Raw genomic sequence first — 72,089 nt, 5'->3', positions numbered from 1 at the left:
TGCCACAGCTCTGCGGCGGTGTGCTGTTTGTCACTTAAGCAAATAAGTTTCAGCACGGCCTGTTGTCGCTTCCCCACTGCAGTGCTACACTGCTTCCAGCTACTGACTGATGTCTGACTGGTGCTGTAAGATGACAATTTAAAGGTGGAAGTGGAGGAGGAGGTGAAGGAGGAGAAGGGGGGGTTGCAGCCACTAATGTAGGTGGTAGCGGAAATCCTGATGGAAGTAGGGCCCGCAATCCTTGGCGTCGGTATCACCTGCGCCATCCCAGGGTATGACTCGTTCCCGGCCTCCACGACGTTCACCCAGTGTGCTGTCAGGGAAATGTAGCATCCCTGGCCACAAGCAATTTTCCATGTGTTAGTCGTTAAGTGGACCTTCCCAATAACTGCGTTAGTCAGGACATGGGGTATGTTACCGGACACATTCTGGTGTAAGGCGGGCACTAGTGATGATAGTGATGATCGAGCATGCTCGGCCGAGTACCGGTTCGGCTCGAGCATCGCTATGCTCGGCAGATCCGAGCGCTCTGCCGAGTACCACATGTGCTCGAGCGCCATGCTCGAGTCTCCTCCCCGGACGTTTGACGCCTTCTAAGCAGCCAATAAACATGCTTGTAAGTATTGCCATCACTGTAATGCCATTAGACATGTTTTCTACTGGCATTATAGTGATTGGCTAGCCGGAACACGTCATCGGGTGCTATATAGCACCCGGTCACGCGGGTTCGTCTCATTGCGAGTCAGGGAGAGCTGCTGTTAGGAAGGGACAGAGCGAGTGTAGAGCGAATTTGATCTCAAACTCTGCTTGCTGTGACCAGTGAGAAGCAAATCTACACTTATTTCTAGACAGTGTGTGAGGCCTATATTTTATCCAAATAGCAATTATAGTCAGTTTCTGTATTGTTCCTTACAAATACTGGATGTCCAATCTGGACACGTGGCATGAACTGGCGCTCTACGCCTTGGAGGTTCTGGCCTGCCCTGTCACCAGCATTTTGTCTGAGCGGGTATCTAGTGCTGCTGGTGGCATTATAACAGATAAGCGTATCCGGCTTGTTAACTGAAAATGCTGACAGGTTGACCCTTATAAAAATTAACAAGGCCTGGATTGCCCCTGACTTCTCCACTCCACCAGAGGAAAGCCACGACTGAACATAAAGGCACTTTAAATGTGTTCTTTAGAATGCACTGTATTCCCATGCACCCCTTCCGCCACAAAAAGGGTATATGGTTGAATACCTTTTATCATCCTCCTCCTCGTCCATCACGTATATGCCTTCTCATATAATTTTTCGGATGGTCATAATGTTTTAGATGGTCAGCTCACCAGCAGATTCTCACCCATAATGTTTTAGTTGGTCAGCTCACCAGCAGGCCCTCACCCATAATGTTTTAGATGGTCAGCTCACCAGCAGGCCCTCACCCATAATGTTTTAGATGGTCAGCTCACCAGCAGGCCCTCACCCATAATGTTTTAGATGGTCAGCTCACCAGCAGGCCCTCACCCATAATGTTTTAGATGGTCAGCTCAGCTGAAGACCCTCACCCCTAATGTTTTAGTGGGTCACCAGCAGGCCATCAATCATACTTTACCTCTCCTGTATAACATTTCCTCATCCTAAATACCTATGACATTCCCTGTAATTTTTTTGTACTCGTTCCAATGACATGTTCTCTTAAGAGTCCTGTATTGTTATTTATCATCACTACCTCCCTGAGTCGGTAGCCGTGGCCATCCCTCAGGCTCCCTCTCCGGAAGCGAACCCTGATTCCTCATTACCCATGGTCACCATGGTAGGCGCAAAAAAGAACATCGAAAGTTGATAGAGCAGACATCCGAATAGATCGTCAACATCACGGGGACGTGCGATCTTTTTGGCAACTGTGTCTCATCTTCATCATCCACCTCATGAAACACTAATTGTCGTTCCCCACCGCCATCATCTTCTGACTGTGGATGCTCAAGAGTTTGGGAATCAGTGCACAAGATCTCCTCATGTCCCTCTTCAAGCGGGCTTGGCGAGAGGCCCAAATAAAAGAATGGCGATGAAAAGAGCTCCTCGGAATATCCGAGTGTGTGATCACTTGTTTGCAAAGACTCTCCATGGTGGGAGGAAGGATGATCAGGGTGAGGATTCTGTTGACCACACTCCTGGCTACTGAGACTGGACTTTGTGGAAGACAGGGTGGTGCTTAACCGACTGGAAGCATTATCTGCTGCAATCCAACCGACAAACTGCTCGCACAGGTGTGACTTCGAGAGTGGTGTCCTGTGCTGCCCTGCAAACTGGGACATGAAGCTAGGTATCGTGGATAAGTGTCTTTCTTGTGCTCTGCCAGCAGGCACAGTTTCACAGTGCCCAGGGCCACAGCCTCTGCGTGTGCTGCATCAGCAGCACGGCCACTTCCCCGTCCCTTACAGCTCGCCTTCATCATATTAAATAGTATGTATGCTTACAAGTATTTCACACGTACAGTAGTGACGTTTTTTTTTAAGTGTGAGCGCAAATAAATTACAGTCAATTTCTCAGATATCTGGGATGCGGAAACGTTATACAGGAGAGGTGCCACAGGTAATGGTGCTGCTGTCACCAGCGACAAAGAAAAAATTACAGTCAATGTCACTGATATTTGGAATGCGGAAATGTTATACAGGAGAGGTACCACAGGTAATGGCGCTGTTGTCAATAGCGGCTTAGAAAAAATTACAGTCAATGTCACAGATATTTGGGATGCGGAAACGTTATACAGGAGAGGTACCACAGGTAATGGAGCGGCTATCAACAGCGGCTAAGAAAAAATTATAGTCCATTTTTCAGATATTTGGGATGCAGAAATATTATACAGGAGAGGTACCACAGGTAATGTCACTGTCCTCAGCGTCTACGGAAAAAGTTCACTGGATGTCACAGATATTTTTAGGATGCGCAAACGTTATACAGGAGATGTAGCGCAGGTAATGTAACTGTCCGCAGTGGACACCGTCTACGGAAAAAGTACACTGGATGTCACTGATATTTTTAGGATGCGCACACGTTAAACAGGAGATGTAGCGCAGATAATGTTGCTGTCCACAGCGTCTATGGAAAAAGTACACTGGATGTCACAGATATTTTTAGTATGCGCACACTTTAAACAGGAGATGTAGCGCATATAATGTCGCTGTCCACAGCGTCTACGGAAAAAGTACACTGGATGTCATAGATATTTTTAGGATGCGCAAACGTTATACAGGAGATGTAGCGCAGGGAATGTCACTGTCTGCAGAGTCTATGGAAAAAGTACACTGGATGTCACAGATATTTTTAGGCTGCGCAAACGTTATACAGGAGATGCAGCGCAGGTAATGTAACTGTCCGCAGCGGATTCCGTCTAAGGAAAAAGTACACTGGATGTCAGATATTTTTAGGCTGCGCACACGTTACACAGGAGATGTAGTGCAGATAATGTCGCTGTCTGCAGCGGCCAAACAATTGCAAGCTATTTAGCGCAGGTTTCGCTAAAAATATATACTTCTGCCAGATACAACAATAGTTCTTAAAAATACTTTTGGTCTCTAACAATTGCACGCAATTTAGCGCAGGTTGCGCTAAAAATATATATTGCTGCTAGACACAACAATAGTCCTTAAAAGGACTTTTGGGTCTCTAACACCAACCCTGCCTAACAATTTTTTCTTATTCAATTCCCTACACTATCTGTCCCTTCTACAGCACAGCTCTCCCTGACTAAGACTGAGCCGAACCACGTGTCATCGAGTGCTTAATAGCACCCGATGGCGCGTTCTGGCCAGCCAATCACTAATGCCAGTAACCAACATGGCTACGGCATTACAGTGAGTGGCAGTACTTATCTGCACATTTATTGGCTGCGTAGCAGCCAACAAACATGCGGGAAGGAGACTGGTGTTCAGCCGGGCATGCTCGCTCAATACTGAGGCTTAGTATTACTCTCTAGTCTGTACAAAAATAAGTATCCTGAACATATTAATTCTAAATTCTCTTATATGGTATATGGAAATTGATTTTGTTTAAAGCAGAAAACGGCTTGACTTGGTTATCTCTAGCAGTCCAGTGGAAATGAATCAATCCGCTGTGTGCATGCTTGACCCTATGGTCCCAACCCACCGATCTAATTGTTATCAACTATCCTATTGATAGAGGGTAACTTTAAATAACTGGAATACCCCTTTAAAGAGTTTTAATTCACTTTGAAGATCAACGATATTCAGATTTTGTTACCCGTTTAAGTACAATCTTGTGCCCACAGTGCAGTATTATCGTACTTACTATAATGAAATAATGGACCTAAAAATGGTGTGCCAAAAAAAAGACTTAAACTGCGCTTTAAGAAAGTATATAAAATGTGTGTTCGCAATTTCATATTGTGTCTCTTCTTGAATGGGTTTGGCCAATAGAAATTATTGTACATGATAAATAAAAATATACTTCACAAAATTCCTTCGCTTTGCAGCCTTTTAGTATCAGAAGAATTACAGTGATCCAGCCATCTCTTTCTTTTCAGATCACTAACGTTCATCTTTTACTCTCTACTGATGCACATTGTGATTACACCTCGAAAGATGTAATGTCGGAGAAACATTAGGTATGTTCTCATGAAACACTTGAACCATTTCAGATTAGGAGAAATCCACTATTTTATGGATTTTAAACCAGTCCATTAACTTTACATTGCATAAAACTACCAGGCTGGGCATTTAATTGAATGGGTTTGCTCTTTGAAATCTTCTATAACACTTGCTTTCTCAAATAAGAACAATAGAAGTTAATTTTATCGTGTTCTACAAAATATAATCTTATAGTTTTTGAACATTCTCTTCTGATTAATAAGCAAGAGCGATTCTTTCATTTCTATAGCATATACTGTTACCCTGCATCTGACCATTAAACCAGCTATTGCTAATCTGGAAACAATGTCGTAAAGTTACCTTTCAGTGAGTTTTGTAATGTTTGTAATAAGCAGCAATGATGTCATTAGATTTTTCGTTTTACTCACTATTGTGTCAAAAAAAAAAAAAGCCACAAATGTACTGTATTTTAGAAGTACTGGATTATGAGTTTTATCCCTTTCCCATCAAGACCAGTTTTAATTTCATTAATTATTTTTCTACCCCCACCTTCCAAGAGCCACACATTTTTTGTAAAACTGTATTGGTGTATATATAATATGTTTTAAAAATGTTTAACTTTTTTTGTGGGGTGAATTTAGAAAAAAACACAATTTTCAATTGTTTATTGGATTTCATTTTTACAGCATTCACTCTGATGGCCAGTAGTCAATTATGATGACTTTTTTTATTAGTCAATTTTTGGGGAGGAGGCGGCAAGAAAAAACAGCAGTTCTGTCATTGTGCATTTTTATGGCATTCACAATGCGGGATAAATGAATTTTAAGCATTCTAATATATGGATGCAGCAATAAAAATTGTTAATTTTTTTATTTATTTTATTTTATCGCAAGTGGGAAAACATAGGGATGAACTTTAAATATTTGTGTTTTTTTTATATTTTATTAAACATTTTTATTAGTCCCGGTAGGGGGATAAAAGATCACTTGAATACTACACTGCCATAGTTCTGTGTTCTGTCAGCGCTCTCCTATTACACCCTGCCTTTGGAATACTAAGGTTGGGTTCACATCCCTGTTTTGTTTCGCATTCTTCTGATCTATCAGAAGACCAGAAAAATAAAAACATGGATAGTGTATTTTAAGCATCCGTTATGCTGTTATGCACATTTTGCATCCCTTTTAGCCATTTCCATCTGAGATACGCTACTTTACACAGGAAAAAAGTACTACACAAAGTATTTTTTTTTTCCATCTAAAATAACAGATCTCAGATGGAAATGGCTAAAACGGAGGCAAAATGTGCATAACTGAGCATAGTAGATGGTTAAAATACAGGACCCGTTTTTTTTTTTTTCTGTTCCTCTGACGGATTTAAACAAAACCTGAAAATAATACATTGTAGGAAAAAAGGGGGTCAGTGGCTCACCGTTTATTGCTGATATGGAATAGGCCTTAAAACTCATGACAACTGTTTAAGCCCTTAGTTAGGTGTGCCAGCTGTGTTACATTCTATTATATAACTCCTCAATGCAGTCTTAGGCCACAGTTTTGTTTTCTGTTCGTCTGATCCATCAGAAGAAACAAAAATCTAAGAAAAAGATTTAAAAAAAAACATTCTGTATGATGTAATAAATGAATATGCGGATGTGCATGGCTACATTTATAAAAGAACAATCACAGAAAATAATTCACTAACACAATAGATGCCAACATTATATATGGACTAAGCCCTCATTCTGATATTATAAAATCTGAGACTCTCAGCAAATATATTTTGATTAAAACATATATGTGCCCGCCTACCAGCGCCAAGGTGGTCTCAGTCAGACAGGACCTACTCTAAATCTAATCAATGTCACCTGTGGTAAATGCTACTTCCAAGATAAAATAGAAGAGCATTTACACTTGAAGGTGCCACACCTTCAAGTGTATACTACACAGGCAACCTTGATTAGGTGGTACGTATAGCTGTGCATGCTCCCCCTCTCATTGGTTGCTTGATGCACACAGAGATAACTAGGAGCAGCACACTATATGTGCAGGGTCTGCTCTCCTGAATGTAGATGCCCATCGGCATAGATAGTTTTAGAGAAGGTCCTGCCTGACTGAGACCACCTTGGCGCTGGTAGGTGTGCACAGATGTGTTTTGATTAAAATATATTGACTGAAAGTCTCAGATTTTATCAGAGTGTGGTCTTCGTCGATATATAATGTTTGCATATGTTAGTGTATTGCGTTATTTTCTGTAATTGTCCTTTTATAGAGTTGAGCAAACTACCGAACTTTATGATTTTTTGGCACCCGGACCCGAACATTTCCGTAAAAGTTTTGGTTCGGTGTTCGGCGATCTCTTGGCGCTTTTTGAAAGGCTTCAGGGCAGCCAATCAACAAGCGTTTAACTACTTTGCCCTAAGAGGCCATCACAGCCATGCCTACTAATGGCATGGCTGTGATTGGCCAAGTGCAGCATGTGACCCAGCCTCTATATAAGCTGGAGTCACATAGCGCCGTACATCACTCTGCTCTTGTCAGTGTAGGGAAAGCTGCTGCTGCTATGAGAGACAGATTAGGGCAGAATTCTGGTGTTGTACAATCTGCAAACTACAGCGATAATTGAGGGTGCTATGCTACAATATTCTACCCAGCCCTGAGCCCAGTGATACTCCAAAATAATTTTTTATCCATCTGTTAGTGAGGTCGGCGTCGGCGGCCATTTTGTTAAATGCAGTCACCTTGAAACTGCATGTTAACTGCCTGTGTGCCAGGGACATTAGTCTACTTCTGTTCTGGTAGCTCAGTGGAGGTGAAATTCCCTTTTTTGGCAGGTCAAGTACCCCTACAGCCGGCAGTGCATACCTGGCATTGAAAAGTATTCAATGACATTAGTCTGTCAGATTGTCACACATTTTTGTGACCCAAAGCGAGTTTTTTTATCTGTCTGCGACAGGCACTCTAATATCTGACAGTCCAATAAAACCATTAAATAGTGCCGTTACCTTGCTGCTGTAAAAAAGCTAAATTTTTGTGCTAGTTAGTACTTTGCATACAGCGCTTTATTACCTATTTTATAATTAAGCAGTGAAATACTGCATTTCTAGTGTTGTTTGCCCAAAAAACTGTTCTAGTGCCACAGTCCACATTTGCGTACAGCGCAGTATTACCAATTTCATAATTAATAAGTGAAATACTGCATTTATATAGTTGGTTGCCAAAAAAAGTGTTTTAGTGCCACAGTGCACTTTTGCGTACACCTCAGTATGAATACCGATTTTATAATTAAGCAGTGAAATACTGCATTTCTATAGTTGGTTGCCAAAAAAAGTGTTTTAGTGCCACAGTGAAGTTTTGCGTACACCTCAGTATTAATGCCTATTTTATAATTATGCAGTCAAATACTGCATTTCTAGAGTTGGTTGCCAAAAAAACTGTTCTAGTGCCACAGTGCACATTTGTGTACATCGCAGTATTACCTATTTCATAATTAAGCAGTGAAATACTGCATTTCTATAGTTGGTTGCCCAAAAAAGTGTTTTAGTGCCCCAGAGCACTTTTGCGTACCACGCAGTATTACCTATTTGATAATTAAGCAGTAAAAAACTGCATTTCTACAGTTGTTTGCAATAAACACTGGTTTTGGCCTATATAGCTGATCTGAGGCCTACCCTGTATTTCTTTCATGTGAAGTAACCAGTGGAACTCCGCATTTACACAGTTGGTAGGCAAAAAACACAGTACTATTGTCTCAGAGCACTTTTGCGTACAACGCAGTATTACCTATTTTATAATTAAGCAGTGAAATACTGCATTTCTATAGTTGTTTGCAATAAACACTGGTTTCGGCCTACAGAGCAGATCTGAGGCCTACCATGTATTCCTTTCATGTGAAGTAACCAGTGGAACTCTGCATTTACACGGTTGCCAAAAAAACCTGTACTATTGCCCCAGAGCACTTTTGCGTACAACGTAGCATTAGCTATTTTAGAATTTACCTGTGAAATACTGCATTTCTACAATTGTTTGCAATAAACACTGGTTTTGTGGTAGATTGCACATTTTCTGTGTACGCTGCGTTTCTGACAGTCAAATTAAATCGTTATCTTCTGCAGTTAAATTGTTGGTTTGAAAATTCTAACTTTTGGTGATAGTGAAGTAATTGTATTCAATTGTGTGACCTAAATAAATTTATTCTGTTTATGACACTGGCACTGCCTTACTGTTAAGGAAATTAATTGTTGACTATTGGCAGTTTAATTGACACCTGGTGGCTGAACGCAAATAATGAGGAGAACATCAAATAAGGGATGTGTACATGGTCGAGGTGGTGTTGGTGGAGCTCCTGTTGCAGGGAGAGGACGTGGCCATTCTGCGCCAGCTACACGTCCAAGTGAAACACCTTCCTCAGGTGAGAGAACCCCCAGAACCTGCAGTGTTTTTTGGTAGGCCCCAATGCTGCTCTACGGCTGGTGAGGCCAGAACAAGTACAGGCGCTAGTAGATTGGGTGGCTGACAGTGGATCAAGTTCCTTCTTGTTATCTCCCACCCAGTCCTTTGCAGAGAGCTCAGAGTTGGCACCTGCAGCCCATGTCCATCAGTCTTTCACCTAACCCCCTTGAAAATCAGCCAAGCAGTCTGAGCCCCAAGTCATGCAGCAGTCTCTTATGCATTTAGATGAATCTGCTGGCAGGGTTTCCCAGGGCCATCCACATAGCCCTACCCCATAAGTGGAAGACATTGAATGCACTGATGCCCAACCACTTATGTTTCAGGATGAGGACATGGAAATACCGCCGCAGCACGTCTCTGATGAGGATGAAACACAGGTGCCAACTGCTGCGGAATTCTGCAGTGTGCAGACCGACAAGGAGGGCAGGGGGGAAGACTGGGTGGAAGATGATGTGGAGGACGATGAGGTCCTAGACCCCACATGGACTGAAGGTCATGCCAGTGACTTTCATAGTTCGGAGGAAAAGGCAGTGGTAACACCAAGCCAACAGCAGAGCAAAAGAGGGAGCAGGGTGCAAAAGCACAGCGGCCGTCTCAAAGACAGTACGCCTGCTACTGCCCACCGTACCCAGGCACCGAGTACACCAAAGCCAGCTTCAAGGAGTTCCCTGGCATGGCAGTTCTTCACACAATGTGCTGACGACAAGACCCGAGTGGTTTGCACGCTGTGCCATCAGAGCCTGAAGCGAGGCATTAACATTCTGAACTTGAGCACAACCTGCATGACCAGGCATCTACATGCGAAACACAAGCTGCAGTGGAGTAAGCACCTTAAAAACAAAGAAACGGCTCAGGTCCCTCCTGCTCCCTCTTCTGCTGCTCTCTCAGCCTCTTCCTCCACCTCTGGAGTAACATTGTCACCTGCCTCCCAGCAAACAGAGGATGTGCCACCAACACCACCACCTCCGTCACCAAGCATCTCCACCATGTCACACGGAAGCGTTCAGCTCTCCGTCTCCCAAACCCTGGAGAGAAAGTACCCACATACCCACCCTAGATCCCTGGCCCTGAATGCCAGCATTTATAAACTACTGGCCTTTGAAATGCTGTCATTCAGGCTGGTGGAGACGGACAGCTTCAAACAGCTCATGGCGCTTGCTGTCCCACAGTACGTCGTTCCCAGCCGCCAGTACTTCTCCAGGCGAGCAGTCCCATCCCTGCACAACCAAGTGGCGGATAAAATCAAGTGTGCACTGTGCAACGCCATCTGTGGCAAGGTCCACCTAACCACAGATACGTGGAACAGTAAGGGACGCTATATCTCCCTAACTGCACACTGGGTAAATGTAGTGGCAGCTGGGCCCCAGGCGGATAGCGGTTTGGCGCATTTCCTTCCACCAACAAGGATCGCAGGGCATTATTCTTTGCCTCCTGTTGCCTCCTCCTCCTATTCAGATTCCTTCTCCTCTTCTACCACCTCCTCATTCGGTCAGCGAAAGACCTTCACCACTAGCGAAATCTCGTTGCAGCTCTGGGACTAGCCAGTTTGACGCACATCCCTTGCCTGGCACATGTGCTGAATTTGGTGGTGCAGAAATTAATTAACAACTACCCCGACATGTGAGAGCTGCTGCATAAAGTGCAGGCCATCTGTGCACGCTTTCGGCATTCTCATCCTGCTGCCGCTCGCCTGTTTGCGCTGCAGCGTAACTTTGGCCTTCCCGCTCACCGCCTCATATACGACGTGCCCACCAGGTGGAACTCCACCTTGCATATGCTAGAGAGACTGTGCGAGCAGAAGCAGGTGATAGTAAAGTTTCAGCTGCAGCACGCACGGGTCAGTTGCTCTGCGGAACAGCACCACTTCACCACCAATGAGTGGGCCTCCATGCGAGACCTGTGTGCCATGTTGCGCTGTTTCGAGTACTCCGCCAACATGGCCAGTGGCGATGACGCTGTTATCAGCGTTACAATACCACTTCTATGTCTCCTTGAGAAAACACTTAGGGCGATGATGGAAGAGGATGTGACACAGGAGGAGAAGGAGGAGGAAGAGGGGTCATTTCAAAGGGTCTCAGGCCAGTCATTTAGAAGTGGCTCAGAGGGTGGGTTCTTGCACCAGCAGAGCCCAGGTACACATTTGGCCAGCCAGGGCACAGTTCTGGAGGACGAGGAGGAGGATGTGAAGGAGGAGGAGGAACCATGTTCAGAGCAGGGTGACACCCAACGCAGCTCGTGGCCATCACTAGAGCGTGGCTGGTGGGATACGGAGGACAAAGACGATACACCTCCCACAAAGGACAGCTTGTCCTTACCTCTGGGCAGCCTGACACACATGAGCGACTACATGCTGCAGTGCCTGCGCAACGACCGCAACATTGCCCACATTTTAACGTGTGCAGACTACTGGGTGGCCAGCCTGCTTGATCCCCGTTACAAAGACAACGTGCCATCCTTTATTCCCTCACTGGAGCGTGATAGGAAGATGCACGACTACAGGCGCACGCTGGTAGACGCGCTCCTAAAAGCATTCACAACTTACACATGGGGACAAGTGAAAGCACAAGGCGAAGGCAGAGGAGGAGGAGGAAGAGGTCGCCAACGCAGCAGGGTCACCGCCAGCACCTCAGAAGGCAGGGTTAGCATGGCCGACATGTGGTAAAGCTTTGTCACCTCACCACAACAACCGGCACCACCAGCTGATATGGAACGTCTTAGCAGGAGGCAGCATTTGAACAACATGGTGGAACAGTACCTGTACACACACCTACACGTACTGACTGATGGTTCTGCCCTATTCAACTTCTGGGTCTCCAAATTGTCCACATGGCCTGAGCTTGCCCTGTATGCCTTGGAGGTGCTGGCCTGCCCTGCAGCCAGTGTATTGTCTGAACGTGTATTTAGCATGGCAGGGGGCGTCATTACAAACAAACGCAGCCGCCTGTCCACAGCCAACGTGGACAAGCTCATGTTGATTAAAATGAACCAGGCTTGTATCCCACAAGACTTGTCTGTACCTTGTGCAGAATAGACATTTATACAGCTATCAAACATACATTCTTGTACTCAAGTCAAGTGCAATGATTCTTTGTTTTATTTTTATTTTTATTTGTCCCAATATTTTGGTAGCTACCTACCCCATCGCTGCCTCCACCTACAACACTACGTTCACCGCCTCCTCAACCTCCGACTCCATATCCACCACCTCCTCTGAGTTGCAGGTTAATAATTTGTAATTTTTAGTTATTTTATTTTAAAATATTTCCCTATCCACTTTTGTTTGCAGAGCAGTTGCCATTCTCTTAAGCACATTTTACTGCCTTTTACATCCCTCTAGCCTTTTCAAGGACTATTTTAGAGCCATTTTAATGCAGAAAATGCCCATTTTAGTGCCCTAAATTAAAAAAAAATCTTCTTAATTGTCGGGTGACATGTTACCACTTTTGCTGGGTATAAAACCTTGCTCTGCATAGGTGACAGGGACCTAAATTTCAAAAATTCTTATTTTCAATTGTCGGGTGACATTTTACCATTTTTGGCGTATACAAACCCCTGCTGTGCCTGGGTGACAGGGGCCTAAATCTCTCAAAATCCTCTGTTCTATTGCTGGGTGACAAGAACCCCCTTTTGAAGTGAATGAACCCCTGCTGTGCCTGGGTGACAGGGACCTAAATCTCTCAAAATCCTCTGTTCTATTGCTGGGTGACAAGAACCCCCTTTTGCCGTGAATGAACCCCTGCTGTGCCTGGGTGACAGGGGCTTAAATCTCTCCAAATACTCTGTTCTATTGCTGGGTGACATGAACCCCATTTTGCCGTGAATGATCCCATGTAGAGTTGAGCGGACACCTGGATGTTCGGGTTCGACGGGTTCGGCCGAACTTCAGAAAAAAGTTCGGGCGAACCGCCATAGACTTCAATAGGCAGGTGAATTTGAAAACCCACAGGTACTCTTTGTGGCCACAATAGTGATGGAAAAAGGGACTAACACCTGGACTGTGGCATGCCGGAGGGGGATCCATGGCAAAACTCCCATGGAAAATTACGTAGTTGACGCAGAGGGTTTTAATCCATAAAGGGCATAAATCACCTAACATTCCTAAATTGTTTGGAATAACGTGCTTTAAATCAATGTCAGAATGGCCTGGATAAGTCAAAGCGTTTTAAAGTTATCAGCACTTAAAGTGACACTGGTCAGATTTGCAAAAAATGGCCAAGTCCTTAATGTGAAATAGGGCTGAGTCCTTAAGGGGTTAAATTGCACACTGACTAATCCAGATGTTGTAGATTGTCAAAAAAGTCTTTTTTTGCTAACAGAATATGAAAGCTGTATATATTATACTTGAATTTAACACTTGCAGATCTGGAAAATACTGTTTTTGGAAAAAAAAGTGTGTTTTTCAAAACCCAGAAAATGATGGGTGTATTTCTACCTTAAATTGCACACTGACTAATCCAGATGTTGTAGATTGCCCAAAAAATATTTTTTTGCTAACAGAATATGAAAGCTTACAATAAAGAGATGGACCTCCTTGCGCTCCTATTGTTTAGGTATTTAAAATCAGCCTGTACAGGGTGATTCCGCGGCTATGTGTCTTAAAAAGGAGCTGTTGTCCTCCTCAAGATAAAATATAAATTACTAGTATATCACCCGTGGGTGATGTAAGACATCAGCGCTGGAAAAAATAGACTAAACGACTACTTCCCTCTAAGATTGTTGGATGGATAGGTAGGTGACACTTAGAAAGAAGAGGGGGTGGTACAAGGAACTGTATGATGTTGCAGTATATGAACCAACTATCTGTGTTAAAAAGGTATATATATATATATGAAGTGATTGCAAGCATAAATGGTAAATGTTAGTGATAACAATGCAATCTGTACCTGATATTACTCCTAGTTTGCTTTCTTTATTGGTTCTGTGGCGTTCCGTTCTTTTCTTGTCACTTCTTTATTCTTCTTATTCTTTTTATTCCTCTATGTGTCTTTAAATAAGAGCGTCCTCCTGGCTCACCTACTAGCACGAACTCTGCCCCGGCCGGAACCTCGCGTGGTGCGAGGGAGCTTGTTGTTTCGGTTGCCCGGGAAACCGCTTCGGTGACGTCACCTCTGAAGATACCGTAGCCTCCGTGGGACAAAAAACTTCCTACGCGTTTCGGGGCCTGTCGGGCTCCTTCGTCAGGGATCTTATTTAAAGACACATAAAGGAATAAAAAGAAAAAGAAGAATACAGAAGTGACAAGAAAAGACAGAACCAATAAAGAAAGCAAAGTAGGAGTAATATCAGGTACAGATTGCATTGTTATCACTAACATTTACCATTTATGCTTGCAATCACTTCATATATACAGTACAGACCAAAAGTTTGGACACACCTTCTCATTCAAAGAGTTTTCTTTATTTTCATGACTATGAAAATTGTAGATTTACGCTGAAGGCATCAAAACTATGAATTAACAAATGTGGAATGATACATAACAAACAAGTGTGAAACAACTGAAAATATGTCATATTCTAGGTTCTTAAAAGTAGCCACCTTTTGCTTTGATTACTGCTTTGCACACTCTTGGCATTCTCTTGATGAGCTTCAAGAGGTAGTCCCCTGAAATGGTTTTCACTTCACAGGTGTGCCCTGTCAGGTTTAATAAGTGGGATTACTTGCCTTATAAATGGGGTTGGGACCATCAGTTGCGTTGAGGAGAAGTCAGGTGGATACACAGCTGATAGTCCTACTGAATAGACTGTTAGAATTTGTATTATGGGAAGAAAAAAGCAGCTAAGTAAAGAAAAACGAGTGGCCATCATTTCTTTAACCACCTCAGCTCCCCTAGCTTAAACACCCTTAATGACCAGGCCACTTTTTACACTTCTGACCTACACTACTTTAACCGTTTATTGCTCGGTCATGCAACTTACCACCCAAATGAATTTTACCTCCTTATCTTCTCACTAATAGAGCTTTCATTTGGTGGTATTTCATTGCTGCTGACATTTTTACTTTTTTTGTTATTAATCGAAATTTAAAGATTTTTTTGCAAAAAAATGACATTTTTCACTTTCAGTTGTAAAATTTTGCAAAAAAAACGGCATCCATATATAATTTTTTTTCTAAATTTATTGTTCTACATGTCTTTGATAAAAAAAAAATGTTTGGGTAAAAAAAAAATGGTTTGGGTAAAAGTTATAGCGTTTACAAACTATGGTACAAAAATGTGAATTTCCGCTTTTTGAAGCAGCTCTGACTTTCTGAGCACCTGTCATGTTTCCTGAGGTTCTACAATGCCCAGACAGTACAAACACCCCACAAATGACCCCATTTCGGAAATTAGACACCCTAAGGTATTCGCTGATGGGCATAGTGACTTCATAGAACTTTTTATTTTTTGTCACAAGTTAGTAGAAAAATACGATTTTTTTTTTCTTACAAAGTCTCATATTCCACTAACTTGTGACAAAAAATAAAAACTTCTATGAACTCACTATGCCCATCAGCGAATACCTTGGGGTGTCTTCTTTCCAAAATGGGGTCACTTGTGGGGTAGTTATACTGCCCTGGCATTCTAGGGGCCCAAATGTGTGGTAAGTAGTTTGAAATCAAAATCTGTAAAAAATGGCCGGTGAAATCCGAAAGGTGCTCTTTGGAATGTGGGCCCCTTTGCCCACCTAGGCTGCAAAAAAGTGTCACACATCTGGTATCTCCGTACTCAGGAGAAGTTGGGCAATGTGTTTTGGGGTGTCATTTTACATATACCCATGCTGGGTGAGATAAATATCTTGGTCAAATGCCAACTTTGTATAAAAAAAATGGGAAAAGTTGTCTTTTGCCAAGATATTTCTCTCACCCAGCATGGGTATATGTAAAATGACACCCCAAAACACATTGCCCAACTTCTCCTGAGTACGGCGATACCACATGTGTGACACTTTTTTGCAGCATAGGTGGGCAAAGGGGCCCACATTCCAAAGAGCACCTTTCGGATTTCACCGGCCATTTTTTACAGATTTTGATTTCAAACTACTTACCACACATTTGGGCCCCTAGAATGCCAGGGCAGTATAACTACCCCACAAGTGACCCCATTTTGGAAAGAAGACACCCCAAGGTATTCCGTGAGGGGCATGGCGAGTTCCTAGAATTTTTTATTTTTTGTCACAAGTTAGCGGAAAATGATGATTTTTTTTTATTTTATTTTTTTCTTACAAAATCTCATATTCCACTAACTTGTGACAAAAAATAAAAACTTCCATGAACTCACTATGCCAATCACGAAATACCTGGGGGTGTCTTCTTTCCAAAATGGGGTCACTTGTGGGGTAGTTATACTGCCCTGGCATTCTAGGGGCCCAAATGTGTGGTAAGTAGTTTGAAATCAAAATCTGTAAAAAATGGCCGGTGAAATCCGAAAGGTGCTCTTTGGAATGTGGGCCCCTTTGCCCACCTAGGCTGCAAAAAAGTGTCACACATATGGTATCCCCGTACTCAGGAGAAGTTGGGCAATGTGTTTTGGGGTGTCATTTTACATATACCCATGCTGGGTGAGATAAATATCTCGGTCAAATGCCAACTTTGTATAAAAAAATGGGAAAAGTTGTCTTTTGCCAAGATATTTCTCTCACCCAGCATGGGTATATGTAAAAAGACACCCCAAAACACATTGCCCAACTTCTCCTGAGTACGGGGATACCAGATGTGTGACACTTTTTTGCAGCCTAGGTGGGCAAAGGGGCCCACATTCCAAAGAGCACCTTTCGGATTTCACCGGCCATTTTTTACAGATTTTGATTTCAAACCACTTCTCACGCATTCGGCCCCTAAAATGCCAGGGCAGTATAACTACCCCACAAGTGACCCCATTTTGGAAAGAAGACACCCCAAGGTATTTCGTGATGGGCATAGTGAGTTCATGGAAGTTTTTATTTTTTGTCACAAGTTAGTGGAATATGAGACTTTGTAAGGAAAAAAATAAAATAAAAAATCATCATTTTCCGCTAACTTGTGACAAAAAAATATAAAATTATAGGAACTTGCCATGCCCCTCACGGAATACCTTGGGGTGTCTTCTTTCCAAAATGGGGTCACTTGTGGGGTAGTTATACTGCCCTGGCATTCTAGGGGCACTAATGTGTGGTAAGTAGGTAAATGACCTGTGAAATCCGAAAAAATTTTTTTGGAATGTGGGCCCCTTTCCCCACCTAGGCTGCAAAAAAGTGTCACACATGTGGTATCGCCGTATTCAGGAGAAGTTGGGCAATGTGTTTTGGGGTGTCTTTTTACATATACTCATGCTGGGTGAGAGAAATATCTCGGCAAACGGCAACTTTTCCCATTTTTCATGCAAAGTTGGCATTTGACCAAGATATTTATCTCACCCAGCATGGGTATATGTAAAATGACACCCCAAAACACATTGCCCAACTTCTCCTGAGTACGGCGATACCACATGTGTGACACTTTTTTGCAGCCTAGATGGGCAAAGGGGCCCACATTCATTTTATGAGGGCATTTTTAGACATTTGGATCCCAGACTTCTTCTCACGCTTTAGGGTCCCTAGAATGCCAGGGCAGTATAAATACCACACATGTGACCCCATTTTGGAAAGAAGACACCCCAAGGTATTCAATGAGGGGCATGGCGAATTCATAGAATTTTTTTTTTTTTGGCACAAGTTAGCGGAAATTGATATATATTTTTTTTTTCTCACAAAGTCTCCCTTTCCGCTAACTTGGGACAAAAATTTCAATCTTTCATGGACTCAATATGCCCCTCACGGAATACCTTGGGGTGTCTTCTTTCCGAAATGGGGTCACATGTGGGGTATTTATACTGCCCTGGCATTCTAGGGGCCCTAAAGCGTGAGAAGAAGTCTGGAATATAAATGTCAAAAAAAAAATACGCATTTGGATTCCGTGAGGGGTATGGTGAGTTCATGTGAGATTTTATTTTTTGACACAAGTTAGTGGAATATGAGACTTTGTAAGAAAAAAATATATAATTTCCGCTAACTTGGGCCAAAAAAATGTCTGAATGGAGCCTTACAGGGGGGTGATCAATGACAGGGGGGTGATCAATGACAGGGGGGTGATCAGGGAGTCTATATGGGGTGATTACCCCCCTGTCATTGATCACCCCCTATAAGGCTCCATTCAGATGTCCGTATGTGTTTTGCGGATCCGATCCATGTATCAGTGGATCCGTAAAAATCATACGGACATCTGAATGCAGCCTTACAGGGGGGTGATCAATGACAGGGGGGTGATCAGGGAGTCTATATGGGGTTATCACCCCCGTCATTGATCACCCCCCTGTAAGGCTCCATTCAGACGTCCGTATGCGTTTTGCGGATCCGATCCATCTATCAGTGGATCCGTAAAAATCATACGGACATCTGAATAGAGCTTTACAGGGGGGTGATCAATGACAGGGGGGTGATCAATGACAGGGGGGTGATCAGGGAGTCTATATGGGGTGATCAGGGGTTCATAAGGGGTTAATAAGGGGGGGTGTAGTATAGTGTAGTGGTGTTTGGTGCTACTTTACTGAGCTACCTGTGTCCTCTGGTAGTCGATCCAAACAAAAGGGACCACCAGAGGACCAGGTAGCATTTATATTAGACGCTTTTATCAAAACAGCGTCTAATATACCTGTTAGGGGTTAAAAAAATCGCATCTCCAGCCTGCCAGCGAACGATCGCCGCTGGCAGGCTGGAGATCCACTCGCTTACCTTCCGATCCTGTGAACGCGCGCGCCTGTGTGCGCGCGTTCACAGGAAATCTCGCGTCTCGCGAGATGACGCGTAGATGCGTGACTCTGCGCAGGGCTGCCGCCTCCGGAACGCGATCCTGCGTTAGGTGGTCAGGAGGCGGTTAAGATATAAAGGTCAGTCAGTCAGCCGAAAGATTGGGAAAACTTTGAAAGTAAGGGCTATTTGACCATGAAGGAGAGTGATGGGGTGCTGCGCCAGATGACCTGGCCTCCACAGTCACCGGACCTGAACCCAATCGAGATGGTTTGGGGTGAGTTGGACTGCAGAGTGAAGGCAAAAGGGCCAACAAGTGCTAAGCATCTCTGGGAACTCCTTCAAGACTGTTGGAAGACCATTTCAGGGGACTACCTCTTGAAGCTCATCAAGAGAATGCCAAGAGTGTGCAAAGCAGTAATCAAATCAAAAGGTGGCTACTTTGAAGAACCTAGAATATTACATATTTTCAGTTGTTTCACACTTGTTTGTTATGTATATAATTCCACATGTGTTAATTCATAGTTTTGATGCATAGTCATGAAAATAAAGAAAACTCTTTGAATGAGAAGGTGTGGCCAAACTTTTGGTCTGTACTGTATATATACCTTTTTAACACAGATAGTTGGTTCATATACTGCAACATCATACAGTTCCTTGTACCACCCCCTCTTCTTTCTAAGTGTCACCTACCTATCCAGAATATGAAAGCTGTATATATTAAACTTGAATTTAACACTTGCAGATCTGGAAAATACAGTTTTTTTGTTTGTTTTTTTAAGTGTGTTTTTAAAACCCCAGAAAATGATGGGTGTATTTCTACCTTAAATTGCACACTGACTAATCCAGATGTTGTAGTTTGCCCCCAAAAAATGGTGATTTGCAATGTCCCAAAAGCTCAGATGCAGTGCTGGTGCACTGAGCATGCGTAAAAATGGCCGCCACCACCACCCACCTAACTAACAGAATTCTAAAAGTTATGTTTTTTTGGTCAATGAGCTCAGGGCAGGGTAAGACGATAGTGCCCTGCACCCACACAACTATTTGTCTGTAGATCGCTGAGTTAGATTCTCTCCTATTCTCTCCCTGAAATCACAAGTCCAGCAGCATCTTCTCCCTACACTTGTAACAGCAGAGTGACGTGCAGCGCTACGTGACTCAAGCTTATACAGGTAGTGCAGAATTATTAGGCAAGTTGTATTTTTGAGGATTAATTTTATTATTGAACAACAACCATGTTCTCAATGAACCCAAAAAACTCATTAATATCAAAGCTGAATATTTTTGGAAGTAGTTTTTAGTTTTAGCTATTTTAGGGGGATATCTGTGTGTGCAGGTGACTATTACTGTGCATAATTATTAGGCAACTGAACAAAAAACAAATATATACCCATTTCAATTATTTATTTTTACCAGTGAAACCAATATAACATCTCAACATTCACAAATATACATTTCTGACATTCAAAAACAAAACAAAAACAAATCAGTGACCAATATAGCCACCTTTCTTTGCAAGGACACTCAAAAGCCTGCCATCCATGGATTCTGTCAGTGTTTTGATCTGTTCACCATCAACATTGCGTGCAGCAGCAACCACAGCCTCCCAGACACTGTTCAGAGAGGTGTACTGTTTTCCCTCCTTGTAAATCTCACATTTGATGATGGACCACAGGTTCTCAATGGGGTTCAGATCAGGTGAACAAGGAGGCCATGTCATTAGATTTTCTTCTTTTATACCCTTTCTTGCCAGCCACGCTGTGGAGTACTTGGACGCGTGTGATGGAGCATTGTCCTGCATGAAAATCATGTTTTTCTTGAAGGATGCAGACTTCTTCCTGTACCACTGCTTGAAGAAGGTGTCTTCCAGAAACTGGCAGTAGGACTGGGAGTTGAGCTTGACTCCATCCTCAACCCGAAAAGGCCCCACAAGCTCATCTTTGATGATACCAGCCCAAACCAGTACTCCACCTCCACCTTGCTGGCGTCTGAGTCGGACTGGAGCTCTCTGCCCTTTACCAATCCAGCCACGGGCCCATCCATCTGGCCCATCAAGACTCACTCTCATTTCATCAGTCCATAAAACCTTAGAAAAATCAGTCTTGAGATATTTCTTGGCCCAGTCTTGACGTTTCAGCTTGTGTGTCTTGTTCAGTGGTGGTCGTATTTCAGCCTTTCTTACCTTGGCCATGTCTCTGAGTATTGCACACCTTGTGCTTTTGGGCACTCCAGTGATGTTGCAGCTCTGAAATATGGCCAAACTGGTGGCAAGTGGCATCTTGGCAGCTGCACGCTGGACTTTTCTCAGTTCATGGGCAGTTATTTTGCGCCTTGGTTTTTCCACACGCTTCTTGCGACCCTGTTGACTATTTTGAATGAAACGCTTGATTGTTCGATGATCACGCTTCAGAAGCTTTGCAATTTTAAGAGTGCTGCATCCCTCTGCAAGATATCTCACTATTTTTGACTTTTCTGAGCCTGTCAAGTCCTTCTTTTGACCCATTTTGCCAAAGGAAAGGAAGTTGCCTAATAATTATGCACACCTAATATAGGGTGTTGATGTCATTAGACCACACCCCTTCTCATTACAGAGATGCACATCACCTAATATGCTTAATTGGTAGTAGGCTTTCGAGCCTATACAGCTCGGAGTAAGACAACATGCATAAAGAGGATGATGTGGTCAAAATACTCATTTGCCTAATAATTCTGCACTGTTTAGAGCCTGGGTCACATGCTGCTCTGGCCAATCACAGCCATTCCATTAGTAGGCATGGCTGTGATTGCCTCTTGGGGCAAGTAGTATGACGCTTGTTGATTGGCTGCTGTGCAGCCTTTCAAAAAGCGCCAAGAAAGCGGCGAACACCGAACCCGAACTTTTATGGAAATTTTCGGGTCCAGGGTCCAAAAATCCTAAAGTTTGGTACGAACCCGAACTTTACAGTTCGGGTTCGCTCAACCCTAATCCCATGCTGTGCCTGGGTGACATGGGCCTCATTCTCTCAAAATCCTCTGTTCTATTGCTGGGTGACAAAAAACCCCTTTTGCCGTGAATGAACCCTTGCTGTGCCTGGGTGACAGGGGCCTAAATCTCTCAAAATCCTCTGTTATATTGCTGAGTGACATGAAGCTAGTTTTGCCGTGAATAAACCCCTTTTGTGCCTGGGTGACAGGGGCTTCATTCTTAAAAAATCCTCTGTTCTATTGCTGAGTGACATGAACCCTCTTTTGCCGTGAATGAACCCTGCTGTGCCTGGGTGACATGGGCCTCATTCTCTCAAAATCCTCTGTTCTATTGCTGGTTGACAAGAACCCCCTTTTGCCATGAATGAACCCCTGCTGTGCCTGGGTGACAGGGGCCTAAATCTCTCAAAATCCTCTCTCAAATCAGTGTTGGCTACCTATTCCTCCTTCACCGCCGATTCCACTTACACCACCACGACAATCTACACCGCCACATCCACCCATCCACCACCTCCTCAACCTCCTATTCCTAGATCCAGATTGTTTTTTTTTTTTTTTTCTGTATTTTATGTTATTTTAAGTCATTTCCCTATCCACATTTGTTTGCAGAGCAGTTGCCATGCTCTTAAGCACATTTTGCTGCCTTTTGCAGCCCTCTAGCCCTTTCCAGGACTATTTTAGAGCCATTTTAGTGCCCAAAAGTTCGGGTCCCCATTAACTTCAATGGGGTTCGAGTTCGGCCAAACTCGTCGAACCCGAACATCCAGGTGTCTGCTCAACTCTATTCTTTTATAAATGTAGCCATATACATCTGCATATTCATTTATTACATCATGCAGGATTTCTTAATAGTTTTCTGTGATTTTAGTTTTTTTCTGATGGATCAGAAGAACGGAAAACAAAATGGTGTCATGAACATAGCCTAAGGAGTTATATAATAGAATGTAACATAACTGGCACACCTACCTAAGGGCGTAAACTGTTGTCATGTTTTGATACAGCATGTAACATGAGTTTTATGGCCTCTTTTACAGGCAATTTATTTCCAGTGCTTTGTAATACATATAAATATTGGTGTTTTAATGCTGTTTATGTGGTTTTCTTTATTTTGGGAAATTTTGTCAATGCATGGCATCTGCTATAAAGTCATATAGTGAAACCTATGAAGCAAAATGCCATACATTTGTTTTAATAAAAATGCCAATGCCCACAAAAAAGGGCCAAAAACTTCAAAGATCAATGTTATTTATATATACTTTTTAATATTTTGTTATAGACTTTAACATAACATTATGGTGTAGTGTTTTTGAACAAAAGAAAGATGCAGAAAAAACACCACCGAAAATATTGCATATGAAATGCTGTAGTTCATACATACTTTGCGGGAAATAAATTAATATGCATATAATATGAAGCACATCAAGCCAGGACTGATCCATTGCTTAGGCGCCTATCAAATGCCAAAGCCTTTGCAAATTAGCTTTAGATGGAATCTGGGAATTTAAAACAGGCCTAACCTTCCTCCCCTGCAGATCTCCCACCATCAGTTTTAACTACTATTTTTAAACACTATTGGTATAGATGTGATAGAACAAGTGGACGTAGATTAATGACTGAATTAAAATTAAAGAACTAAAATGTAACCTTCATTTGTATATTAATTTTTTTTAGACCCAATGTGAACGATTCAAAATGATTTTAGGCTAACCTAATAAAATCCTTCTATGTCGCAATCACGACAGGGAAAAAAAGGGGCGAAGCATGGAAAGAGTAGCACTAACGAAAATTAGGAAAAGTATTCATTCTCGCTTCTTTATATCTCTAACGGCAACTTATACCTCATTCTAGCTAATAATGAATCATCTTAATAGTTTTTAACTGGCATAATATTGCAATATTTTCTTAATTGTTCAATTGCTCAACATGTTTGAGTAGTTTCGCTTTCCTCATCTGGGGTACTAGCACCTATAGTGTAATATGGTGGGACTGGCTTAGGATGTCATAAGAAATCAAACTTGCACTAAGTCGGCAAAGCAAAATTTCTTTACTTATCACTGCATGACTCCTTAAAAGGTTACATCAAACAGTTCAGCAACAGTGAGCAACAGTACAATAACTAATCTGGAATAAATTTAGAACACATTGGTTCTGGGGTGCGTGCCTCCTAAAAGTCTCTAGAATTCACACAACAGAGTACTTAAACTCTGTAAATAGTTACAAGAATAGGTGCACTACTGTGGTGGATGCAAACCGTAACATCTGACTAAACCCTCACAATGAGACTTTAGCCAGTATATCCTTATATCAAGGTGTAGGATGTCTCTGTGGCACTTGTGGTCTGCTGCGGGCATCCTCCACTGTATGCAATTTTTGCTGGGGATCGCCCTTAACAACAGACCACAAGTGCAGTATCTGCTCCCCCGAGCATAAATGCACAATTGCATTTGGGGTTCAGAATTCCTGCCTTTTGACACCACGCATTTTTGTCATTTAAATCGTATATTTATATGTGGAGGTGTATAAACTCCAATCTAAATGCGCCTTGATTACAATCCATAGGTAGCATTTAAGTGCACCTGTGAAGCCTGCAACATATCAGCCAGCCATGGGTGGGACTCTAAGCCTCTTCCCATTGTATGTGTGGTTAATCACACTGGAGGGAACTGGGAGCTGTTTGCTGTGAGTCGGACCTTATGCTGCTGTAATTTGCCCACTGGCTCCTGGTACTACCCATACGGTACAGGTAGGTTTAGTTTTAGGTCCCGTGCCACTTGAGAAACCTTGGCGTGGTGCGCGGGCTCAGGTATGTCCTTAATATTAGGATATACTGGCTGAAGTCTCATTTTTAACATCAGTTTGAGGGTTTAGTCAGATGTTACTGTTTGCATCCAACACAGTAGTGCACCTATTCTTGTAACTATTGTAAGAAGGAACAAGGGGCCGTCATTGACGGAAGATACGTGTCACTGAGGTTCCTGGCCTCGGTGAGGTAAGAACCGGATTTTTCCCTGAAGTGTCAGTTTTAAGTCTGACACTCCAGCTGTTAGTATGGCTGTAAAGCCGATCCGGGCCTGTTCTTATTGGGAGCAGCCAAAGAGCAGGGTGGGTGGCTGTTCCCCTCAGTTCCAAGCCAAGTTTTGGGCTGGGATATAAAAACCCAGCCAGCACGTTCAGCTGCTGTGGATTATCCTCCATGACAGAGGAGCTGAGGAGTCTGTGGTTTGAGACACTGAGGCCATCTAATCAGTGGCGTAGGGATCGCCATAGCAACGGCTATCGGGCCCTATGCCACTGGGGGCCTGTCCGACCGCATTCATTTTTTTATTTATTTTTTATTAACACACAGACAGCCAGGAGGTGGCGTAACTACCGGGGAAGCAGCTGCTTCGGGCCCGACTGTTTATTTTCAAGTTAGTTAAATATCGATGTCTTACTGTTCAGGGCCCCCTTCACAGCAGCGGTCTTAATGTTCAGGCCCCCTCGCTAATATGCTCTAATCTTACTGTATTCTAAAGTCTCCTGATGTGTCTGGGATTTGAACCCACAACCTCCAATGTATCAGTGCATGAGAGGCAAAGCATTTACCCTCACAACCATAAGGGAGGCATTGCAACTGATTGAAAAAATTTGACACTTCTACTGTTATAGCTGGCTAAGTGTACATCTATACACATGACAGCTGCCCCAACATACCCAGCACTGCTATATCTCTATATGACAGCTATCCCAGCACACTCAGCTCTGCTATATCTCTATATATGAGCAGCTGTCATGTGTATAGATATACACTTAGCCAGCTATAACAGTAGAAGTCTCATATTTTTTCGGTTAGCAGCAAGGCATCTCTTATGGTCTTGTGGTTAGATGCTTTGCCTCTGATACAGAAGGTCGTGGGTTCGAATCCCAGCAGAAACCTTTTCTGAAATACAAGCACTGACTCCATATATGGACATAGAGGGCGGGACACAGGAAGAGGCTGCATCGCTGACATGGAGGTGTTTATTTTATTTTTGATGTCTCTATGGCACTTGTGGTCTGCTGCGAGCATCCTCCACTGTATGCATTTTTTGCAACAGACCACAAGCGCAACTGAATTTCGGGTTGAGCATTTCCTGCCTTTTGAGACCATGTATTTTTGTCATTTAAATAGCATACTCTGTACTCACTTATAGCAACACAGCCTCTGATGTCTTAGTTAATTATTTGTTCATACACTAGGTGTCTTCTGCTATTTACTTAAAGGGAATGTGCCATCAGAAAATGATCTATTGTTTAAATCACCATTTTATGTTTAACATTTTTTTTTTTATGTTGTTATTTTTAATTTTTCATGTCAATATCTATGAAAAACTATAAAATCGTGAAGTTTCTAGCCACTAATCCTAATAATAGGTGCCAAACCTTGATCTGTACAGATCACTTTACTGGAGTTACCTGTTTATCTGTCATTCTAATCCTGCCTGTAATGATATGACCTCTGTGTATAGGTAAAAGACAGGATCCACCATTCACAATAGGTGATTGTCAAAGCTTATCTCCTCCCTCCTGACCTCTGTACAGGTCACAGAGCAGCCTAGAAAACTCTCCCATAGAAGTTAATGTCAATGCTTTATGTCAGCCCTCCTGTCCATTGTGTCTACGGCCCATGGGGCTGCCATAAAGCAATTTTCTAAATGTTTTCTGAATGTTGTTAAGAATAGTGTTGATGGGGAATATTCTAATTGCTCATTTTTATCATGAATATTGGCACTTCGAGGATTTGCGAATATCTAGAATATAGTGCTAAATCTTCGTAATTGTGAAAATTCTAGATTTTTTTCATCAGTACCTATGATCCCTCACTGCTCCTTGCTTGTGGCCAATGAGAAGGCTGCAAAATCTTTGACTTTAGGAGTAGTGTTGATCGCAAATTTTCGTATCGCAAATTTTTATTGTAAATTTTCAGATTGCCGATTTTCGCAATCAAAAAAATAATGACGAGAGATCACGAATTCTCGAATTTGCGAATATATGATGAATATTTGCCCAAATATTGGCGAAATATTGCAAATTCGAATATTGCCCCTGCCGCTCATCACTGGTTTAGAACAGCTCAGGCAAGATGGCCGCCCACATAATCATGTTCAGGAAATAGAATAAACAAATCTGTAATCAGAAAATAAAAACATTAGAAAAGAAGGACATGTGTTACCATTTTTTTTCTACCATTAAAAGCAGATAGTAACATATTTCATTTAACTCCTATGCAGATGCACGTCACTAGTAGATTTGCTACATCTCACACTGACTCTGCCGCTCTAAACCACACTCTCCTCAGGTCCCTGTTTGACACAGACAGCACACAGGATAATGCTATACATCAGACTCTGTCCTCTTCCTGTGCTTTACAAATCTCTTCCCTGGGAAACAGTTAACAGCCAGATAGACATTCAGCATTGATGGTGTGCAAAATTTGTAGATGTCATGAAATGCCATGGCTGGCAGTGATCACCGGGTGTATAAAGGCTAAGCACTGTGCCTCTGATGGAAGCTCAATCAGTTATCCAAAAGCATCACAGTCTTAAAAGGTTGTTGACCTCGTATGGAAGCATATGGCATCCATGTGATCAGCTAGACCAGTGATGGCGAACCTTTTAGAGACCGAGTGCCCAAACTGCAACCCAAAACCCACTTATTTATCACAAGGTGCCAACACGGCAATTTACCCTGAATACTACAGTCCAATATAGTGCATCTTCCATGTACTTTATCACTTAGCTATAATAGCTACATTCAGTACGCTGCCTGTGCTGTTCATAGTGCGCCCTGCGCTGATGAATGGCAGGAAAAGTCTTAGGCATATTAGACTTTTTCCAGGGCTCGGGTGCCCACAGGGAGGGCTCTGAGTGCCACCTCTGGCACCTGTGCCATAGGTTCGCCACCACTGAGCTAGACAATGGAGGTCTGCTACATCACCCTGCTCTATGTTTAATCAGTGAGTGCAGGATAGAGGTATCCATGATGTCAACAATGGTGTGGTGAGAATGTTAGTAGTTGTAGATACTACAAAATCAAATCAAGTAATCAATATGTTATACATGTCTCTGTAAATCGCCAGTGTTTGTTATAACACTGGCGCACAGCAGGGCGCACAGGTCATGTCACTTAGTTTGAAGTTATCGCCACTGTTAAGTAACAGGATGAGTTGAGTCAAATGTTGTCGGTAAATAAAAAGCTTTCAAGTGGCTTATGGTTTTCATTAGAGATGAGCGAATTTTAAAAAAATTTGGTTCGCCGAATTTTTCGGGAAAAAAAATATATTTGCGGCGAATTAAAAAAAAAACTATTTCCTGGCTGCTGAGAGAGCCTTTATAGTGGTGTAGAACACTGTGCTTTGTAGTAACACGCATAAGGAGTCTGCTTTGGTAGTGAAATAATACTGCAAGTCCGTATGACATGCAGATGACAGGCGTCACTCTTAGAATCACTGCACCCATCACTTATTAGTAGTGTTGATCACGAATATTCGAATTTCGAATTTTTATCGCGAATATAGGTACTTCAAAAATTCGCGAAAGTTTCGAATATAGTTACATATATTCGAAATTTTGAATATTCGAATTTTTTCCGTTTTTTTTTTTTTAATCAGTACACATGATCCCTCACTGCTTCTAGCTTGTGGGCCAATAAGAAGGCTGCAATATACTTGACTTTAGGAGTAGTAGTGTTTGCGAATTTTGCTCTATATTCGTTTTTTTTGAATATTCGCTATATTGCTATATATTCTTGTTTTAGAATATTACGAATATTCGAAAAAACGAAGTTAAAGCAATATATAGAATATTCAAAAAAAAATCGAATAGAGCAATTTAGCTAATATAGTGATATAATCTTCTTTGTCTAATAGTTGTAAGTTGAAAAATTCGCAATAAAAAATTAGAATCCGAAAATTCGAATTCCGAAAATTCGCATATTACACAATCATTACCTTTCCAATTTTTTTGTAAAAAAAAAATCGTGAATTTTCAAATTTTCTATGAATATTCTACAAAATATTCGCGAAATATCGCGAATTCGAATATGACCCCTGCCGCTCATCACTACTTATTAGGGCAGTCACGGGGCCAAAACCGACCAAATAACTCAAGTATGAACTAAAACTTACAGCTCAAGATTAGTGCCAAGAACAAGCACACTCCTTTTACACCATTGCCAGCTGATTCCACATAGATGTTATCAGAACCTGTTATATCAAACGCTTATACAAGTAGAGCCCCCCTGACAGAGTGGAGAGGGTTAGCAGTAAGTTTGTGTTGACGTCACTGATTAATTTGCCCTTCCTCTGATCCGTCAGAACAATAACCCACACAAAAAAAATAAAGAATCCTGTCTGTGGAGCATATGCCTTCACTCAGTCAGCATTTGCTCAATAATCCATCAGTATTGCTAATGCCAAAAAACAGGACTGGATCTAAAACAGAGAAGACACGTGAATGGAATATTTGCATGTCTTCTGTGTTTTGTACTCACTCTTGCTTCTGGCTACCAAATCATAAGCCAATTCTGATGGGATCATACAAGCTGCTACACAGACAGGATCTGTTGTGCGTCTCATTTTTCCTTCCTTCTGACAGATCAGAAGAAGGGTCAAGCAAATGATGATGTACCAGTCATGAAGTGGGTTGGGTGGGAATAGCATGAGGAGACAGAGATGGCAGCAGTATGAGGAAGCCACTGATTGACACAATGACAGAGTCTGGAGGTGGTGGCAGAAGCAGTAGCATTATCAGGAGTAGGCCACCAAGAGGCACAATGACAGAGTGTGATGGTGGCGGCAGTATGAGGAGGCACCGAGTGGCACAATGACAGAGTCTGGATGTGGCGGCAGCAGCAGTATCAGTAGGAGGCCAAAGAGTGGTACAATGACAGTCTGGAGGTGGCGTGGAGCAGCAGTAGTAGCATCAGGAGAAGGCCACCTAGTAGCACAATGACAGAGTGAGGAGGAGGCCACCAAGTGGCACAATGACAGAGTCTGGAGGTAGCAGCAGCATGAGGAGGCCACAGAGTGGCAAAATGACAGAGTCTGGATGTGGCGGCAGCATGGGGAGGCCACAGAGTGGCACAATGACAGAGCGTGGAGGTGACGGCAGCAGCAGCATCAGGAGGAGGCCACAGACTGGCACAATGACAGAGTGTGGAGGTGGCAGCAGTATGAGGAGGCCACAGAGTGGTACAATGACAGAGTCTGGAGGTGGCGTGGAGCAGCAGTAGCAGCATCGGGAGAAGGCCACCGAGTAGTGCAATGACAGAGCGTGGAGGTGGCGGCGGCAGCAGCATCAGGAGGAAGCCACAGGGTGGCACAATGACAGAGTGTGGAGGTAGCGGCAGCATCAGAAGACCACATGGTGGCAAGGTGACATAGTGTGGAGGTGGCGGCAGCATTAGAAGGCCACAGAGTAGCAAGGTGACATAGTGTGGAGGTGGCAGCAGTATGAGAAGGCCACAGAGTGACACAATGACAGAGTCTGGAGGTGGTGGCAGCATGAGGAGGCCACAGAGTGGCACAATGACAGAGTTTGGAGGTGGTGGCAGCAGCATCAGGAGGAAGCCACAGACTGGCACAATTACAGAGTGTGGAGGTGGCAGCAGTATAAAAAAGAAACCGAGCGGCACAATGACAGAGTCTGGAGATGGCGGCAGCATCAGTAATAGCCCACAGAGTGGCAGAATGACAGAATGTGGAGGTGGCGGCGGCAGCAGCATCAGGAGGAGGCCACAGGGTTGCGCACTGACAGAGTGTGGAAGTGGTGGCAGCATCAGGAGACCACAGAGTGGCAAGGTGACATAGTGTGGAGGTGGCAGCAGCATGAGGAGGCCACAGCATGAGGAGGCCACAGAGTGGCACAACAACGAGAGATTGCAGAGGTGGCAGCAGCATGAGGGGGCCAGAGAATGGCACGATGACGAGAGATTGTGGAGGTGGCAGCAGTATGAGGAGGCCACAGAGTGGCTGCTTCGTCTATTCATTTATAGGGAATATGGAACAGAACAGAAGGCTACAATTTCTCAACTTCACAAAGTGTTGCTTAAAACGTGATTTTATAATACACTTTCTCTGGCACAAAAGGCTTGGCAAATTGATTGTCCGTGAATTTCCCTCGAAGATTGGGATAATATATTGGCGAATTTAAGTTTACTTTCTTATAATTTTAATCAAGTTACGGTTCAATTTAATATTCAATATTTAGTAATAAAAATTAAGTGTTGCCTAAGACAGTAGAGAATCCACCAGTCTTCTGTTTGTTCAACGATGTGGTTACGATGGAGAAAGCATTCTAAAAATTTCAATTTCAATTTCTCTCCACCTGGAGACAAATCCTGTCAAGATTGATGCAAGTGCGATATCGGCTGCTCATCGAGCCAGATACTTCTGGGGGAACCTGCCTGGCGTGAACAGCCTTTTAGTAGCTACAAACAATGACAAGACAAAGCATCAAGATAGCTTTGAGCCCGGAAGAGTCGCAAAGTTTATCAAGATACGTCACTAAAGATTTTGCCGCATATAACTGCAGCACTGAACGCTGAATAAATCTTGTTTTTCGACCGAAATACGTCAATAAAGATTTTACCGCATATAACTGCAGTGCTGAACGCTGAATAAAATTAGTTTTTCGTCCTAAAATGTTTTACCACATATAATTTTGACCGAAATATGTCAAAAAAGATTTGACCACATATAACGGAGCACGGAGATGGAGAGGGTCTTCGGATTCCCCCTATACATACTATATGTACGTCTCAAAAATGAACTGCTGCTCCCGACAGCAGCTCCTGGGAAGGTGATGGAGCGTCACGGTCGTCCGGCATCTATTCGCCCCGCTGAAGGATAATTATGAAAGTGTGTAGAAGCCACACGGGGCCCCCACGCTGCAGATTTATCATGGAGACATCATGGAGATTTTACCGCATATAACCGCAGCGCTGACCACTGAATTAATTTTGTTTTTCGACTGAAATACATCAATAAAGATTTTACCAAATATAACTGCAAAAGTGAACGCTGAATATATTTTGTTTTTGTACTGAAATAATAACTGCAGAAGTGAAATGCGTATATATTTTTCTTTTTGTACTGAAAAAGGCCAGTAAACGCTTTTAGCAGAAATAAATGCACAAGTGAAGTGTATATATATTTTTCCTTTTTGTACTGAAATAGGCCACTAAACACTTTCAAGACATATAACTGTCGCCAACGTGAACTGAAAATATATTTTTCTTTTTGTACTGAAATACAAAATAACACATATAACCGTCTCACTGACTGACTGCTACCCCCGCTACTTCCGTGAACGCCTGCACCACTACTTCCCAGGTAGATAGGCTGCTGCGAAGCAGGTGATCTACCTAGGGCACCTTTGGCCCCCAACCTCCCACTGCTGCCACCCTGCTGACTCCCAGCCATGCTTTTAACACATATAACCGCCGATGTGAACTGAGAATATATTTTTCATTTTGTACTGAAATAGGCCAGTAAACGCTTTTAGCAGAAATAAATGCACCAGTGAAATGCGTATAAATGTATCTTTCTGTGCTAAAATAAGCCACTACCCCTGGAACGTTTGGCTCCCAACCCCCCACTGCTGCCACCCTGCTGACTCCCAGCCATGCTTTCAAGACATTTAACCGCCGCCGACATGAACTGAGAATGTATTTTTCTTTTTGTACTGAAATACAAAATAACACATATAACCACCGCACTGACTGACTGCTACTGCCGCTACTTCTGTGAACCCCTGCACCACTACTTCCCAGGTAGATAGGCTTCTGCGAAGCAGGTGATCTACCTAGGGCACCTTTGGCCCCCAACCTCCCACTGCTGCCACCCTGCTGACTCCCAGCCATGCTTTTAACACATATAACCGCCGATGTGAACTGAGAATATATTTTTCATTTTGTACTGAAATAGGCCAGTTAACGCTTTTAGCAGAAATAAATGCACCAGTGAAATGCGTATAAATGTATCTTTCTGTGCTAAAATAAGCCACTAAACCCTTTGGCCACAAATAACTGCACCAGTGAAGTGCGTATATTTTTTTCTTTCTATAATGAAATAGGCCACTAGTGATGGATGAACATCAGCCGGGACGATTCACGAACGCGATCAAATGTTTGCGAACCGCAAGTTCGCGGCGGGCCGCATTCACTTTAATGGCAGGCGAACCTGAAAAACCTTCAGGTCATTATTTCAGCCACCAAATACTTACAAGAAGTGCAAAAATAGTCCCACAACATGGACAGTGACATACCAGAGGGGGATCAATGGCAAACATTCCCACAAAAAATATGTATTTTAATCAGGGGCCATTTTCATGCGTCTTATGGGGAAACTGTTAAAAATGTGGCCTGCTGGAGCCTAGAAAATGTTTATTTTAGGCAACTGGAGTACAGGCTCCAAAAATTAGCCATTCACCGGACAGAAAACATAAAGTGATTATGTGGCTGGAGGTATATTAGACGGTCATTGGATATCAATTTTACTGCAGGCCCGTACAAATAGATGTCAAATAAATACAAGATGCGTCCTCTCTTACCTGATCTCTAAACTGGAAGTGGTGTCAATTTTGTCCTGACAGCAAAACAACATCATATCTCGAGACTGTAACTAAACTCTAAAAATCTGCAATACACATCACAACCACTGGGCGGTGAATGCTCCACATTTAGCTTATTGCTTAAGCTGCAGAGAAGCTAGCCTCAAATATGAGATATTTAGTGGCAGACCTAACTAGATTTGGAGAGATCTATTGAGAATATTAAATGTGCGAAAGTCAAACACATGAGAATAAAGGAACACTAAATCCAGAATCCAAATATCATGTGTGATACTGCCTGCTTAGCTGTGTATCTAATCATATAATGCGTGATACTGTCAGCGGAGCCGTGTACCTCTGTAATTCTACCTTGTGTGATACTTTCTGCTCTGCTGTGTATCTAAACCTATCATGTGTGATACTGTCTGCAGAGTCTTGTATCTATGCCTATTGTGTGTGATACTGACTGCTGAGCTGTGTATCTGATCCTATCATGTGTGATACTGACTGCAGTGTTGTGTATATAAGCCTATTGTGTGTGATACTGCCTGCTGAGTTATGTATCTAATCATATCATGTGTGATACTGCCTACTGAGCTGTGTATCTAATCCTATCATGTGTGATACTTTCTGCTGACCTGTGTATCTAAACCTATCATGTGTGATACTTTATGCTGAGCTGTATATCTAATCCTATCATGTGTGATACTGCCTGCATAGCTACTACTAGGTAGAGCAGTGGTATATCACACCCAAAAATTGCTGAATTTCACCCGAAAATGTAACAGACAAATTAGTGTTTTTTTTTTACCTGTCTACTAGGTATAGCAGTGGTATATCACACCCAAAAATTGGTGAATTTCACCTGAAAATGTAACAGACAGATTAGTGAAATTGTTTTACCTGTCTACTAGGTAGAGCATGGGTATATCACACCCAAAAATTGGTGAATTTCACCGGAAAATTTAACAGACAAATTAGTGAAATGACATAAAATAAAATACGTACAAATAAAAAATAAAAAACTTGATTTATGAGGCTGAAGTCCATATGGAGTAGGAGGTTGAGGAGGCGGTTGACGTAGCGGTGTAGGTGGAAGCAGCGGTGGAGGACGAGGAAGTCAACACTAATTTTTGTTTTAATTTTAATTTTTTAATTTTATTTTTAAATTAGGGTACACTCCAAAAGAGAGTGAAATATCCAAAATACAAGAATGAGCAATTGCGCTGTAGTATAACAATGGCTGGTTAAAGCCGGTATACATCTCTATTCTACTCTATTCTATCCATGCCTGGTTCATTTTAATGAACGTGAGCTTGTCCATATTGGCTGTGGACAGGCGGCTGCGCTTGTCTGTGATCACCCCCCCTGCCGTGCTATACACACACATTCAGATAATACACTGGCTGCAGGGCAGGCCAGCACCTCCAAGGCATACAGGGCAAGCTCAGGCCATTTGCCCAATTTGGAGACCCAGAACCAGAAGTTGAAGGGGGCAGACCCGTCATTCAGTACGTGTAGGTGTGTGCACACATACTGCTCCACCATGTTGGTGAAATGCTGCCTCCTGCTAAGACGTTCCATATCAGCTGGTGGTGCTGGTTGTTGTGGCGTGCTGACAAAGATTTTCCACATTTTGGCCATGATAACCCTGCCTTCTGAGGTGCTGGCGGTGCCCAAGCTGCATTAACGACCTCTTCCTCCTCCTCTGCCTTCGCCTTGTGCTTCCACTGTGACCCCGCTGTCAGGTGGGAATGCCACCAGCAGCACGTCTACCAGCGTGCGCTTGTACTCGCGCATCTTACGATCACGCTCCAGTGAGGGAATTAAGGATGGTACGTTGTCCTTGTAACGGGGATCCAGCAGCGTGGCCACCCAGTAATCAGCACAAGTTAGAATGTGGGCAACTCGGCGGTCGTTGCGGAGACACTGCAGCATGTAATCGCTCATGTGTGCCACGCTGCCCAGAGGCAATGAAAAGCTGTCATCTGTGGGAGGTGTATCGTCTGTGTCTTCTGTATCCCCCCAGCCACGCACCAGTGATGGCCATGAGCTGGTCTGTGTGCCACCCTGCTGTGAACATGGTTCCTCCTCCTCCATCTCCTCATCCTCCACCTCGTCATCCTTCAGAACTGTGCCCTGGCTGGACAATTGTGTACCTTGCATTTGTGGGTGCAGGAACCCAACTTCGGAGCCACTTGTGAATGACTGGCCGGAAACCCTATGAAATGATCCCTCTTACTCCTCCTCCTGTGCCACTTCCTCTTCCATCATCGCCTGCAGCGTTTATTCAAGAAGGCATAGAAGTGGGATAGTAATGCTGAGAACGGCGTTATCGGCACTGGCCATGTTGGTGGAGTACTCGAAACAGCGCAACAAGGATAACAGGTCTCGTATGGAGGCCCAGTCATTGGTGGTGCTAACCCGTGTGTGCTGCAACTGAAACGCCACTATCACCTGCTGCTGTTTGCACAGTCTGGCCAGCATATGCAAGGTGGAGGCGGTGAACAGAAAGGCCAAAGTTACGCTGCAGCGCTGACAGGTGAGCAGCAGCAGGTTGAAAATGTCAAAAGCGCGCATAGATTGCCCGCACTTTATGCAGCAGCTCTGACATATCGGGGGAATTTTTAAGGAATCTCTGCACCACCAAATTCAGCACATGCGCCAGGCAAGGGATGTGCGTCAAACTGGCTAGTCGCAGAGCTGCTACAAAATTTATCGCACACCACCAAGCCGGGCTTGAGGATCACTGGCACCAACCACTCATGGGTCTGATGTTTAAGGCCCGTCCACAGCTCCTGCAAGTTGTGGGGTTTGTCCCCCAAACACATAAGATTAAAACTGCCTGCTGTCGTTTACCCCTGGCTGTGCTGAAGCTGGTGGTGAAGGTATTACGCTGACTGGATGAGGAGCTGGTAAAGGATGAGGAAGCGGAGGAGGAGGAGGAGGAAGCAACAGGAGGCAAACTGAAGCGCCCTGCGATCCTCGGTGGTGGAAGGACATGCGCCAAACTGCTATCCGCCTCAGTCCCAGCCACCACTGCATTTACCCAGTGTGCTGTTATGGAGATATAATGTCCCTGACCTTGCTTACTGGTCCACGTATCCGTAGTGAGGTGCACCTTGCCACAGATGGCGTTGCGCAGTGCACACCTGATTTTTAGTCTTGATCACGAATATTCAAATTGCGAATTTTAATCGCGAATATCGGCACTTCGAGAATTCGCGAATATTTAGAATATCGCAAAATATATTCGTAATCGCGAATATTCAATTTTTAAAAAAGTACCAGTTCATGTGAATTTTCGCAATCAAGAAAATAATGCCTGGAGATCATGAATTCGCGAATTCTCGAATATATGGCGAATATTCGCCCAAATATTCCTGAAATATCGCGATTTCGAATATTGCCCCTGCCGCTCATCACTACTGATTTTATCCCCCACTTGGTTGTGCAGGGAAGGGATGGCACGCCTGGAAAAGTAGTGGCGGATGGGCATGACATACTGTGGGATAGCCACCACCATAAGGCTTTTTAAACTCTCCATCTCCACCAGACAGAATGACAGCATTTCAAAGGCCAGTAATTTTGAAATGTTGGCATTCAGGGCCAAGGATCACAGTTGGGTAGGTAGGTACTTCCTCTTCCGCTCCAGTGTTTGGGAGATGGAGAGCTGAACGCTTCCGTGGGACATTGTGGAGATGCTTGGTGACCCAGATGGTGGTGTTGCTGGAAGATCCTCTGTTTGCGGGGTGGCAGGTGGTACTGTCACTCCAGAGGTGGATGAAGAGGCCGAGACTGCAGCAGAAGAGGAAGCAGGAGGAGCCAGAGACCTTTCTTGGTTTTTGAGGTGTCTACCCCACTGTAGATCGTGCTTTGCACTTAGATGCCTGGTCATGCAGGTTGTGCTCAGCTTGAGAACGTTCATGCCTCGCTTCAGGCAAACCACTCATGTCTTGTCGTCAGTACATTGTCTGAAGAACTGTCACGCCAGGGAACTCCTTGGAGCTGTCTTTGGTGTGCTCGGTCCCTTGCTGCGGTGGGCAGTAGCAGGCGTACTGTCTAAGGGACGGCAGCTCCGCTTTTGCGCCCTGCTCCCTTTTCTGCTGTGCTGGTGGCTCTGTGCGACCACCGCCTCTTCCTCCGAACTACACAGGTCATTCGCATGACCTTGTTTCCATGTAGGGTCGAGGACCTCATCGTCCTCCACATCATCTTCCACCCAGTCTTCACCCCTGCCCTCCTTGTCGGTCTGCACACTTTCGAAAGCCCCAGCAGTTGGCACCTGTGTTTCGTCATCATCCGAGACGTGCTGCGATGGTCCTCCCATGTACTCATCTTGAAACATAAGTGGTTGGGCATCGGTGCACTCAATCTCTTCCACTTCTGGGGCAGGGCTAGGTGGATGGCCCTGGGAAACCCTGCTAACAGAGTCATGAAAAAGCAGAAGAGACTGCTGCATGACTTGGGGCTCAGACTGCTTGGCTGAATTGCAAGGGGGTGAGCTGAAAGACTGATTGACATCGGCTGCAGGTGCCAACTTTGGTCTTTCAGCAGGAGACTGGGTGGGAGACAATGTGAAGGAACTGGAGGCACTGTCAGCAACCCAATCTGCAATGAGCAGGACTGTGGTACGGTGGCCAATTATGCAGTGGGTCAGGATATGTGTATAAAAGTCTATGATTTGTTCGTGACGCCAATTGCAGTTTGCGCAGGGTACTGTTACAGGGCCCTTTAAGATGTTATTACTTATGTACAAGGTGAGGAATGCCAGAGTGGGGATAATGTCTCTATGTAGTGTCAACGGTGTCTCCTACCTTGGTACGGCTGGACTCCTGGATCCTGGCTCACTTGCAATAAATTGAGTGCGGTTAGTAGGAATAATTGAGGAACTTGGTGGTAATAATGAATGAATGAATGAGTCTTGTAATTAAGTTCAACTTGTCTTTACTGAATGGCAGCTTTAATCCATACGAGGTACAGCATTAGCCTTAGGTCCCAGCAGGTATTGGCAATATGTGGCAGGGATCAATATCTCTTCTGCTTCTTATCATATGCCTGGAGAATCTGGCAGGTATCTATCTTCTGCTCTGTCTGTCTTCTGCTTGATATGGGCCTGACTAGCTGAGGAGGAATTTGGCTTCTCCTGGTTACTCACAGTTCTGCTTGCAGGGAATGTTTATTTCTGGAGATCTGTAGTACTGGAGGTGCTGCTTGCTTGTCAACCAGCTGAGGCTGAGGGCTCAGTCTGGGAAGGGTGATCTTTGGTCTCAGCCGAGACAGATCCTGGTCTGGGATCCCTATTTCTGAGAGCTCCTACCAACACAGCCTTCCCCAAGCAGGGATGGCTGGTACACTAACTAGAACTTTCCTTCCTCCCCATGAGACAGGACATGGGCCAGCCCACTTCTGCTCAAAGAGGGGGGGCTAGACTGGAATGAACAATTCCAGTCTAGATATACTAAACTGGCGAAGGTCCTGCTACATACTGCTGCCACCTGCTGGTGTACATAGAAATTACAGCACAATATATAAGACAGGCCTAGAAAATAAGTATAATTAAGAATGCAGTGTTAGATTACACCAGATGACAATACACATACACCTAACATGTTGTAGCGGGGAGAAAGAGTTTAGTGACATACTCCGGGATGTTACAAATCTACTATTGCCTGTACTTGTTCTGGCCTCACCATTCGTAGAGCCGCATTAGGCCCGACCAAATACCACTGAAGGTTCTGTCGCCTACTCGTACCTGAGGAAGGTGTTTCACTTGTGCGTGTAGCTGGCACAGATCGACCACGTCCTCTCCCTGCAACAGGAGCTCCACCAGCAGCACCACGACCGGGGCCATGTCCCTTATTTGACGCTCTCCTCATATTTCTCAAATTTAGGATCTTGCCCAAAATGGGTGCATAGGAAACAGGTAAGCATATACACATACATACAGAGAAAACGAATTAAGCTGGACCGGGAATTCCGGTGGCCTGGGGTCTTGCTTAAACAAAAACAAGCTTGCATTGACACGAGACCTGGAGAGGAGTGCATAGTAACAGAAATGACCGTACGAAGATAACCGTATGGGCCTGAGGATCGGAAAAACCAAGCCAGCAAGGCGCAACCTGGTGGAACCGGAACCAGAACAACAGAAGACCAGAACCCAGTCTGGGTGCTATGACAAACTAACAAAAGGTCCCTGACCTGAAGAATCAGGCACCGAAGCCGTGCCTTCTGAAGAATGACCTGAGCGATTCAGGTAATTATACATGCGGAAACATAATTTTGGTTAAACAGGAACCAACAGGGCACTGCAGGAAAAAGAGACTTGAGCGATTCAGGTAATTACAAAAAACCGGAGCGATTCAGGCAAGTACATAAAACCTGAGCGATTCAGGCAATTATATAGAACCTGAGCGATTCAGGCAATTACATAGAACCTGAGCGATTCAGGTAATTTACATAGAACCTGAGCGATTCAGGCCATTTACATAGAACCTGAGCGATTCAGGGAATTTACATAGAACCTGAGCGATTCAGGCAAATAACACAAAACCTGAGCGATTCAGGCACTTACACAAAACCTGAGCGATTCAGGCAATTACACAAAACCTGAGCGATTCAGGCAATTACACAAAACCTGAGCGATTCAGGCAATTACACAAAACCTGAGCGATTCAGGCAATGCATAAAACCTGAGTCAATCAGGCAACTGCATAACCCGAGCGAATCAGGCAAATGCATATGACCCGAGCGATTCAGGCAATTACATAAAACCTGAGCGATTCAGGCAATTACATGAAACCTGAGTGACTCAGGAACCAACGTGACCTTGTAAAACCAACACCTGAGTGAATCTGACCCCAATCGAGAAGACATAAACCTGAGAGACTCCAGAATAAACGTACTATAGCGAAACAGACCACCTGAGTGGATTGGACAACCAAAAACTAATTGTTACTTGACCTTAGAGAACCGGAACCAGCGTCACCCTGCAAGAAAAAGACCTGAGCGATTCAGGCAACTGCATATGGCCTGAGCGAATCAGGATTCAACGTAACATTGAAAAACAGCACCTGCGCGAATCAGGCAACGAACATGACTGATACCTGATTTGAATGGTATTAGGAACCACCAAACCCCTGCAGGAAGAAAATATGAGTGAAACAGACAAATACGTTAGACCTGAGCGATTCAGGGACCAACGTGACCTGTGAGGCGGATAACCTGAGGGATCCAGGCAACAATACATGATTGTAACGTGCCTTGAGAAATGTCAGGAGTTAATGTTATGCCTGAATGTTGACCTGAGTGTTTATAGGTGATGCAAATGGACCAGCTTTGAGCGACTCCGTGCGCCACATCGCATCTGATGAAACGTGCCCTATGCAAACACATGCAGCAGGAGGTCTCTGGGGATAAGTACTTTTTATCCTAAAAGAAAAGTAACAAAGTAAACTAGTAAAGTTCCTAAGTTATCTGTTTTAAGGAAACTGGGTGACTATATGGCTGCCGATAAAGCTACCATGAGCGCATGACACCAGCATTTCATGGAGTCTTGAAAGGCAAACATGCAAGTAGTACTGCAATAGTATGGTATATGGTAATAGTATGGGAGCAAACTGTACATAGGTTGGAGGCAATGATATACACTGCAAAAAATAAAGGGAACACTTAAACAACATAATGTAACTCCAAGTCAATCACACTTCTGTGAAATCAAACTGTCCACTTAGGAAGCAACACTGAGTGACAATCAATTTCACATGCTGTTGTGCAAATGGGATAGACAACAGGTGGAAATTATAGGCAATTAGCAAGACACCCCCAATAAAGGAGTGGTTCTGCAGGTGGTAACCACAGACCACTTCTCAGTTCCTATGCTTCCTGGCTGATGTTTTGGTCACTTTTGAATGCTGGCGGTGCTTTCACTCTAGTGGTATCATGAGACGGAGTCTACAACCCACACAAGTGGCTCAGTTAGTGCAGCTTATCCAGGATGGCACATCAATGCGAGCTGTGGCAAGAAGGTTTGCTGTGTCTGTCAGCGTAGTGTCCAGAGCATGGAGGCGCTACCAGAAGACAGGCCAGTACATCAGGAGCATGGAGGAGGCCATAGGAGGGAAACAACCCAGCAGCAGGACCGCTACCTCCGCCTTTGTGCAAGGAGGAACAGGAGGAGCACTGCCAGAGCCCTGCAAAATGACCTCCAGCAGGCCACAAATGTGCATGTGTCTGCTCAAACGGTCAGAAACAGACTCCATGAGGGTGATATGAGGGCCCGACATCCACAGGTGGGGGTTGTGCTTACAGCCCAACACCGTGCAGGACGTTTGGCATTTGCCAGAGAACACCAAGATTGGCAAATTCGCCACTGGCACCCTGTGCTCTTCACAGATGAAAGCAGGTTCACACTGAGCACATGTGACAGACGTGACAGAGTCTGGAGATGCCGTGGAGAACGTTCTGCTGCCTGCAACATCCTCCAGCATGACCGGTTTGGCATTGGGTCAGTAATGGTGTGGGGTGGCATTTCTTTGGAGGGCCGCACAGCCCTCCATGTGCTCACCAGAGGTAGCCTGACTGCCATTAGGTACCGAGATGAGATCCTCAGACCCCTTGTGAGACCATATGCTGGTGCAGTTGGCCCTGGGTTCCTCCTAATGCAAGACAATGCTAGACCTCATGTGGCTGGAGTGTGTCAGCAGTTCCTTCAAGACGAAATTCATTGATGCTATGGACTGGCCCGCCCGTTCCCCAGACCTGAATCCAATTGAGCACATCTGGGACATCATGTCTCGCTCTATCCACCAACGTCACGTTGCACCACAGACTGTCCAGGAGTTGGCAGATGCTTTAGTCCAGGTCTGGGAGGAGATCCCTCGGGAGACCGTCCGCCACCTCATCAGGAGCATGCACAGGCGTTGTAGGGAGGTCATACAGGCACGTGGAGGCCACACACACTACTGAGCCTCATTTTGACTTATTTTAAGGACATTCATCAAAGTTGGATCAGCCTGTAGTGTGTTTTTCCACTTTAATTTTGAGTGTGACTCCAAATCCAGACCTCCATGGGTTGAAAATTTTGATTTCCATTTTTTTATTTTTGTGTGATTTTGTTGTCTGCACATTCAACTATGTAAAGAACAAAGTATTTCAGAAGAATATTTAATTAATTCAGATCTAGGATGTGTTATTTTTGTGTTCCCTTTATTTTTTTGAGCAGTGTACATTGTGGTAGACAAATAGATATTAGATAGGTAGATACTGTAGACCTTAAATAGATATTAGTATTAGAAACCACCAAACCGCGGTGGGGGCGGAGCCAGCGCTTGATCCGGATGGACGTGTGAAGCGCTGCTCTCCTGCCTGCATATCCCTCTCAGCACCTTGTCTCAAGCTTACTGGATGCTGAAATGGTCAAGATCGGGGGCCAAAAGTCCACAGACCAGCTAGGAACCAACCGCTCTCAAAATCCGGCTGGGGAGATGGAGAAATTTATCAAAAAGGCTGCCGGTGTAGCAGTGAACCGTGACTCCAAGATGGCGCCCGGCACACCACGCTCCGGACACAAGCCGCCTGCTGCCTCTTGCAGTGACAAGGTAGGGGACGATCCCAGTGAGGTGGAATGCCTGCCGATTTCCAGAGCTTTCTTAAAAGAAGCTCTTGCAGAAGCCCTGGGTCCCCTCAGTGTGGACATTTCTTCAATAAAAGAAGATATTAAACACATAGGCAGGAGAGTAGAGGCCTTAGAGGAAACTCAGGCTACAATCCTCCAACACCAGAGTGAAGTGTCCTCTAGCATGTCGCTAGCCCAGTGCCATATAAATGCCTTGTACACAGCTATGGAGGACCAAGAAAATAGAAGCAGGCGCAATAACTTGCGCTTTAGAGGGATTCCTGAAACCATCCTAGCTATGGACATTCCGGAAACGGTAATCCAGATATGCCTTAAGATCTTAGGTCCTGACTCAGCACATGAGGTCCTACTTGAACGGGCACATAGAGTCCTCAGACCCAAACCACAGGCGAATGAACCCCCCAGGGATGTAATTTGTAAATTCCTGCACTTCCCAGTAAAAGAAGCCATACTGGCAAACGCCAGAAACTCCAACTCTGTGGAATGGGAAGAGAACAACATCACTATTTATCAAGATTTGGCGCAATCAACCCTCAAGAAGCGGAAAGCCTTGAAGCCTCTCACTGATTGGTTGAGACAACACAGGATTATCTACAGATGGACATTCCCCTTCGGTCTATCCTTCCTGCATGAGGGCCGCCGCATCCATATCTCCTCATTTACAGATTTGGACAAGGCGTACAATCTTCTCCAGCTATCTCCACTACCTATTGCAAACTGGGACATGGTCCAGAATTTGAACTCTCTACCTGATCTAACTAAGACGATCCCCTGGGAGCCCCAACGCACCCCAAGGCCCCAAAGAAGCAGAAGAAGAGACTCCTTCTCCACCCCAAAATGCCTATCTATGGCAGATAAGTAATCTGCCCTACTTTCTTCTCTCTAGGTTTGGGAGACCAAGAGAAATATCAGATGGGACTTATTACCTTTGAGTTACTGTTCCTCAGATTGATTTTTGACTGCATGCTATGTGCTGGGGGGAGGGCCGGGCTCGCTATATATTCGGGCCTCGCCCTCCACCTAGTAATAGATGTAGAGACAGTAGGGATTTCTCTCTTGAGTTTTCCCATCTGTTTGAAAGTCAGGCCAGTCATGTTATTACTAATTTACTCAGGTATTGCTCTAATAACTCCCCATATACTTATGCTCTCCTATACCTCAGGTGTCAGGTGAATTACCCTCACCTAATCGCCTATACATTTAAGCACTCTGTGTTATCCTCCCCTCTAGATGAGTGTAGATATAATATACTCCCTTCATTTAACTCTTACCTGCTCCATAGAGAGCTAAAATCTGAAAGCCATTCTAGTTACCATACTGACCCCCACTCTTCCTCCACCATCGTCACAAGAAATATTAGGCTCCAGTATGTTTGCCACTGTCGAGGGAAGTGCTTCTGGGTATACTACCCTATCCCCCCCTACATGTTACTTACTCAAAAAGACAAAGTTGATATATCCCGCCTTGTCTGAATGATATCCATTCATTTTTTGTCTCTATTTACTTTTTTGTTTTGTTTTCTATTTTGTTCTTATTCTGACAGGTACTCAAGAAATGCTTCAACACTCTTTCAAATGTGTGAGCGGGGAAGGAAAGCTTATGAATGGGTCAATCCGGAAATTTGGATGTTTTCTGGCTCTCTTCGTGGCTGCACTCTCTTCCTCACGATGTATCTGGTTTGTCATTCCTTCCCTTGCTGTATCACTTATAGCCCTCTGACTTCCCACCTTACTAAAAAGTTATGGCTGACTTTAAATTAGCATCATACAATGTTAAGGGGCTGAGATCCCCCTCTAAAAGATGCCAGGTCTTATCTCTCCTGCACAAAGAAAAATGTTCAGTAGTCTTTCTTCAGGAGACGCACTTCAAACATAATAATTATCCCAACCTTTCTTTCTCTAAATTCCCCTGCTGGTACCATTGTGGGGCCGGGGGTGCAGCTTCGAGGGGGTCAGTATAGGCTTCCGCAGAGTCCTTCCTTTTCAATATAAGTCTCATGTACAGGACTCAGATGGTCGATACTTGATCCTCAAAGGACAAGTGGGACAATCTATGTTCACGTTTGTAAACATATATGCCCCCAAACAATGACCAGCTTAGGCTACTTTCACACTGCCGTTCAGAGCGGGTCCGTCTGATGTCTGCTCAGACGGATCCGCTCCTATAATGCAGACGTTTGGATCCGTTCAGAACGGATCCGTCTGCATTATAGTTTAAAAAAATTTCTAAGTGTGAAAGTAGCCTGAGCGGATCCGTCCAGACTTTACATTGAAAGTCAATGGGGGACGGATCCGTTTGAAGATTGAGCCATATGGTGTCATCTTCAAGCGGATCCGTCCCCATTGACTTCCATTGTAAGTCTGGACGGATCCGCTTGCCTCCGCACGGCCAGGCGGACACCCGAACGCTGCAAGCAGCGTTCAGGTGTCCGCTTGCTGAGCAGGGCGGAGGCTGAACGCTGCCAGACTGATGCATTCTGAGTGGATCCGCGTCCACTCAAAATGCATTAGGGCAGTACGGATGCGTTCGGGGCCGCTTGTGAGCCCCTTCAAACGGAGCTCACAAGCGGACACCCGAACGCAGGTGTGAAAGTAGCCTTAGCTGGCTTATCCCCGTCTTCTCCTTAATCGAGCAGCACAGGGAAGGTTTCCTAATTGTCGCTGGAGATTTTAATGTGGCCTTCAATCCTTTAATTGACACATCCTCCAAAAAGTCCCCTATTTCAGCAAAGACTCTCAGACTGATGCATACAAAATTACACAACCTGGGAATTATAGACGTGTGGCGTTGCCACAACCCTGAATCAATTGACTACTCCTTTTATTCTTCTGCGAATAACTCCTATAGCAGAATTGATTACATTTTAGTTCCAAAGGAGAAACTACAACTCTACTCATTTCCTAAAATAGGAGACATCACCTTATCAGACCACTCTCCAGTCTTCTGTAATATATCCTCAGACAAGAAAAATGCTGGACACCCAAACTGGAGATTTAATGAGTCTTTGCTGAATAATGCCAAACATACTACCCAAATTACTTCTTATTTAGAGGAATATTTCTTAACCAATAATACCCCAGAGGTATCTCCCCAGATTCTCTGGGACGCACACAAAGCTTATATCCGAGGTAGGCTGATCAGTCTCTGCTCTTTTCTTAAGAAAGAATCAGAGAAAAGACTCAACACCTTGCTATCACAAATTCACAAAGTAGAAAAAGCACATAAGCAATCTTTGATGGCACAACAACTGTCGGAACTTTCTTCTCTTAGAACTCAGTTGAAGAATCTTCTGAATGAGCACTCAGCCAAATTTTTTCTGTCCGCTCAGCAGAAGATTTTTGCCCATGGCAACAAAGCCTCCAAATATGTTATGAGCCGAATCAAACAGAGGAGAAACTCCCGCTACGTTCAGTCCAGTAAATTCCCCCAAGGAGTACAACTCTTTAAAGCAGAAGAAATTGCTGAACAATTTAGATCATTTTATAAGTCCCTCTATAATCTCCCAGCCCCTGATCTCCCTAATCCCTCCTTTAGTAGATCCCTCCTTTAGTAGAGAGTCCAATATTAGCTCCTTTCTGGAGACCCTTGACCTCCCTGCATTGAATCTGGCACAACAGGAATCCCTGACTAAACCGTTCACTATCCCTGAACTAACTACAGCTATCAAATCTACCCCTAAGGGCAAGTGTCCTGGCCCTGACGGTCTCCCCATAACTTACTACTCGTCTTTTAAAAATATCTTGCTACCCCACTTACTCCCTATCTGCAATTTATCGATGGATAATCACCCACTTTCCTCTGATATGACCAAAGCAGTCATTACGATAATACCCAAAGAAGGTAAAGACCCCACGATTTGCCCCAACTACCGCCCAATCTCCTTACTTAATGTCGATCTTAAACTTCTAGCCAAAATGTTGGCCACTAGGTTACAAAGCCTGCTCCCTGAGCTAGTCCACCCAGATCAAGTTGGATTTGTCAAAGGTCGGTAGGGAAAAGATAATACCACAAAAATACTAGATACCCTGTTTTTTGCCTCACATAAATCCATCCCCCTGGTCCTGCTTGGCACGGATGCCGAGAAAGCATTTGATAGAGTTGAATGGACCTACAGTGGGGGAAATAATTATTTGACCCCTCACTGATTTTGTAAGTTTGTCCAATGACAAAGAAATGAAAAGTCTCAGAACAGTATCATTTCAATGGTAGGTTTATTGTAACAGTGGCAGATAGCACATCAAAAGGAAAATCGAAAAAATAACTTTAAATAAAAGATAGCAACTGATTTGCATTTCATTGAGTGAAATAAGTATTTGAACCCTCTAACAAAAAAAGACTTAATACTTGGTGGAAAAACCCTTGTTTGCAAGCACAGAGGTCAAACGTTTCTTGTAATTGATGACCAAGTTTGCGCACATTTTAGGAGGAATGTTGGTCCACTCCTCTTTGCAGATCATCTCTAAATCCCTAAGGTTTCGAGGCTGTCTCTGTGCAACTCTGAGCTTGAGCTCCCTCCATAGGTTTTCGATTGGATTAAGGTCCGGAGACTGACTAGGCCACTCCATGACCTTAATGTGCTTCTTCTTGAGCCACTCCTTTGTTGCCTTTGCTGTATGTTTTGGGTCATTGTCGTGCTGGAACACCCATCCACGACCCATTTTCAGTTTCCTGGCAGAGGGAAGGAGGTTGTCGCTCAGGATTTCACGATACATGGCTCCGTCCATTTTCCCGTTTATGCGAATAATTTGTCCTGTGCCCTTAGCAGAAAAACACCCCCAAAGCAAAATGTTTCCACCCCCATGCTTGACGGTGGGGACGGTGTTTTGGGGGTCATAGGCAGCATTTTTCTTCCTCCAAACACAGCGAGTTGAGTTAATGCCAAAGAGCTCTATTTTGGTCTCATCAGACCACAGCACCTTCTCCCAGTCACTCTCTGAATCATTCAGGTGTTCATTGGCAAACTTCAGACGGGCCTGCACATGTGCCTTCCTGAGCAGGGGGACCTTGCGAGCCCTGCAGGATTTTAATCCATTGCGGTGTAATGTGTTTCCAATGGTTTTCTTGGTGACTGTGGTCCCTGCTAATTTGAGGTCATTAACTAACTCCTCCCGTGTAGTTCTAGGATGCTTTTTCACCTTTCTCAGAACCATTGACACCCCACGAGGTGAGATCTTGCGTGGAGCCCCAGAGCGAGGTCGATTGATGGTCATTTTGTGCTCCTTCCATTTTCGAACAATCGCACCAACAGTTGTCACCTTCTCTCCCAGCTTCTTGCTAATGGTTTTGTAGCCCATTCCAGCCTTGTGCAGGTCTACAATTTTGTCTCTGACATCCTTGGATAGCTCTTTGGTCTTTCCCATGTTGGAGAGTTTGGAGTCTGCTTGATTGATTGATTCTGTGGACAGGTGTCTTTTATACAGGTGACTAGTTAAGACAGGTGTCCTTAATGAGGGTGACTAATTGAGTAGAAGTGTCTAACCACTCTGTGGGAGCCAGAACTCTTAATGGTTGGTAGGGGTTCAAATACTTATTTCACTCAATGAAATGCAAATCAGTTGCTATCTTTTATTTAAAGTTTTTTTTTCGATTTTCCTTTTGATGTGCTATCTGCCACTGTTACAATAAACCTACCATTGAAATGATACTGTTCTGAGACTTTTCATTTCTTTGTCATTGGACAAACTTACAAAATCAGTGAGGGGTCAAATAATTATTTCCCCCACTGTATATCAGACTAACCCTGTCTAAATTCCAAATACCAGAACAATATATCAACTCTATATTCTCCATGTACACTTGCTCCTCGGCGTCCGTGTCAGTAAATGGGCTTCTCTCCTCCCATTTCCCCATTAGAAATGGAACGAGACAGGGATGTCCCCTCTCAACTCTCCTTTTTGTCCTGGTAATGGAATCTCTTTTGCAAGCCCTCAGACAGGACGGAGAAATTAAGGGCCTGAAAGTGGGGTCTCGAGAATTTAAACTGGCAGCCTTTGCTGACGATTTACTGATTGTCACCACTAACCCACAGAGAGCCATGCCCAAGATCCTCTCAACGCTCAGCCTTTTTGGCTCCCTTTCCAACTTTAAGGTAAACCCCTCCTAATCCCAGGTTTTGCATATGGGCCTCTCTTCCGCCAGTCTCTCCTCCCTCCAAATAAATTCCCCTTTCAATTGGCAAACCCAACAATTAACCTACCTAGGGATCAAATTATCCCCTCATTTGCCTGACTTATTTCAATTAAACTACAAACCCCTCCTAGCATCTATGACAGCTCAAACGGATTCCCTAGATTCTCCTTATCTCTCCTGGTTCGGAAGGAAAAACATCTTTATGTCATTGATCATGCCAAAACTCACATATATGATGCAGGTCCTCCCTAATGATATCCCTAGGTCCTATTTTACATCCCTAAACAAACATATCCGCAAGTTCATATGGCAAGGTAAAAGCCCTCGTATATCCTTTGACACTTTGACTAAACCTAGGGCTAGAGGGGGCATAGGTCTTCCTGATCCTAAGTCATATATGTTTGCTATTCAGCTCTCTAGAGTTATAGATTGGATTAGAGAACCCGCTCATAAATCTTGGCTCACATTGGAGACCACTTTCCTCCCCTCCTCTCCTCGGACCCTCCTGCTGGCTGACAGACTACCCCCGACCCAAAGCTCAATACCCAACCCTCTTTTACGTAGCACTTTAAGGGTCTGGGGGGGTTTCTCATCCAGCTGTGGGATCCCAGTGCCTCTCACTTCACTCATGCTTATAAAAGATATAATCGATTTAGCCCCCAAGAGCTGAAAGAAAGCTGTTCGCTGCACATAAGGTCCTCGGTAATTCCCATATCTCAGTTTCTGGATCCTGAGGGTAGTATACTCCCTGATCCTGAAATATGCAAACTCCTGGGGACGCAGATTCATAACCCCACCCTGTTGCATTTCCTTAAAACAGAGCTACTTAACATGGCAAAAAGCTCCCCCCCATCAGAAGAAATAAATTGGTTTGTGGAAATGTTGAGTAATAAGAGATATCCCCCTAAACTTATTTCTACGATCTATAAACGCCTGAAGTCTCCTACCTCCACCATTAAGCCCGCAATTGTGGGCCTATGGGAGAAAGACCTTCAAAGGTCCTTGACACCTCAAGAAATTTCTAAAATACTAATCCTCCCACACAAGATATCTAGATGCATACACATCCAAGAAAACAGCCCTAAGATCCTTATGCACTGGTATAAGACTCCAGACAAAACGTGTAGATATAGCAAAACTGCCTCTGATCTTTGTTGGAGATGCCATGAAGCTAAAGGCTCCTTTATACATATTTGGTGGTCATCTGAATTGAACAATCCATGGTGGCATACAATAACTCAATTATGTAACCGAATATGTATGTCAACCCTCTCCTGCTCTCCTGAACTGACTTTACTATCACTTGGGATGGAAAACTTGGGCCCATATAAAAAATCCCTTTTTGCCCTCTTGTTGGCAGCTGCTAGATTGCTCCTGCCGACTCACTGGTTATCCTCGGATATCCCTAGTATTGAGCATTGGACCAATAAGGTCGACCAAATATATAGACTAGAGGAAATTTCACACTGGGAGTCGCATTCTAGATCCTCTTTCTTAAAAACTTGGTCACCATGGAAGCTATATAGGAACTTTGATTAGGAACAGAGGTAAATAGTTGTCCCTTATTGCCCTATCTCTTTCATTCCCATATAGATAATTATTTACTTATCTTCCCCCCCCTTATACATACACATATATCACTTGTAATAGGATTAACTTCCACGATTCTATGCTCAATTTGGATTAATCATATGTTTTTTCTTGCCGATGCCTGTCATGTTGGGCTTAACCATCCGTTAGTTATTTACACTTGTGACGCCTAAAGATAGGCGACTGTCGCTCTTTTTTATGTCACATGTATTGTTGTATACTTTACCTCTTGGAAAATGTACAATGCTTTGAAAAATTGAAAACAATAAAAAAATTCAATATAAAAAAAAAAGCATATAAAAAAAAAAAAAAAAAAGAAGGCACCAAACCGCGATATATATATTTGGGAACGCAGAACCGGGACAGACCATCCGGCGTCGGGAGCCCCCTGCCAGGCCGCAGAGCGCCCTGCCGCGGACTCGTACCAGCTGGGGGACGATGCAGCCTTTTAGCTACGGGGAGGCTGGTGCAGGTTGGAGACACCGAAAGCTTAACTTACCGCCGGGCTGCACGCTGGAGGATCGAAACCTGAAGTTGCCGAGATCGGAAGTGACGTCGTGATAGTTTGCCAGGCTGCCTGCACGAGATCAAGGTAGGAACCTGTAGCACAGAACGACGGCCCTCTGACTCCCAGCCGCTGGCTATAAGTAGAGGAGGCAGCCCCTCCCACAATTACAGGCTGTACACAGCCTTCACTATATATATATATATATATATATATATATATTACAGAGGGGGCCATTACAGGGAGTGCAGAATTATTAGGCAAATGAGTATTTTGACCACATCATCCTCTTTATGCATGTTGTCTTACTCCAAGCTGTATAGGCTCGAAAGCCTACTACCAATTAAGCATATTAGGTGATGTGCATCTCTGTAATGAGAAGGGGTGTGGTCTAATGACATCAACACCCTATATTAGGTGTGCATAATTATTAGGCAACTTCCTTTCCTTTGGCAAAATGGGTCAAAAGAAGGACTTGACAGGCTCAGAAAAGTCAAAAATAGTGAGATATCTTGCAGAGGGATGCAGCACTCTTAAAATTGCAAAGCTTCTGAAGTGTGATCATCGAACAATCAAGCGTTTCATTCAAAATAGTCAACAGGGTCGCAAGAAGCGTGTGGAAAAACCAAGGCGCAAAATAACTGCCCATGAACTGAGAAAAGTCAAGCGTGCAGCTGCCAAGATGCCACTTGCCACCAGTTTGGCCATATTTCAGAGCTGCAACATCACTGGAGTGCCCAAAAGCACAAGGTGTGCAATACTCAGAGACATGGCCTAGGTAAGAAAGGCTGAAAGACGACCACCACTGAACAAGACACACAAGCTGAAACGTCAAGACTGGGCCAAGAAATATCTCAAGACTGATTTTTCTAAGGTTTTATGGACTGATGAAATGAGAGTGAGTCTTGATGGGCCAGATGGATGGGCCAGTGGCTGGATTGGTAAAGGGCAGAGAGCTCCAGTCCGACTCAGACGCCAGCAAGGTGGAGGTGGAGTACTGGTTTGGGCTGGTATCATCAAAGATGAGCTTGTGGGGCCTTTTCGGGTTGAGGATGGAGTCAAGCTCAACTCCCAGTCCTACTGCCAGTTTCTGGAAGACACCTTCTTCAAGCAGTGGTACAGGAAGAAGTCTGCATCCTTCAAGAAAAACATGATTTTCGGGGCGAAGCTAGCTGCGGCAGGAAATGGCCGCCTGAGCTGAGAGCTCCTCACAGCAGCATACTGTTTACAGCTATTTGACGGGTTCCCACCCTGCTTTATTATGGGAAAACCTAATAGAGACAAGCCTAAAGAGACACAGATGACGCCCAAACACGCCAGAGGACAATCCGACCTGGATAAGTTCCTAAAAAAGAAGTTATCTTCTCCGGCAGTCAGATCCAAGATGGCGCTGGATGCCGCCGCCGCTACATGCACTGAAGACTCCGACGATGAGGGCTCCTGCGCTATGTCCGAGACACGCAGCGAGCGGGGCTCAACACCTATCACCAGAACCTTCCTCAAGGAGTCACTGGCCCTCGCTTTTGAACCAGTTCTGAGAGAACTATCCGCTATCAAAACGGAGTTTAAACAGACAGGGCACAGAGTAGCAGCCCTAGAAGACTCCCAGCTCGCCATAACTAAACACAGCCGTGCGATGCAGTCGACAGTGGAAGAGATCCGCGAACATCTGAATACCACTTACCTGTACCTGGAAGATCAGGAGAACAGGAGTCGTAGAAAGAACGTTCGCATCAGGGGAGTTCCTGAAAGCGTGCAAAGAGAGGACATCTTAGACACGGTCAGTCAACTCTTCTCCTCCTTACTGGGACAGGAAAGGGCAGAGAAAATAGTCATAGAGAGAGCCCATAGGGCCCTCAGACCCAAGCCACCGCCAGAAGCACCGCCACAAGACATTGTATGCGGCCTACTAAGTTTTGTCGACACGGCCGCCATCTTAACTGCCGCCAGACATAAAGGCGAACTAACAATTGAAAACGCCAAAATACAGCTATACCAGGATCTCGCAGCAAGTACCCTGGCAAAGCGCAGGCAACTCAAGCCACTCACCGACCTCCTTAGGGAGAGAAGACACCCTCTGTGCTGGCTCTTTCCATTTGGTCTCTGTGCTACCATAAATGGAAAGCAGGTCACTGTCCGGCACCCAGTGGACCTCACCAAAATGTGGGACACTTTGCAGATTGATCCTTTGGATATCCCCTCCTGGCTGCCTATGACAGGGGACTTAAAGGTGCCTCCGCTACCCGCAATTGTAGAATGGAAGTTAGCTAAAAAATTCAAGTCGCCGCAAGCGAAGAAACGACAAGCGGAACTTCAGGACACTTGAATGTTCTCACCATCAGTTAATAATATTTAACCTCCCTCAAGAGATGTCCAGAGGTTAAGCCGGTATCTACACCAGTCCCAAGAGCAGTTAAATAGACTTTCAAGTATCGTCTGTGTTTCTTGTTTTAACTTGTCTTAAGTTGTTATATTGTGGTCCCTACCACTACCATTACCTTCTTACCTAATAACTACCTCCTATGGTAAAGTGCCTCCTGAGTCGACAACCTCATTAGATCCTAGTTAAGGCACATCTCAATCCTAGTGAGGGGGTAATGGTACGTTGCATATATCTGCTCTTCTAAGGACCTCAGTATACCACATGTCTCTGTATAACAGTACTTCACTCGTTTTAGGAATGTTTTTTCCTTATGTTCATACCCCATTGCTTAAGAATTGCGGGGGAGACCCATATTTAGGATGGGCCACCCAGCTTTTACTACTGTGGAACCCCACTGCCTTGATAATATGCCTGTGCTGTGAGAGGTCCATACAGGCTTTGTGTATTTCACAGTTCTCTCCACTCCTACCTCCTTTTCCTAACTTTCTCTCTATCCTTTTCTTACATTGAATACTTATTTCTTGCTATTCACCCCCTCCCCCTTCCTGCTCACCTCCTCCTCTGAGTACCCTCCCCTACAGGAGGCCACCAATTGCCTGCTCTTTCTGAGTATTAACATGCTCAATCTCGTTTTTATATGTTTTGTTTATAGTTTTCCAAGATGGGTACTGTTTTCAGCAATTTTTGATCGTCTGGGATGCAACTTCTGGCATGGTCGCATAACCTACCACACCTCATGGATTCCTTGAAGGTAACTTCACTAAACGTAAATGGGCTTAATATTCCCCAGAAGAGAAGCCAGGTCTATCAGATGCTTAAGAGAGAGAGGGCAGACCTCCTGTTCTTGCAGGAGACACATTTCAGACATAATCATATCCCAACCCTTTTCACTAAACAATACCCAAAATGGATTCACAGCTCCCACTCTTCTGCCTCCAGGGGGGTGTCCATTGGTATTGGAGCCAATATCCCTTTTCAAATCCAGGCACAGTATGTAGATCCTGAGAGCAGATTTTTATTCCTGAAGGGTACGCTCTTTGGTAATAAGCTGACCTTAGTCAACGTGTATGCTCCTAATGCCAAGCAAATTCCCTGGTTACTTAGAGTATTAAAGCTACTTAAAGACTTCAGAGAGGGAATATTGATTCTTGGAGGTGATTTGAACCTTGCTTTGGATCACCCCTTGGACTCTACCTCGGGGGCCCCCAAATACTCTGCTGCACAACTCTGTAAATTGCGGAGGTCACTCTCTGATCATCAAATTACAGATGCTTGGAGATTGGCTCACCCTAGTGACAGAGACTTCACGTTTTTCTCAGCTGTTCATGGGTCTTTTCAGCGCCTTGACTACCTTTTTCTCTCTAATCACGTCCTGGAGAGGATTAAATCCTCATCTATTGGGCAGATTACAGTGTCTGACCACGCCCCTGTCTCTCTGGTGTTCCAGTTGAAAGGCCTCCCTCCTAAAGCATGGTCATGGAGACTTAATGAGACCCTCCTGGAGAATGACAGAGACAGACTTAAGCTAGAGAGGAAACTTGAGGCCTTCTTTGAACTTAACTGTACCCCTCTTATGGATAAGGCCATGATATGGGAGGCACATAAGGCGTATATGAGTGGAGAGCTTATATCCTTAGGCACATGGGTGCGCAAACAAAGGACGCTTCAAGTGGACTCTGTTTTGACCCAAATCTCTGTCTTGGAAAACATCTCTAAGAGAGATGCCACAGATGCCCATTATAAGGAACTCACTAAACTAAGAATGCAGCTGAAGGATTTATTAAACATTAAATCAGCCAGGGCCCTCAGGGCTGCTAAATACAAGATCTATATGCATGGTGATAGAGGCTCTAAGCTACTCTCCCAAATGATCAAAGGACAAAGGGAGAAAACCTTTATACAGGGAATCAAGTCCGAAAAGGGTCATCAGCTTACCAACACACCTGCGATTGCAGAGGAATTTACAAAATTTTATTCCTCCCTCTATAACCTAGAATCCAATAGCCCAGAACTTACATTGGCCAATATCAAGTCCTTCCTTGAGACAACTAAATTTCCGACCCTAGACTCAATAGAAAAAGAAATGTTACTGACTCCGGTTACGGTAGAGGAGATATTAGAGGTCTTAGCAAGTACTCCATCAGGGAAATCCCCAGGTCCAGATGGGCTACCTATAACCTACTACAAAAAGTTTAAGAAAACCCTTGCTCCACAGTTAGCAGACTTATGCAATTCCCTATTAAAAGGTACTTCCCTCCCTCCGCAATCGCTAATCGCTCACATAACAGTGATTCCCAAAGAAGGGAAGGATCCCGCTAAATGCAGCAGCTACAGACCAATATCCCTACTTAACGTAGATGTTAAACTATGGGCCAAACTTTTAAGTTGTAGAATAGCAAAGCTACTCCCCAAACTAATTGGCGAGGAACAAGTGGGTTTTGTAAAGGGGCGGGAGGGCAAACATAATGTTAGCAGAGTTTTACATGCCATATACTACGCGAAAAAACACAAGATCCCATTGACCCTGTTAGGTACTGATGCTGAAAAAGCATTTGACAGGGTCAATTGGACTTTTATCGAAAGTACCTTGCGCCATTTTGGTTTTCCCCCTCTGTTTGTTTCTGCCGTTTTCTCGCTTTACTCACATCCCTCAGCCAGAGTCCTAATCAATGGCACCCTATCTCCGCCCTTCAGCATATCCAATGGAACGAGGTAGGGCTGCCCTCTCTCTCCGGCTCTGTTCATTTTAACCCTTGAGCTTCTCCTTTGTAAATTAAGATCTTCTGAGATCATCAAGGGACTCCAAGTGAAGGGGAAAACACATTCATTGGCAGCCTTTGCGGACGATCTGCTCCTCTTTATTACAAATCCAGCAGTTGCAATCCCAGAGGTGATAAAAATTTTCACAGACTTCGGAGTAGTTTCTAATTTCAAGGTCAATTATGACAAATCTGAGATACTTAATATCTCAGCACCGGAAAAACACATGATAGAAGTTAAAAAGCACACTTCTTTCCAATGGCCCAAAGAAGCTATTAAACATTTGGGAATCATGATTCCGGCAAACCCCTCACATCTATTTAGACATAACTATGTCCCCTTATTTAGTAAAATCAAAACCTTCCTGGCCTCTATCAAGCTACCTTTTCTCTCATGGTTGGGCAGGAAAAATCTATTGGCTACCTATGTTCTCCCGCAGATTCTTATACCCTGAGATGTCTACCCATTCCGCTGACAAACAAGTTCTTCTCTGATTTCCGGTCCCTTTTCAGTAATTTCCTCTGGTCCAATAAAAAGCCACGACTAGCTTACCCCTTACTTGTTAGGAGAACAAATAGAGGAGGTTTATCCTTACCGGATCTTAAGACCTATCTACATGCTATCCAGTTGGAGAGATGGATTGAATTGGCCAGACCCCATAACGGTTCATTACATGTAGCTTTGGAGAAAGCTTTATTAGGTGAGGACGTTGCCCATAACTTTTGGGTTGCCTCCCCAACTAAGAAGAAAAAATATCCTCTTAGTGCCCTTACGTACTGCATGCTCCAATACTGTAACAGCTCGGCGGCCCTATCAATGTCTGCTAACAAACTATCCCCTGTAGCCCCACTTTCTGTCCTCCCATTTTTTCTTAACAGAAGTGGAAGCGACTTTCATAAAGCCTGGTCGTATCTTTCAGAACTTAAAATATCTGACCTGGTTAAAGCCAAAAACCTCCAGGAGTTTCTCACCAAGATTCAAACTTATATTCCCGAGCACCTCCGTTCTAGACTAGTTGAATTAGACCTAGAACTCAGCTGCAAAAAATATAGGAAGATACATGTGGAGACCCATGTAGATCCCACCTGGCTTGAAAATTACATTCTACTTCCCTATCCTCCCACAAAAACCCTCTCCAAGCTGTACTCCCAACTTATATTAGACTCTTCAGGTGAGAAACCCACATACTTAAAAGCTTGGGAACGAGAGCTGCAGTTGACTCTCTCAGACGAAGACGTTAATACAGTTTTAAAGCACTCCCACGGATTTTCGAGGTGTATCCGTATCCAGGAGAATTCCTTTAAAATTGTATCTAGGTGGTACAGAACTCCAGACTTTCTATATAGAGCCCACCTGTCGCCCTCAGATAAGTGTTGGCGCTGTCAAGATGAGTGTGGAACCATCTCACACATCTGGTGGTCCTGTAAAGCTATTTCCAACTTCTGGATAGAAGTGGAACAAATTATTAACAGAGTCTGTAGTTCCCGTATCTCTTTAGCACCAGCACTCATACTTCTGTGGCTGCCACATGGAGGCTTCAAACCCTCCTCCAACAATTTAATCACGCATATGATAGGAGCAGCTAAATTTGTTGTCCCCACCAAATGGAAAAATACTGAACCACCTACCATTAAAGAATGGTTAGAAAAAGTGCACCAGATCTGCCTCATGGAACAGATGGTTGGTTGGGAAAAGGGAAACAGGAAAAATTTTCTGAAAACGTGGCAATCATGGCTGGATTTCTATAAGAACTATAATTAGATCGAATGCTCCCTCTCTTTATGAGTACATTAATCAGCACCCTCTCGCTGATTCAATATTTAGACCCACAAGAATCTATACATAATGGAACATCTTTTCTCTACCTCAAAGTATTACGTTTAGTGTACCACCTCCTGCTTATACGTGCTTCAACAAGTACACTCTAGTGTGGCTTCGGTTAATTGAACCTGCAATTTACCTTATGCATTTGATACAAGATTGCTCCCATGCCTTATATTTCGAGCTGAAACAACCCATAAGTTAAGTTCTATATGTTGTGTTTTGGTTAGACTATACAGATACTTACTGTTAGCCAAATCAAGTGATGCTCCCTATATGATCAAGCTATGGTCTGACATCCAGATTCACATTGTGCCTTATGATATTGGGTCTATGAGAAAATAGTCAAATTTACTTATTACATGCTTTTACTACTCTCCTTCACTGCACTCAGATTCATGCTTGTATCTACCAAACGGTGACATGACTATCCTATTGCGTCTACGGCATTTCATGTGTCTTATGTGCTTTATTATTCTGTATAGATCTTTTCATGTTTGTTACCTATTGAAAATTCTTCAGAAATAAAGAATTTACAAAAAAAAGAAAAACATGATTTTCATGCAGGACAATGCTCCATCAGACGCGTCCAAGTACTCCACAGCGTGGCTGGCAAGAAAGGGTATAAAAGAAGAAAATCTAATGACATGGCCTCCTTGTTCACCTGATCTGAACCCCATTGAGAACCTGTGGTCCATCATCAAATGTGAGATTTACAAGGAGGGAAAACAGTACACCTCTCTGAACAGTGTCTGGGAGGCTGTGGTTGCTGCTGCACGCAATGTTGATGGTGAACAGATCAAAACACTGACAGAATCCATGGATGTCAGGCTTTTGAGTGTCTTTGCAAAGAAAGGTGGCTATATTGGTCACTGATTTGTTTTTGTTTTGTTTTTGAATGTCACAAATGTATATTTGTGAATGTTGAGATGTTATATTGGTTTCACTGGTAAAAATAAATAATTGAAATGGGTGTTTTTTGTTAAGTTGCCTAATAATTATGCACAGTAGTAATTGTCACCTGCACACACAGATATCCCCCTAAAATAGCTAAAACTAAAAACAAACTAAAAACTACTTCCAAAAATATTCAGCTTTGATATTAATGAGTTTTTTGGGTTCATTGAGAACATGGTTGTTGTTCAATAATAAAATTAATCCTCAAAAATACAACTTGCCTAATAATTCTGCACTCCCTGTATATATGCTAATAGTAATACAGAGGGGCCATTACATATAATTATACAGGGGGCCATTATATATATTATACATAATGTGTATATGTATACAGCAGAAAACTTCCATGTGTAGAGCCCTGGTACAGACTATGCAGTATAGGGATTGTAGTCATGTCTTGGTGAGCGGTGACCAGCAGAACCAGGCCTCCAGCACAGTACAGCAGGCACGATCATGAACGGCTCTGTACCGGGAGGGTCACTGAGTCCACACTGTGAGGGACAGACAGACAGTGTGTGCAGTGTACATGTTAGGGGTCCCTCCTTTTTAACGAAAATGCCTCTGTCTCTCCTTGGTCGGATCTACCGGTAATTATTGAGACTGAAGTGTAAGTAGGTTTGCAGTCACAGCAGCATCTTGAGATCATGCCTGGCATCAAAGGTGGCCCCTGGATCGCCGTTGCGCTTGGTCCTAAAGAGGCAGCCATCTTCTTTTAGTTCTTCTTGCTCCACAGTGTCTGGAAGGTGGGCGGAGCCTATATCAGTGCCAGGTGCTTACAGCCGTGCACGCGCTCCTTCGGCCGGGCTGAGAGTTTACTGCTCCCCTCGCTCACTCTCTGCGCAGTGCAGCAGAGGAGCAGAGCGAAAACATTAGTGATTTTGCGCCAGTGGCCAGTCAGCGCCCCCTGCAGTCTGGCGCCCGAGGCAACGCCCCCTCCCCCCACGCTATGTCCCTGACTGCAGCAGCTGTATTAAGCATTGTGCCACAGCTCCTCAGCTGCTCACTGCTTACAGTCTCTAGTATTCTACACAATAATTTTTTTATATTCTTGCCCTATACCAGTGGTTCTCAACCTTTCTAAAGCCGTGACGCCTTAATACAGTTCCTCATGTTGTGGTGACCCCCAACCATTACATTTTTTTCCTTGCTACGTCATAACTAATTTTGCTACTGTTATGATGACCCACCAAAAACACGCACAGACACCAATACACCAAATGTTAATTCAAATACACAAGTATTCATTCATAACCACAGAACTTTAGCATAAATACAAAATATTTGTAAACCAAATAAATAACTTTAAAATAAATAATAAACAACAAATACCCCCTAAAAAATAAATCAGTGGTGCGCACAGTACCCCTCAAATAAATAACTCAGTGGTGCTCACAGTACCCCCCCCCAAAAAAAAAATAAAAAATAAAAAATCAGTGGGGCTCAGGGTACCCCTCAAATAAATAAATCAGTGGTGCTTCAAGTCCCCCCCAAAAAAATAAATCAGAAGTGCTCAGGGTCCCCCAAATAAATAAATCAGCGGGGCTTCAGGTCTCCCCCAAATAAATAAATCAGAGGTGCTCAGGGTACCCCCAAATATATAAATCAGTGGTGCATCAGGTTTCCCCCATATAAATAAATCAATGGTGCTCAGGGTCCCCCAAATAAATAAATCAGAAGTGCTCAGGGTCCCCCAAATAAATAAATCAGCGGTGCTTCATGTCCCCCCAAATAAATTAAGCCTTGCTCAGCCAAATAATTAAAATAAAATTAGCCAGGCTCAGCCAGGCTCAATTAAATGATTGGTGGCAGTGGTGCACAGCGGCGGTGTCATTAACGAAAAAACTCGGACCTCAGCAGACAGGCGGCCCGACTTACCCGTCCAGACGTCAGGCTCCTTCAAGCACAGGCAGTGATAGGACATCACTTCCTGTGCGCGAGGATAAGGGGGCGCTGCCGTTGTGCGGGCGACCCACAATAGGAAGCCTCAGGCGACCCCCGGAAAGGGTCGATCGACCCCCAAAGGGGTCGCGACCCCTAGGTTGAGAACCGCTGCCCTATACTGTCCCTGTTACACTAGAAGAAATGCTTGCTTGTGACTCTGTATACTGTCTAAGATCATTTTCTTTCAGACAGCCAGCCACCCACCCTTATTAACTGCTCAACACAGACCAACATTTTTCTTGTTCTGCAAAGGCATCTCCCTGCCTGCTTCTCCACTGATTGGCTGATCTAGGCTGACTGTCAGCCTGTGAGATAATCAGGGCAAGCACCCCTCCCCCCCTTCCCAACACACACACACTTTCTCCCAAGGTGATGTGAGCATCCTTTTTCTTCCTCCTGGTATTGCCCACCAACATGTGCAATAAAATGGCACTATGTGCCGTTTTACTGGATTCGTCTGAAGCGAACCTGAAAAGCTTTGGGTTCATTTGTCAGATGAATTTTTGTGAAATTTGTAACAAACCGGTTCACTATGAACTGATTCACTCATCCTTAATGTCAAATACTCCCAAGCAACGCAGACTGCAAAGTACGGTATAACTCTGCAGATTTCAGACAAATTTCAATTTTTTTCATTAAGCGGAAGAAATTTCCATTAAAATTTTTTATTTTTAAAGTCAATCTCAGCTTCACTCACGTTTTCTAACTTGTCATAAAAGTGGAACAAATGCTTCACACATATGGTGCTCATCCTGAGCACCACATTTCTCCATGTATTTACACAAAACTGGATAAATGGGTTGATAAATCTCCCCATACAGCTGTATGTCTGTATACAGTCTACTATAAAACTGCCTACACCCACCACTATGGACCGCTCAGTGCACAGGAATTTATATAGCTACCATTGATTACAATGGAAGCTATAAAAATCGTTTTGCACTGAGCTACCCCTAATGACAGCTGCTTGGAAATGCAGTGTTTTTATGTCAGAAGTTTAGTGCTGGGAACCCCTGGAACCCTTAACAGTATCTTGATCTGTCTCCATGAAGGATACGCCACTGGTTGTGGCTAGAAATGAGCAAATTATTTTTAATGAACAGTTCAAAAATGATCTCTTTTCAGGCAGTAGCAGCTGGTTTGATGTTATTTTAACAAAAATATATATAATCCTGAAAAGTAACAAAGCAATGTTTTTTTTTTCAAAAGCCTGCAAAAATGTTCTTTTTTTGTAGCATTTTGAGGTTTGTAATACTGAGCAGGATACAGTTCTCAGCAGCATCAGTACAGTATGGAACATAATGGACGGTACAGGAGATGTGCGGCTTATATACAGTACAATATAAGGGCAGTAACGGCTCATGCAGATGAACGTATTTTCTTTCCGCGTCCGTTCCAAATTTTCTGTGGACAGAATGCGGAACCATTCATTTCAACGCGTTCACAAAAAAAAACTGAAGTTACTCCATGTGCATTACGTTTGTCGATGCTGCAAAACAATAGAACATGTCCGCATTACGGACAAGGATAGTACTGTTCTATTAGGGGCCAGCTGTTCCGTTCCACAAAATACGGAATGGACATGGACTTCATCCGTATTCTTTGCGGATCTGTTTATTTACTGACCGCAAAATACATACGGCCTTGTGCATTAGCACTAATTGTGATGCACACCAATATGACAGGCAGCACACTATCAGCATCAGGATTAATATTGTAAAAGATTTGTTGTAATGTGCATTATATGAAGAAGATTGGGGGGGGGGGGAGTTGGGATGATTCATAATAATAAATTGAGCAGTGTATCTTTAAATGCTGCAGCCCTCAATAAAATGGCTCTGTCAGTGTGCCCGAGGCAGCCTAAGTGTTACACAATCACACACCAGGTCCTGTCTCTGAAACACATCTCTGTCAATTAGAAAATTGAACCAGCTATTATATTCTCTTAACTGCGAAAGAACCTCACTGACCCTAAACTAGCTGTATTCTGTTAAAGGGGTTATCTGGCAATTTATAATGATGACCTATCCTCAGTATAGGTCATCAATATCAGATCAACAGGGGTCCGGCGCCCGGGACCCCCGCTGAACAGCTGTTAGAAGAGGCCAGCGCTCCGTGAGCACCACAGCCTCTTCCTAGTCCATGTGACATCACCATACATCAGTTACATGGCCTATTTGCAGCTCAGCCTTATTCAAGTCAATGAGGATGAACTACAATACCAAGCTCAGCCGCTGTACAATGCATGGCGCTGTGTTTGGAAAGCTGCGGGAGCCGCATCCTAAAACAGCTGATCGCGGGGGTGCCGAGACTCGGAACCGCCGATGTGATAATGATGACCTAACCTGAAGATAAGTCATCATTATCATTTCCTGGATAACCCTTTTAAGATGTATTTCCTCTGTCTGACAGATGTGCTATGCTTCCAATGTAGAAGCTCAGAAAAGCATGGCAGATCCTGGCTGGGATCTTACATAGTAACTTTGACATGTCCATCATGGCTATTGTCCCTAATGGTTGGCTGAGGCTGATAGCAAGGTATTGTGGGCAAACCTGTCAGGATGGGGTCATGTGATCCTCCTTCATCTTCTCTTCCTCCCTCTATTCTGATATGTATAATGTTGGACACCATTTTGATTGACTCTTGTTGAACAAAACCAAAAAACTTCAGATTTGTTTGAAACTAAAGTTTTTTTAGATTATTTACTCATCTCTAGTTGTGGACAAATGAGATTCCAGACCTCGATATGCCGGCACTTCAAGATATCAGGAGAATCACAATGTTAATGGACTGGAACCTGTCTAAGGTTGGGCAGGTTTGCAAACAAGACATACAAAATATCTTCAAAACTGAGGGGTGGAAGGGCAGCAATGGGGTCAGAACACAACAGTGAGGATCAGATAAGTATGATAAGTATGATCACTGCCATGGGTCCGGCCACTCTGTGGGGGCTGTGGAAAAATGCTTCAAAGGTGAACAATCACTTTAAGTTTTGATGAATATAAAGAACAAACAAAAAGAACAATAAGCAAATGAGCATGCCATGTGCTGAAGCAATGCTTAACTGGGCTACGGTATCACTTATTGTAATTTGCGGCAAACCTCTCAATGCAGACAACTCAGTGCTCTTGAATTTAAATTTGAAAACAAATTGAATGAACAGAATCTGAATTTTGAAAAGAAGTGTTCTGTTGCCCAAACAGTTATCAAGGCACTCCCTCTTGTGGCAAATATCGGTATAACATGCAGTTAACCAAACATCTTATTTACAGTAGAACCGATAAAGTAATGTCCAACAACAATGGTAATCCTGTAAAATGATGTAACTCACATTAAAGTGAAGAGATGCATCTATATACTCCAACTTGAAAAGTTTAAAAATCACTTAACAAATGTTTGAACGTTCTGGGAATTATTTTAAAAGAAAGATGACGCTGAAGCACAGAATTACACGGAAATCAACATGAGTTTATTAGGATTAAGCAACTTGACATACATACCTACTGTAATTATTTTAATCATTGTTCATATAATGACAACCAGTTCTGGAGCATTGCACACTACTCTCATCATTTACTGAGGCGAATGGGGCTCATATTTAAGATGAAGCCAACTAATCAGTTTTTATGTTTTTGGAAAGCGTTTAATTTAAAGAGAGATTATAGAGATAAAAGTACCCATGTGAACATAAGGGCAACAAACAAAGTCCTTTCAGGTGACACCTCATCAGATTTGTATCCAGGACCTTGATTTGCAAGTATGATTGCAATTTTTCCAGGCTGCCCTCTATAACATGAAAATATTAGGGGTACAATTAAAATTACAAGCATTTACTCTAAATACTCACATACAATATAAAAGAATAACCCCAGTCACTCCATTCTCACTTGCTTACCATGCTTTGATTGGCTCTACCTAGATAACCTGGGAAATGTAGGTGCATTTTCCTTTCAGAAGAATGACACTATTCTGTACAAATATGAAGTGTTTTAAAATGTATAGATCAGGTATAACATTAAAAGCCTAATTTTTTGTAAGTCCACTTGTGGCCCCATTTCAGCTCTGACACATTGAGGAATGAGAGAGATAATTCCTAGAAATTCGCTCATCACTAGCTGTGTCCCTTTACAGTCTGACACTGTCATTGGGCGGACTATTGCTAGGAGGAATGACAGAGGAATTGCACAATGTAGTGTTATGCAAACATTACCTATAACAGACAAACCATGGGAGATACCAGATCCTCTCTTGTAAGTTTCGAGGTGGTAGCCTCCATGATTTGGACTTTTTTAACACACCCCACAGATGTGGAGGCCAAGGTAAAACTTTGAACTCTTTGTCAAGTTCCTCAAATCATTTTTGGCTGGACACATTTTCCTGTTGAAAGAGGTTGCTGCCATCAGAAAATACAACTGCCAGGGTGGAGGGGTACTTGGTCTGCAAAAATGCTTAGGTAGATGGTATGTGTCAAAGTAACATCCTCATGAATGCCTGGCACCAAGCTCCAAGTAGAACATTACCAAGATCACCACCATGCCTCTTCTTGACTTTTTCCTACAGTGCATTCTGGTCTCATCTGATGTCATCTAAGTTGCAATGCACTGTGTGGAAGATTTATTAATCCTGTCCAAAATGTAGACAGTGTATAACCAGGCAGTCTCAAGTTTGCAGTGGCTCAGACTGGATTATAAATGTGACAGAATTGTGTGCCAAAACTTCTGTGCAAAATGATGCATCTCAAACCATGCCCCCTTTTTCCGCTAAGCCATGTCCAAATGTCCAAAACGAGACGTGTTAAAAAAGTATCAAATTTTGGCGCAAATTACACCAGAATTTGTGTAGTAAATATAGGCTAATGTGTTGGATTCTATCATAGCCAGCATTAAAGGGGTATTCTCATTTTGTAAATTTAATCTTTCAACAATTTGTGCTATAGTAGGTTTATCTATTTTGTGCGATTGGCTATACTGGCTATGTACTGTATGTCAATGAATCTTGGTGCCCACAAATCAAACAGAGCCATGAACCTGTCATTGCCAATCCTATAAAAAATATGTTTTGGGCTGACGTACGTAGAGCTTTATCAGAAAAAAATGACACGGTGGTCCATGAAAAAGTAGCCCGCCTCCAGCGATAGTATGACAAGACAAATGAGCAAGTGGATTTTTATTTTTAATTACCCACAAGTCATAAAAGAAGCTGAAAGTGGTGCCCGTTCACGTCTATGCATCGTTGGGCATGTTGGATTATGTTGGCTGATACTGCTTGCAGCTCATCATAAGTGATGCTGCAGAAGAAAAAATGACTGCTTTTTCCAACAAGTTGGGGTAACATGCCGCACCTCACAAATCTCACTGGTACGGGTTCATTGTTTAAGAAGGAGTGACCTGTGAGCAAGGGGTTATGGCCACCACATTCCCTAGACCTGTCCGCATGCAATTTTTTTTTATCTTTGGGGAAATTTAAAACAGAAAGTGTACGCTAACAATCCACAGACCCTGGATGAACTGAGAACATCACAAACACGATCTGCAGCATCACAAGCATTATCAGCCAATATAATCTGACCTGTCCAAAGATGCATAGATGTGAACAGGGACCACTTTCAGCATCTTTTGTGACTTGTGAGTAATTAAAAAAATATATATAATCCAGTTGCTCGTTCATCCTATCTATCATACTATCACTGGAGGCGGACTACTTTTTCTTGGGCCACCCTGTAGTAGATAATCCACATAAACAGTATATGACAATGATCACATTGGGTTTATAATAACTGTTATATGATAATAGAACTAGTCTTCATTTACAGGCTAAGAATAAGTAGGAAAGTTGGTGTAGCCAATAATTATCATCGAGTAATAAAAGACTTCAGACTTCAGAATCTGTAATGATTTTCAGGAAAAAAATACATAATGTAAATAGAGTGCTTAATAGTACATCCTGCAGTCATTAGATTCACAAAGCACAGAACAATGAGAAGCATTTATCAGTTGAGCGGAAAATACGGGTCCAGGAAGATAATAAAGTTGTGTAATTAGCCTACATTTTGCATAAATTTGTCAAATACAATGTAATAATAATATTTCTATTATCAGCCATTTAAACCGCATATACTGCATATCAACACAGCATGTATGGTATGTAGGGGTATAGTGACTCTTATTGCGTAGTATAGCATGATTAATTTTCTTACTGAACTACTGCTAATTAAAATGAAAAAAAAAATTAACTATCACAAAAATGTGTAAAGTGCTGGTTTATACGGATAGATAATAATTAGAAGAAAGGGATGAAAAATGATATACAGCTTTAATGCATAAAACTAGCTGGTCATTTGCTAACATTGCAAATCGCTAAATGCTACATCAGCGAGCAGCACCATATTAGAAGTGCTAACTGCATACATTGACTTAGTTATGTACAGTATGTGTTCACGTTACCATAGAATGCCAGGCAAGCCATAGTAGGTTTGGACAAAAATGTTTTGAAGAGTGTGATATTTTCTGTCAAGACAGAGGTCAGGTCTTTTATAAGCAAGCATCATAGACTTCGTACATCAGGGAACAACCTATTTCTATGGGTTGAAAAAGACATCTGTGTCTGAACTACAACTTTTTGTGCTATTTTGACCTATATTTGTGATGGAGAAGGAACAAGGCTTGGCTTCAATGCAACATGAAACCAAAAAGTAAAGGCTCTACATTCCAAAATGAGATCAGACAAGAGAAGCAAGACTCCCGAAAGAAAAGACTAAGCCTTGTGAGTACCAGAAGTGACCACAAATTCCTTTTTTAAACTGAAACCTTTTTGCATGTTGAGATTGAATATTTTTTTTAACTTTTTGTTGTGATGGAGTATGCTTATGGGTAACTATTAGAGATGAGCAAAGTTCTCGAAAATTCGATTTGGCTCCTTTGTCAAATAAAAAAAAAAAAATTCACTTTGTGACGAATTACTTCGTCACGAAGCGCATTTCTTTGTAAATAGGGGGAACAGGGAACAGCGATTGCGCCACCCCCCTTCGTTAAACCCCTCAGATACTGCGGTCATCGCTGATCGCGGCATCTGAGATCCATATAAAATCATTTTAGTGTTTGCAATTTAAAAAAAGAAATATTAAATTGTACTTACCTCATCCCTTTGATCGTGAAGAGGCTGCCGTGGCCATCTTGCTTGAAGATCCAGCATGAAATCTCATGTGGTGTGTGATGATGTGATCACATCGGCCGGCATGGTGACATCACACATCACAGCGCACAAGATTTCACATGAGATCTTCAAGCAAGATGGCCGCGTTTTTTTTTTATTTTTTATCGCTATTTCAGGGAAAATTGGTTGGTCGCCACCAATCACAAGGAAATTTGGCTTCACAGCAAATTAAATTTTTCCTGAAATTTGGATCGAAGGCCACTTTGTGAACTTCGATTCGTTCAACACTAGTAACTATCTTTGCTTTGGAGAAAATGTCCTGTTTGAGGCGATAAAATCCCTTAAAGTAAAGCCTTAGTTGTCACATAAGACTTGACCAAACTTGGAAGGTGAGGTGTCAAGGAACTACAAGGTATTTTGGCAACCTACAGTCAGTCTTGAAAGAAGATATTGACTCTAATGGTTTGTATGTGGGAATCTACAGAAAAGCTTTGTTCAATGATCATCAATATATAGCAATGGCACCAAACAAAAACTCTAAAGACATGGGAGGGATAAAGGGCAAGTATTTTGACCATTAAAATATATGATGTGTGAAAATGGAAAACAAGAGTTAATTTTGTGCTTATTGGACTTTTTTAAGATCTCAAAGAGGTGAATCCGTAGATTAGAGAGTTAAATAGGATGCAGCTAGAGGGTAGAACTTCCAATTTGGAAATGCTAGAAAAGTCATATTCTGTACCTGTTTAGGGCCCCAGCACTAGTGTTGATCGAGCACCAAAGTTCTCGGGTGCTCGGGTCGAACACATTGGGATGCTCGGGTGCTCGGGTCGAACACATCGGGATGCTCGGGTGCTCTACGAGCACCCGAGCACATCAGAAGTCAATGGGAGAACCCGAGCTTTAAACCAGGCAACCCCTGCTCTGAAGAGGGAAGGGTGTCTGGTTCATAGGAAAAGGTCAGAAATTTACGGAAACACCACCAAAATGGTTTCGGAACAGCATGGGGAGGATGTCTGGATGCATCTTGGACTCCCAAGTCGCTGCTGGGAACGATGTTGTCCGAGTGGTATGTCACTTTTACAGACTGACAATAATACGCACAAAATCGAAGATAAAATCGATTTTAGAGGAAATTTTTTTAGTAAACATTGTATAACCACCTGTATATTTACTTGTATATAAAGTGCAAGTGCTGCCAAAAATTACAAGGAAGAGGCACTCCGATACAACCTGTATATCACATAAAGGAGGGACTCATTCACATTGTGGTACAATTCTTCAGGTAGTGGGACTCCTACACTCATAAAGCCTATGCACTAAGTTAAAGGGCTTCCAAATATTACAAGGAACCAGCACTCCAATACACCCTTTATTACACATAAAAGGTGGGCATCATACACCCTTTAAAAATTATGATTGATGGCCTGCTGGTGACCCTCAAAAACATTAGGAGCAAGGGCCTGCTGGTGACCCTCTAAAAGGGCGAGGGCCTGCTGCTGATCTGACCATGCAAAAAAGTATGGGCGAGGGCCTGCTGCTGAGATGACCATCTTAAACATTACGAGCGAGGGCCTGCTGCTGAGCTGACCCTCAAAAACATTATATGCGAGGGCCTGCTGGTAAGCTGACCCTCTAAAAGATTGGAGGTGAGGGCCTGCTTGTGAGCTGACCCTGTAAAACATTATGGTTGAGGCCTGCTGGTGAGGTGACCCTCAAAAACATTATATGCGAGGGCCTGCAGGATAGATGACCCTCTAAAAGATTGTAGGTGAGGGCCTGCTGTTGAGCTGACCCTCTAAAACATTACATGTGATGGCCTGAAGGTGAGGTGACCCTCTAAAAGATTATAGGTGAGGGCTTGCTGGTGAGCTGACCCTCTAAAACATTACATGCAAGGACCTGCAGGTGAGCTGGCCTTTTAAAAGATTGTAGGTGAGGGCCTGCTGGTGAGCTGACCCTCTAAAACATTATATGCAAAGCCCTGCAGGAGCGAGGGCAGATTAATAAGCATGTTGATATGATGGAAGAGGAGGAGAAAAGGAAGATTGAACCATATACCCTTTTTTGTGGTGGAAGGAGTGCATGGGAATATAGTGTATTCAGTACATTATTAAAAAGACATTTAAAGTGCCTTTATGTTTAGCCGCTTTCCTCTGGTGGAGTAGAGAAGTCAGAGGCAATCCAGGCCTTGTTCATTTTTATAAGAGTCAACCTGTCAGCATTTTCAGTTGACAGGCGGATGCGCTTATCAGTTATTATGCGCCCAGCAGCACTAAATACCCGCTTTGACAAAACGCTGGTGGCAGGGCAGGCCAGCCCCTCCAAGGCGTAGAGCGCCAGTTTGTGCCATGTGTCCGGCTTGGACACCCAATAGTTGTAAGGCACAAAGGGATCATTGAGGATGCTGACACGTTCTGCTACGTACTCTTTCACTATCTTCCAAAATCTTTCCCTCCTTGTGACACTAGGCCATGCATCATGGTGAGGGTGCTGGCGGGGTGTCATGAAACTGTCCCAGGCTTTGGAGAGTGTTGCCCTGCCTCTGTTGGAACTGTTGTGTGTTCCCCTCGTCTCCCCTCTTCGGTTGCCCAAGGAACTACGTACTCTGCCGCCAGCGTTGTCAGCTTGAAATTTTTGGAGCAATTTTTCCACAAGGACTTTCTGGTATTGCACCATTTTGCTAGACCTCTCCACCACAGGAATGAGAGATGAGAAGTTCTCTTTGTAGCGGGGGTCAAGAAGGGTTAACAACCAGTAATTGGTGTTCTCCCAAAATGCGTAAAACGCTTGGGTAACAGGAAAGGCAGCATAACATAAAGTCAGCCATGTGTGCCAGAATCCCAAAAGGCAAGACTTCGCTGTAGTCATCAGGAGGATGACTCTCAATCTCCTTATACTCTTCAAACTCTTCTGCCCATCCACGCTGAACAGATGGAATTAAACTTCCATGGGTACTACCCTCTGTAGCAGAGGCAACCGTCTCCTGCTCCTTCTCCTCCTCATCATCATTCAATTTGTGCTGAGAAGACGAACTGAGGGTGGTCTGGCTATCACCCTGTGTAATGTCTTCCCCCATTTCCACCTCTTCCACATGCAAAGCGTCCGCCTTAATTGCGAGCAGTGAGCGTTTGAGTAGACACAGAAGTGGGATGGTTACGCTGATAATAGCAGCATCGCCGCTCACCATCTGTGTTGATTCCTCAAAGTTTCTTAAAACTTCACAGAGGTCAGACTCCCACTCCTCGCTTGTGAAGAAAAGCTGACTATAAAAGCGACAACTATGTTGCAGCTGGTATTCCACTACTGCCCTCTGCTACTTACAAAGCCTGGCTGACATGTGGAATGTGGAGTTCCAGCGTGTGCTCACGTCGCACAACAGTAGGTGAGCTGGCAATTGTAAGCGCTGCTGCAGCGTTCACAGACCGGCAGAAGCTGTCGATGACTTGCGGAAATGGGCACACACGTGGCTCACCTTCACCAGTAGCTCAGGCAAATTGGGGTAGGTTTTGAGAAACCGCTGAACCACTAAGTTGAATACGTGGGCTAGGCATGGTATGTGTGAGCTTGCCGAACTCCAAAACCGCCACCAAGTTACGGCCATTATCATACACAACCATGCCTGGTTCTAGGTTGAGTGGCGAGAGACACAGCTCAGTCTGGTCTCTTATCCCCTGCCACAGCTCTGCGGCGGTGTGCTATTTGTCACCTAAGCAGATTAGCTTCAGCGCGGCCTGTTGCCGCTTCCAGCTACCGACTGATGGCTGACTGGTGATGCAAGAGGATAATTCTGAGGTGAAAGTGAAGGAGGAGGCGGAGGAGGAGAAGTTGGAGCCACTAATGTAGGTGGTGGCGGAAACCCTTATGGAATTACGGCAATCAATCCTTGGCATCGGTAGCACCTGTG

The 72,089-nt window shown here is 43.7% G+C and overlaps 1 long non-coding RNA gene across 1 annotated transcript; it reads left to right on the top strand.

The window, feature by feature from the left end:
* Nucleotides 1-38,737: 38,737 nt before the first annotated feature.
* Nucleotides 38,738-64,998, top strand: LOC120991374. The gene is made up of 4 exons (XR_005776647.1): nt 38,738-38,859; nt 43,798-43,801; nt 63,803-63,811; nt 64,988-64,998. It is a non-coding gene; the product is annotated as an uncharacterized LOC120991374 (long non-coding RNA).
* Nucleotides 64,999-72,089: the final 7,091 nt, after the last annotated feature.

Source organism: Bufo bufo, chromosome 2, assembly GCF_905171765.1.
Source record: "Bufo bufo chromosome 2, aBufBuf1.1, whole genome shotgun sequence".
NCBI classification, from domain to species: Eukaryota; Metazoa; Chordata; class Amphibia; order Anura; family Bufonidae; genus Bufo; species Bufo bufo.
The sequence above is the reverse complement of the archived record's forward strand: the minus strand, read 5'-3'. Positions and strand labels throughout refer to the sequence as shown.